This window comes from Prunus persica, chromosome G5 (genome assembly GCF_000346465.2).
Source record: "Prunus persica cultivar Lovell chromosome G5, Prunus_persica_NCBIv2, whole genome shotgun sequence".
NCBI lineage: Eukaryota > Viridiplantae > Streptophyta > Magnoliopsida > Rosales > Rosaceae > Prunus > Prunus persica.
The window spans coordinates 6,129,320-6,183,018 of record NC_034013.1 but is presented as its reverse complement, the minus strand read 5'-3'; the positions used below and the strand labels follow the sequence as shown (position 1 = coordinate 6,183,018).

The following is a 53,699-nucleotide window of genomic DNA, read 5'->3' as shown; positions in this document are numbered from 1 at the left end:
AAAAAACGAGATATATAATTTGACGTTAAAAAAATACGACGTCATCATACATTTTCCACGTCGCAAGTTCTTTTATAAACGAAGAGGAACGAAATGAATTCCGACGGTAATTCATTATAACCGCCGTTTAATATCAATTAAACGACGTTATTTGTAATACGGCTCTCATCATAATCAACGCCGTCTATATGTTCTGTAATACGGCTCTCATTTATTTGGAAACGACGTTGTTTAGAAGTTCAACGTCGTCTATATTAATAAGTGCGTCGTGAGTAATGAATACATATAAATACAACGTCGACTACATAAATGCCACCGACGTTGTTTCGCATTCAACGTCAACTATATAAATACATACGTCGTAAATAATGACACTGACAACTATTTCCACGTCATCTTTTTTAGAAAAATCGAAGTGGAAAATCTATTTCACGACGGTTGTTTGTAAATAAGAGACGTAGTAGATTTCAATAACGTAGTCTTCTCATGTATTTAAAGACGTCATATTTTTTCTTGTCGTGAAAATTGTATTTGACGGCGTAGTGTTTTAGTTGTCGTCGTTGTATGTCTATCTTGCGGCCTTGTTCTTTTAATATGTGTCATATTTTTCCTTTTTAACGACGGTGAATTGTTTGAGTTGGTCGTCTATTCTCATCCTCGACTATTTTTTAGAACTTTAGCAGACTAAACACGTCTGTTTTTATTTATTTTCGACGTTGTTTTATTTAACAACGTCTAATATTTATCGTCGTTGTTTGTTTCTGAAAATAGGACGTATAAATTTTGTAATACGACTCTCATATATTTGTAACCGACGTTGTTTCGTTGTTCAACGTCTACTCTATAAATACATACGTCGTAAATAATGACACTGACAACTATTTCCACGTCATCTTTTATAGAAAAATCGAAGTGGAAAGTTTATTTTACGACGGCTTTTTTTATATAGGCGACGTAGTAGGTATCAATAACGTCGTCTTCTAATGTATTTAAAGACGTCATATTTTTTATTGTCGTGAAAATGATATTTAACGGCGTCTTATTTTAATTTTCGTCGTTGTATGTCTATCTTGCGGCCTTGTTCTGTTAATATGTGTCATATTTTTCCTTTTTAACGACGGTTTGTTTAGAGAGTTGGTCGTCTATTCTCATCCTCGACTGCTTTTTTAGATCTTTTTGCAGTACAAAGACGTCGTTTTGTATTTGTTGATGATGTTGTATATTGTAACAACGACAGTGATTTAGCGTCGTGGTTTATGAGGGAAAAGATGACGGTGGATTCCACGACCATTGAAAAACCGAATACACGACGGTTATTTACCGTCGTCTTTTTGCTTTTTTGTAGTAGTGTCTGTTTACAATAAGAAAACATAAATAAAAGGGAAATTAATTATAATTAATATGAGAATCCTTGGTGTGCAAGGAAAGTCACAAGTCATGTCAACACTCCCCCTCACTTTGGTGCATTGATGTCGCTAATGTTCAACTGGTCCAATGAATTGTGAAACGCTCTATTCGAAATTGCATTTGTCAAAATATCTGTCAATTGATTTTTGGACTTCACAAAAGGGAATGGATGAATTCACCTCAAACTTATGTTTGATGAAGTGTCGATCCCTCAACATGTTTGGTGCAGTCATGTTGAACTGGATTTTGTGCAATAGCTATTACAGCCTTGTTGTCACAAAAAATTAACTTCCTTAAGTTCAACTTAGGTTCATACCCAAGTTCAGTAAGTGACTTCCTAGGGCGAAGGAGCTCACGAATTCCTTTAGTAATACCTCTGAACTCGGCTTCTACACTAGATAGAGCTACTATCTTTTGTTTCTTGCTCTGCATGTCACCAAATTACCCCCACGAATGTGAAGTAACCATATGTGGATCTTCTATCTGATACAATATCTACCCAATTTGCATATGTATAACCATCAATATTCAAACGACTATATTTTAAGAATATAAGTCCTTTTCCAATTGTACATTTCAAATATCTAAGTATTCCAAGAATGTTGGAGCAACAGAGAAAGCAAATGATCAGAATTAACACTCTTTCTCCACCGTCAAACTTTTTCTTCTTTTTATCACAAACATTTTTGAGTTCTTGGATCACAAGACTATTGGTTTTCTCCAACATCTCAACCTTTTATTATTATAAGGAAATATGCTAACTTCTCTGGTATCAAGTCCCTTAATTTGTTAAGGGATCTTGGTTGGTTGTGTTTCCCAAATTTGAAGAGGTTGGTAAAACAGTTAGATGCACGCGGCCCTCGGGGGTGGATCGATGCCGAAGAAGAAATACTTAAGAGAGGAAAAGCTTAAGGGTTGAAAATGGATGGGGATAAGGAGTTGCTTTTAAGCTTGAGCTATTGGGGAAAATGGAAGGCGCGAATTGCATGCATGTATGTAGTAGATGAAAATTAAAATTTACCATAACATAACTCCTTCATGCAATTTGTTAACTTTCGAATTTGGATTGTTGCCATTGTTTACGTGTGACTCTTTTAGTTACTATCGTGGGTACGCCTTTTGTTTACACACACACACATTTCCATCTTATTATTCCGTCTTTTTTTATTTTCATGTACCAAATTCAATCAAATTTCACTTGCCCATATTTTCATCGCAGTTATTCCATCTTATTCCCCCCCTAAGGTATTTTTGTCGACTAAAATATTCAATCATAAAAGGAAGAAAATCTAACAAGGACCACGCAAATTTCGCTAAAAAAATAAAAATAAAAATAAAAATAAAAATAAAAGTTTCCTAGTTGATGCTCCCAAAATAGCAATTACAAGTAAGTTTTTCTGCATTACAAACATCTACTCCAGTCACTAAGGCCACTTCCAATCCATGAGGCCAAACCCAAAAAATCCTATATTTTAGTCAAATTCCTCTCCCAACCAAGAAAAATAAGGGTTAAAATTTGGGAAAATCCAAACTTGGGACCAAATACCAGTCCAGCTATAGTCTGGACAATAATTTTTGTGTGTGGAGCCCATACAACCATGATGCAGCCCATGTGCAAAGAGGAAACAATGGGGCCCGCCCTTCAGTGCTGCAGAAAGTGTCACGTGCCGGTGTAACAACACTTTTTTTTAATACATATTTGTTGAAATAAAAAAGTTCATTGACAGCAAATTAAATTTTGGCCCAAGTTTAAAGAAGTTGGGCCCATAGATAAAATAGTGTTGTGGACTTGTTGCTAAATTGGTTTAGGCCCAAATGAATTAATATTAATATTTTTACAAGAAAATATTAAGCAGTAACAGAACATGTACGTTGAGGAGTGACTGAAAATGGGAAGTTACTCCCACCCACACAATACGTGAGGCCATAACTGGCTCCACTCTGTCAGTTCCTCTAAGTCTATAAAAAGGGACTAAAGGAGGCAAAGAGGACAGAGGAGAAAAAGCACCAAATTGTTGCAGAAATACACAGAAAGGAAAAAAAAACTGCTACAGAAATCCAAAGAAGAGAAGCAAGCAAAAGAGATACGAAGCTCTGTCATAATACCATTCAGAAGGTATAAACAAATTCATTTGAGTATCCTTTTATGTACAACTGACTTGCAGGCAAAAAAATATGTATGTGAGGCCATCGTACAGAAGTTTGAACTTCCTCCATGTTTGATATCAAGAAATGTATCATATCAATAGAGACTTCAGCAGTGGAAAAAAATGCAAATAAATCCTCCCAAATTGGCAATAGCTGTGCTACTTACACAAAGAGAGCTCTCACAGGACCTCTCTGTTGTGAATTACAGATGGGCTTCTGCAAGAACCCCACTGTACAAGTGCTGTGAACACCTTGTGAGTGTCCATAGGCACATTGTGGTACTCAGAGAAGACCTTGCGAGTGTTCTTGAATACCAAAAAAATAGAAAACATCAACAGACCAGACGCTTTGTTACTTGCCCAACCCACCTTCGGCAGAGCAAAAATTCTGCAAATTGGAGAAAAAAACAGGGGCCAAAACTTGCTGCAAATGGAGAAAAAAATCAACAATCTTGTTTTAGTCTCATAGTTTGGCATAAACAGAAGAAAATATAAAAGAAGATATTAAAAGACAGACAGAAATTAATGATTGCCAGAAAGCTTACAGAGACTGATGATTCACACCCACGAAGGTCACCAAAGCAGCATTCCTCTGCAACAATTTGCAGAAACCACAAAGGGTTCTCACTCTGTCACTGGCACTATGATAGCCCTTCCCAAAAGATCTCAGTCTGCAATCAAATGAAGAAAAAATGCACCGAAGCATCATACCATTGTTACCAAGAGACCGGAAGGAAGCAGAGAACTCAAAATTGTCTTTGGACCAAAAAAAAAATTCAGTCAAGTCTTCAAGGAAATGATGAAAACAAAATCACAAGCAAGATTCAAAAAGAGATGATTTTTCTTTTCTCTCGACACCAAAGGCCAGACCCCAAATTAGTGTCTCAGGCAAAAAGCAAAAGGAAAATGGCTCACTAATTTCAGGCTAAGAAGCCTCCTGTGTTGTGGCTGTTGAAGAACCCAAAAGCAAACTTAAGCCAAAAACAAAGAAGCTGAAAGAGAAACAAAATTCAAAAGAGAAGAAGAAAGACTTGCCAAAGCTAAATGGATGCATAGCTTGCTGCCAGCAGCTTTTCTTCAAACCAAAATTCGGTCTTTAGACAAAAAAAAAATGAAGAAACTTGTTGCTCAAAGAAAGCCCTCCTGCCATGCCCAAGATTGAAGAAGAAAAGCAACCAAAAAAAAGAGAGTTTCGTATTACTGAAAGAAACCAAAACAAAACAAGGAAGAAAAAGCCAAAAAGGGACAAAGCAAAGGAAAAGTACCTTTGTACTTTGACAAACTGACGTGTTGCCTTTAAGCTCCCATATTTCCAATGGGTTATGTAGTCCAAGTCTGCCTTCAAGTTCCCAAGACCTCAAATTAATATTTTAATGGTTTATGTAGTCTAAGTCTGACAGATAGGAGCAAAGCAAAGGTCTTGCTTTGGTTTTGGCGTCTAAGACTCTATGCTCCGTATTGATTGTGGCAGATGAGTGGCTGAAGAGATATATAATTGGGTTCAGTTTGAATTGATCCAGATAAGGATGAGAGTGGCTCAGTTTGGATCGATCTCTACTACTCCAAATAGATATCGATTTCAAATGCAACTAGCTCTCAAAGTTTTTCTGACATGGACCTTTTGTTTATGGGCCAACTAAAAGGCCCGAAAAATAAATTGATGGGTCGACAAAACAAATTACCCATTAACTCTCAAAAGCCGAAAATATTTTATGGGTTGGTCCAAATAAATTATGTGGTTAATGGATTAATCCTTAATGGGCTCATTAAAATGCCTTTTAATTTTCTTTGGACATTAACAATAAAAATGGTACAAAACCATTTCAAATTTTCTCATGGGTCATCTACCGTGCAATTTCAAGGAGATCAAATTCCAATCTCTCAAATATACAAATTCTTTCAAGGAGTCATTCATTCTTTGACAGTCCAATCAAATTGTTTGAACTACATCCGGTTTGATTCCACCAAGGATACGTAGGCAATTTGGAAATTCAATCCAGATACGACCGCAAGTCCAAACAGAATCCCTGGTGTCCTTAACCAAATTCGCCCCAAACACTTTTCTAACCACAAAATCAAATTGAATCCCTGGTCCAACCACATTCATCCAAATTCCATAAAATATTTCTCATACCACAAATTCTTTCAAGGGGTCATTCATTCCTTGAAAGTCCAATCAAATTATGTGAGAACTACAAAAGGCTTGATCCCCAAAATGGGGTATGTAGGCAGTCTAGGGTTCCCTGGATGCAGCTGTAACATCAAATCAAATTCCATTATTTATTTCATTTTTTATATTGGAATCAAAGGGTTTTCTCTTTATAAAGAGATTATAATTAAGAGATATTTTTTTATCTTGAGTGGGTCATATTCAATTAAAAATTATGTTAAATAAAAACTCCTATTTGTAAATAAGAGTGAGATTATGTTGGGTGAATTTTTAATTTCTTTATTACACTTTTTATCTAACACATATTTTTATTCCAACAGTAACCCAAATCAACGATCCATATTAAATCCAAGCTATTTTAATGATAAAAAAAAATATCTAATGGCTGAAATTTAAATCAAATGATTAAAATAATATTTTAAATTACTCTAAATCATATTCAACCCAAAACTCACTCCAAACTCTATAAATACCCACCTATTTCTCAAATAAAATTATATTTATGAAATTTTAATTTTTTAGGTCAAATTGTTCAAAAAAATTAAATTATGAAGTTATTTAAAAAGATTAAATGAAGAAAAGTTATCCATGAAAAAAAATAATTAGACTTAAACTATTCTTAAACAATTTAATAAAGTTGTGGACTTAAAATTTGAGTCTGAAAGGTTGGGGGGGAAAACGGTTTGAGTTCAGGCAAAATCCAAATAGTTATTTTTTAGAGGTGGGAAATTTAAGTTTAGGACCAAATGGGTTGAAGAATGCCTAATCAATATTATTCAATACAAAACATTTCTAGCTTGAGTGTAAATTGTAGTCATTGCAGCCTCAACAAGTCCGCTGGCTTTTAAATTGTCACGTACTTCTCCCTTTTAATAGGCTTTCAAGCCAATGCCGCAATAATTTTAGAGCAATATAATCACAGTAGGAAAGCAGTCACATAATGTACTGTAAGGATTTATATGCATCCAATGTTATAAAATAGTCAGAGTATGAAAGTATCACTGAATATTGATGTGGAATTATATTTGCTCTTGTGATTTTACATTGATAGAATTTTCTCTCTTAGATAAAACTCTGTAAGTCTCAGACTTCTCACTCTCTTTTCTTTCCTCACTGGCGTGCTCTCATTCTCTTCTCTGATGGTGTGTCTTGCAAAGCAGTAGGAAGCCTATGTATACACAAATTGAATGGAAGCAACCAAGGCTCCTGTGAATGTGCAGTAAGGGCAAGTTGCAGACAAGCTTTATCCAAAGTCTTCAAATAAATAGTTAGTGGGCTTCACTCAAAGACTTTTACAACACTCCTCCTTAGAGATCACAAGTCCCTTGATTGGTTGCCTCATTAAAACCTTGCTTGGAAAAATCCAGTGGGAAAAGCGAAAGGAAAAGAGTACAACTTCATTTGGGACATTAGAACAATGTTGAATGCGCTCATGTTGCCTCATTAAAACCTTGCTAGGAAAAATCTAGTGGGAAAAATCCTACTCGAAGGAAAAAGAGTACAACGCACATATGTCCTGTGTTAGAAGACTCTTGAATGCTGCCCCTGATTTTGCATGCTTCAATTCAAATGCTTGCAGAGTTGACATAATTCGATACCATGCACTAGCTTTTGGAATGTATATTTTGGCAAAGATTTGGTGAAGAGGTCTGCTAGGTTATCGCTTGAACAGATTTTTCTGATTTTGATTTCTTGACTATTATGAAGCTCATGTGTGTAGAAAATTTTTGGTGATATGTGCTTGGTTCTGTCACCCTTGATGTATCCTCCTTTGATCTGAGCAATGCAAGCTACATTATTTTCATTCAGGATGTGATGGATCACCGACCTTAACCAAACACATTCACGACTGACTTCATGGAGTGCAAGTATTTCTGAGTGATTAGAAGATGTAGCTACCAACGTTTGTTTCGTTGAGCGCCACGAGATTGCAGTTCCTCCACATGTAAACACATACCCTGTTTGTGAGTGTCCTTTATGCGGATTAGAGAGCTATCCTGCATCAGCATATCCAACAAGACTCGGGGCATTAGTCGAATCTCTGGAATAGAATAAGCCTATGTCTATTGTCCCATGAAGATATCGTAGAATATGTTTGATGCCGATCCAATGTCGGCTTGTTGGGGCATAGCTGTATCCTGCTAACAAATGTACTGAAAATGCTATGTCTGGTCTAGTACATTGTGTTAAGTACAATAAAGCACCTATTCCACTGGGGTATTGTACTTCTAGACCAATGACCATTTCATCATCCTCTTTTGGACGATATGGATTTTTCTTATTGACAAGGGACCGAACGACCATTGGAGTGCTAAGTGGATGAGCCTTATCCAAGCCATCGATTCAATACTTTTTCAGTATAAGTCGATTGATGAACCAAAATCCCACAATATTTTATCTTTCCAAGGTCTTTCATCTCAAATTTATGTTTGAGATAATCAGCAGTCCTTTGGAGCTCTTCAGGAGTTCTGACTAGATTCATGTCATCAACATATACTGCCACTATCACGAATCCAGACTTTGATTTCTTAATAAATACACATAGGCAAATAGGATCATTTGTGTATCATTCCTTAAGTAAATACATACTGAGACGATTGTACCACATTCGCCCAGATTTCTTTAGTCCATATAATGATCATCTCAATTTAATTGAGAACATGCCTCGTTGTTTATTCCTAGCTGCTTCAAGCAGCTTAAGTCCTTCTTGGACTTTCACGTATATATCTGCATCCAATTCTTCATACAGATATACGGTAATGACATCCATAAGTCTCATGTCAATTTCTTCTGAAACTGCCAAACTTATTAAGTAACGGAACGTAATTGCGTCCATTGCGGGAAAGTATGTTTCTTCATAATCAATCCCAAGCCTTTGTGAAAAATCTTACGTAACGAGTCGCGCTTTATACCTTGCGATCTCATTTTTCTCATTGCGCTTTCTTGTAAATACCCATTTGTAACCCACAAGGTTTACATTGGGTGGAGTTGGAGTACCAGGTCCAAAAACACTCCATTTTTCCAAAGAATTTAATTCTGCCTGGATTGCATCTTTCAACTTGGGCCAATCTTTTCTCTGTGTGCATTCATCAACAGAGCGAGGCTCAATATCATCATCTTTTATGATCTCAGTAGCCACTGAGAATGCAAATATATCATCGATGTTCATCTCATTTATATTCCACAATTCATTAGTGGATGTATAATTTATGGAGATTTCTTAACTTTCAGGTACCACTACTACTTTAGGGGCATTTGTCTCACCAAGAACATTTTTCTTTTCAAGAAGTACCTATGCCTCTTTGGGGGCATTTGAATCCTGAATTGTGGGTTCTCCGTTCATTTCATTTGAATTCATTTAGGCCATCGACTTTCTCTTTCAAGGAACTGAATAATTTGAGCCTAGTGGTCTGCCACGCTTCAGGTATGCAACATATGAATCATTTGCTGGCACATTGTTTTGTCCATTATGCACATCAATTGCATTTGCTGTTGGGATATGTGATTTTGTCACTTTTGTTGCATCATTAAATGCAGCTGGCATTTGATTGGCAATACTTTGAAGATGAACGATCCTCCTCACTTCTTTTTCCCATTGAGTAGTACGAGGATCAAGATGAGACAAAGTGGGTACACCTCACGATAATTCACGTCATTTTTCAAGAACGAGTTTGCCTTGTTGTTCTTTATATTTTTCTCCTCTAATAGTGGGAAAATTGTCTCCTCAAAATGACAATTTGCAAATCGTGCGGTAAAGATATCACCCATCAAAGACTTTAGATATTGAATGATATATGGTGAATCACAGCCAACATAAATTCCCAATCTGCGTTGAGGACCCATCTTAATACATTGGGTTGGTGCAATGGGCACATAAACCACACAACCAAAAACTCTTAAATGTGAAATGTTTGGTTGATTACCAAATTCGAGTTGTACTAGAGAATACTGATTGTTGGCAATGGGACACAACCACACTAATGATGGTGCATGTAAAATGGCATATCCCTAAGAAAAAACTGGCAACTTTGTCTTCATGAGCAAAGTGCGAGCTATCAACTAAAGATGCTTAATCAAAGTTTCTGCTAAACCATTTTGAGTATGAACATGAGGAACATGATGTTCAATGTCAATGCCTAGTGACATACAATAGTCATCAAAAGTCTGAGATGTAAATTCACCAGCTTTATTGAGTCGAATTGACTTAATGGGATAATCTGGGAATTGGGCTCGTAATTTAATTATTTGAGCCAAGAGCCTAGCAAATGAAATATTCCGAGTGGACAAAAAGAAAACATGTGACCATCATGTACATGCATCAACCAAGACCATAAAGTACCCATGTAGATGCATCAACCAATACCATAAAGTACCGAAATGGTCTGCAAGGAGGATGAATAAGTCCGCAAATGTCCCATTGGATTCTCTATTAAAATGATGGGGATTCAACATTAACCCTTTGTAGAGATGGTCTGATTACCAACTTTCCTTGTGAACAAGCCTAGCAAGAGCTATCACTTGACAACATAATGTGTTTTGTCAACAAAGGATGTCCTTTAGAATTGGTAATGATCCTACACATCATGGTGGATCCAAGATGACCCAACCGGTCATGCCAAAGCTTAAAAGTATTTGAGTCAATGAACTTCTGGTCCACGACATTATGTGCCTCAATTGTCCATATGGTTGTGCAGTACAACCCTAATGAGAGCGCACAAAGCTTTTTTAGTATAGGCTTCTAGGTATCACTGGAGGTAATGCAAAGATATTCCATATTTTCCTAATTTTTTTTTGTTTTAATGTGGTAGCCATTCAAACGTATATCTTTAAAACTCAATAGATTTATTATGGAGTTTGATGAATATAAAGCATCCTGAATGGATAGTATTGTTCCCTTTGGTAATACCTTGGGATGTTCCTAAGCCTTCAATCAGATTTGCAGGACCCGATATGGTTGTTACCTTTGCTTTTGTAAGCATCAAGTTTGAGAAATACTTTCGATCTCGAAGGATTGTGTGAGCATTCCCACTGTCTGCGAGCCAAATATCTTTGCCAGTGTTCTTATTTTGGGAACATCCATAATTTATATCCACGCATTCAAATAAATAAATAAGCTGAATCAATAAACAATTATTCAATGTAAAGGAAAAACACTGCCACTTTTATTGAATTGAAATGAAAGTTAAAAGCAATACTTCATATGGTCACGCCTGCCTCCTCGCTCTGTGGATACTACCTTGAGAGAAGGTGGCATTCACTTCCTGAGATGCATCATTCATTTCAGGGAATGGTGCTGACCTTGTTGGGCGAGATTGATAATTTTTCAATAGAAGCTCATTGTTCTGCTCGGCCAATAAGAGGCAGGATACCAGCTCTGAGTACTTTGTAAAACCACTATGTCTATATTGCTGCTGCAGGAGCACATTTGAGGCATGAAAAGTTTTGAGGGTTTTTTCAAGCATATCCTCCTCAAAGATATTCTCCTCGCAGAACTTCATCACAGAGGTAATTCTGTGCATCGTAGAGTTGTACTCAGACACTGACTTGAAATCTTGGAATCTCAAGTGTGCTAAGTTTGCCATCTTCAAAAGAAAATGAGATGTATCAGAATTTGCAATGATATGTTTGCACTTTGTTAGAACTTCAGGTTCTCAACAAGATTTTATTTTTGAACTTCAGGCTAAAAATATTTTATAAATTTACCCGAAACTTTAGGTTCAGGATTTGGGACATTAAGCTATTTCTTAACAAGAACTTTAGGCCCCCATTGTTCATGTATATTAACTGATAATTTCTTTCATAAAACAAAGTGCAGTAAAATAACAAAATTAAATGGCATGTTAATATTATATATAGGGTTTAATACATCACACACTTGTATTTATAGATGCGTAATTGCATCGTCCAAGTTGTTTATATCATTGTGGCATTTATTTATCTAGTATAGAATAAGTTATCATATTGTGGGTAATATAACTGTGCCACTATTCAAGATATAATAAGATGGGTTTTAAAATCACACCACCATTTTTATTACGATAATATATGTTACAACGTGATGGGCAATGAAACTATACCACCATAAAATAAGAGGATGGGGGATAAAATTCCGCCATTCCAAATTACAGTACGAAAAAATAAATTAAACGAACATGAATGAAACAACATAAAAATTGTCAGAGTACAAAAAAGAAAGTTTGCATGTCGTTGTAGTAGTAAAGTGAGAGTAGGCATATGACAGAGACGAGACAAAGAAATAACCACTTAATGTTTAGCTGGGAAAATTTAGAGGTGAAGAAGGGAGACTATCATCCCGATAACGTGTTATAAAATAATCATAGTATGAAAGTACCACTGAATATTGAGGTGGAATTATATTTGCTCATGTGGTTTTACATTGACAGAATTTTCTCTCTCAAATAAAACCCTCTATCTCTCAGATTTCTCGCTCTCTTCTCTTTCGGCAATGGCGTGCTCTCATTCTCTTCTCTGATGGTGTGTCTTGCAAAGCAATTAGAAGCCTGTTTATAGGCAAATTGGATGGAAGCAGCCAAGGTTCCCTTGAATGTGCAGTAAGGGCAAGTTGCAGACAAGCTTTATCCAAAGTCTTCAAAAAAATAGTTAGTGGGCTCCACTCAAAGACTTTTACAACATCCAAGACATATATTGAATAGTTTTAGTTGCATTATTATCATATATGCACTTTATCAACCTATTAATTGCTTGCGGCCATGGGCGGTGCTATGCACAGGGCAGGCTGGGTGCCTGCCACACCCAACCCAAATTTTTTTAAAAAAAAATTACCTACATGTGTTATAAGCCTATCCAAAAATTTAAAAAAAATTAAAAGCAAACCCTACACATATGTTGCCCATCCAAGTGGCCCTATATCTTCTCTCTCTCCTTATCTTTTGGCTATTAGACTTCTTGTTTCTCTTTCTCTCTCTCTTTGCTACCCGACAGCAGCAAGTTTCTCCCTTTTTTGTTTTGTTTTTTTTTGTTTTTTGTTTTGGGGTCAAATTCTCCCTCTATTGGCTACATCTTCTATTATCTTGGGTGGGCAACTTGGCAACAACATATTCTCCTCTCCTTTTGTCAAAAAGAAGTATTATTCTCATTCTCTCCTTTGCTATCTTTAATTATAGTTTTAATTTAAAATTGAGTATTTTAGTAATTAAGGATGAATTATAATTTTGGAATTTTGTTGAAATTAATTAGGGCTTTGATTAGGGATGAATTATTGTATGACTTTGATTTGGAATTTTGTTAAAATTGAGTATTCTAGGATTTAATTATGGATAAATTATAAATTTTGGTTTGGTATTGTTGATATGCTATTATGAAAATTTGTTTGATTTTTTATTGGTATGTTTGATAAAAATTCTTTCTACATATATTATTCATAGGCTATCTCTTAAGAATTCCAAGCCTCACATGGTTAAATTTTAGATTTAAATAGTGTTGTTTTGTATTGCATTGCATTTACTTTTGGTTTTAGTTTTAACTTATGTATTTGTTGAACTTTTATTTATGGATAGAGATGCATTTGAGGGTATGGTTAATTATGTCCCCCTGACTAGGCGTATATTTTTATGTTTATTAATGAAATTCACTCGTATCATCGAGTTTAGTGTGTAAGTTTTGCCCAACCGACTTTTGAATCTGAAAACTGCCACTGCTTGTGGCAAACAAAGAGGATGATCGAACCAAAAATTAGGCCTTGTGTGGTTGCCTAATCTTCACACCTATGAGTCGGGCTTGATATTTTGACATGAAACATTGCTCAACCACCGTTAATTAACACAGACTCACAGCCACTAAGGGATCAGAGTGGTGCTGAGTCCCTCCTCAAATTTTTATTTATTGGATTTGTTTATTGTATGATACATAATATTATATAAAAAATTAGATTAGATTTTGAATATTCCAATAGAAATAAGAAATACATATAATTTAGTAGATTAGTTTTTATTTTATGTATGCACTTTTCATGATCAATTTGTCCTCATTAATAATTTATAATTATAATTTTACCCAACAACAAAGACCGTTGGTATTCTTATTTTATATTGAGTGCTGCTATTTCCACCCACATATCCTATTTTCCCACCCACCTTATCTTTAAACTTTTAAACACAAATTTAACCCTATTGTAAAATGACTTAAAAGGACTTAAGAAAAAAGAAAGAGGAAAAAAAAAAAAGGTAGACTTCTTAGTTCTCAAGTAACTCTATCATTTGACAAAGAGAAAAAAAACACAAGAATACGACTCCTTGCTCATGAGAAGGTGAAGAAGGCGAGTACTGTTGTTTTTCCCTTATACGTTTGGCTTCGTACTCTTTGACATTCCCATGCCTTAAGAATGGGCATTTTATATTTTTTTTTATTGCAAAGTTCAATAGATTTCTGGTCTCTGGATAACTCTGGAGAAAAAGTTTATTTACAATAGTAGAAAGCTAAGAGCATAAATGTGATTATATTAATAGAATCCATATTTACAAAAATAAAAATAAAAATTACAGCAAAAAACTGTTTTAGTTCAGTAAACATGAGAGACAGAGACAGAGATGGAGTGTGAGAGATGGAAAATAAGATAGAGCAAAAATGAGAGAGAGATGTGTGGGTCGTCAGAGAGAGAGAGAAGACATGAGATGAGAGAATAAAGGAGAGAGGAAATGAGGTAATAAGGGTATTTTAGGAATATTGGTGGGCATAAAAATAGGATTGTATTTTTTAAATTTTATATGGTGGGTGGGAAAATAGGACGGGTGGGTGGAAATAACAACATTCTTTATATTTCTAATAGGGGTATAATTGGAACACTAAAAAAAATTTGTTTTACAATCCTACTCAAATCAAACATGAGAAAGGAAATAAAGTGGCATTTTGTGGTTACTTAGAGCAACTCTACCCATAAGGGCTAAGTTTAGGGCAAGGGCAAACAAGGGCTGCCACTATTCACGTGAATAGTGGCAGCCTTGCCATTTGTGGTTCCACCCATGAGGGCTAAGTCTAGGGCAAGTCTAAGGCAAATACTATTCATTGTACTTTATTTCCTATTTTTTTATACTTTAAACCATTAATTTTGATAATGTTTTATAATTAAATTTTCGGATAAGATTTTTGGTTGTCACGTGTCCATTATTTTTCAAAAAAGATTTTCGGATGAGAATCTTGGTTGCCACGTGTCTTATTCCAGATAAAATTTTTGGATATTCATTAAAAAAAATTATAATCTCAGAAATCAGATAAGATTTTCACCCTCTAAAATTGTGCCACGTGTCCCTTGTCAGATAAGATTTTCATATATTTAAAAAAATTATAATATTAGATTTCAGATAAGATTTTCACCCTCTAAAATTGTGCCCATGCCATCTCTATCTTCTGAATCCCTCTATAAAACTACACCATCAACTCATACCTCTCACACTATCTTTTATCTATTCCTTCATTTCTCAGATTTTACAAAACACATTCTACTTTCAATGGCAAACTTGAGGAGGGTGTTGGAGAGGCAACAGAAAGAAAGGGAAGAAATCTGGCATAGACGTGATGAAGAAGATTCGGACGCCGATGAAGAAGAGGAACAAATGCTTGCAGCAGCGGTGTGTATGCTTAATCAATCAAGGCAACACCGTCGTCCTCGTGCCCCAAATGTAGACAAACTTAGGGAGTCTCGGGGTAAGAATCTCTTGGAGAATTACTTTATCCCAAATTCGTTATATCCTGTTCATAAGTGTCGAGAGAGATATAGAATGCAGCCACATTTGTTTCAAAAAATCATGCATGATATTTGTAATTACGACACATACTTCATTCAAAAGCATGATGCTGTTGGAGTTTTGGGTCTTATCCCGGAACAAAAACTTTCAGCTGCTTTGCGGATGCTTGTTTATGGCACATCTGCAGAGTAGGTGGATGAGATTGCAAGGATGGGAAAATCAACTATCCTAGAGTGCTTGGTGAGATTTTGTGATGCATTGGAAAATTTGTCCACGAGGAAGTTCCTTCGCAAACCCACGTTGAGGGACCTGCAAATGCTGCTACAAAAAGCAGAGGCTTGAGGTTTCCCAGGCATGATTGGAAGCATTGATTGCATGCACTGGCAGTGGAAGATTTGTCCTACTGCTTGGCAAGGAGAGTACGGGAATCGGAAGGGCCAAAAAAGTATAATTTTGGAGGCCGTAGCTTTATTTGACTGTTGGGTTTGGCATGCCTTCTTCGGGGTTGCCGGATCTCAGAATGACCTCAATGTCCTTGGTCAATCCCCGGTGTTTAACGAGTTATTGCGAGGTCATTCCCCCCATATCACGTACCAAATCAACAATACCGTATACTCTGGTGCGTACTACCTTGCCGACGGAATTTATCCTAGGTGGACGACATTCGTGAAAACAATTCCGAATCCCCAATCCGAGAAGGAAAGAAGCTTTGCTTCCTTTCAAGAAGGTTACAGGAAAGACGTGGGAATGTGTTTCGGTATCTTGCAAGCTCGTTGGGCAATTATTAGGGGTGCTGCTCGGATGCTAGATGAGGAGGTGTTGCGGCGTATTATGATGACTTGCATCGTCCTCCACAACATGATTGTAGAGGATGAGTATGACTATGATGCTCCAGAGGTGTTTGAACCCGATCCCATGAACACAGCGTTGACAAGAATATATGAAAGGCCGATGGGACCAAATGGACTACCAATGGAGCCCGAACCGTTAGTTCGGGATTGTCGATTCAACAACCCCATGATTGATCGTTATCAAGAAATGCAATCTTCATATGTTCACGAGAGACGTCAAGTTAATTTGATCGAGCACTTGTGGGAGATGAAAGGCAATCACAATGGATGAAGTCAAGATTAGTGCTTTGTTTGGAATTATGCTTTGTTTTTAATTATGCTTTATATTGTGTGTGGTGTTTTTTGAAATTATGTTTTTTTTAAATAATTATTATGGTTTTATGTATGATTTATTTTGTGTGTGGTTTGCAATAAATTAAGGTTTGTTTTTAATTAATCTTTGTTTTGATGCTCAAATGTTTTTAATAAATAGTCATATTATTTAATACTTTTTTTATTTAATGAAAAGGAAACAATACAACAAATTAAAGGATAATACAACAATACAACATATGGCAAAGGTGTTTCAATACAACCTAATGGTTTTCATCATTAACCAATCCGTATTGCTAGGTCCGTCGTCATGGAAAAGTTTTCTTCTCATCACATCCCTTCGTCTATGCTTCCAATAGGCCTTTGTTTCAGGAGACATATGCGTCGTATCCATGGCCATGATTTTCATCTCTCTATCATCCATGTCTTTTTCTTGTGCCTGCTGCTATTGAATTACAAATGTTTCCTCTCGTGCCTTGTCCGCTTAATCTCTTTTCAGGTCTCTCCCAATTCTTAGTGATGTGTTTTTAGCTATTTGCTCCAATAATTGTACACATTCATTGTTCGAAGTGCCCCCTCTCTTGGTCTTTGCCGCCTTTCTCCCAATAGGTCTCAGCGGACGTGGGAGTGGTGACTCCGTTTCCATTGGGGAATCCAATGGAGAATCGGTTGATGGTGGCGTCTCATTCAACACAACTGTTGGACCGGTGGGAATAATTTTGAATCTCGAACAATCCTTCACAACTTCCCAACATTGGAAATGCACGAAACTTTTTTTTCTTGCCCCATCGCACCGAACCACATTTGTGCTTGTATGATCTATTAAAAATAAATAATTGGAAGTGCAAGAAAAAAAATTTATTATGCAAGAAAATATAAACTATTTTGAAATGCAAGAATAAAATTGATTATGCAAGAAAATATAGACAAATTGGAAATGCAAAAAGAAAAAAAAAAGAGATTATGCAAGAAAAAGAAATAGAATATGCAATAAAAAAAATTACATTAAATTTATTAAAATGGCAATTATAAATATTTTACCTCATCGGATAGATTTTGACCGCTTCGAATGTTCTCCCTTGCTTTTGTCAAGGCATTTCTCCATTTCCCTAACTCTTTATTCAGAAGTTTCCATATACTAGATAAGGCCATTTCGGTCCGAATGGAACCCGATCTTTGACAAAATTCTTCATGAATTTTGCTCCACATATGATGGAACTTCATCTCATTGCCCGTGATAGGGTCATGACTAACATTCACCTAAGACTGACACAACGCAATATCTTCCTGAGTTGACCATGAGCCTCCGGTTTCGACATAAGATGCCCTTTTTTTTAAAATACAAATGGAAAGTAGTAGAAAAATGTGACTAGAGAGTAAAAAATATTGGAAGGAGAGGAGTTTGTATGGAGAATTGGTGTGGGAAGTGAAAAATGTGAGTGGAGAGTAAAAAATATTGAAAGGAGAAGAGTTTGTATAGAGAATTGGTGTGGAAAGTGAATAATGTGAGTGGAGAGTTAAAAATATTGGATGGAGAAGAATTGTATGAAGATTTGGTGTGGAAAGTAAATAAAATGGTTAGGTATTTATAGGGAAAAAATACAGAATTTTTTGGTATTTTTTAAAAAAAATTTCAGAATTTTTTCGAATTTTTTTAGCCAAAAAAATAGGACTCTTGGATTTCTGGAAAAAAAAATCATCAGAGCGTCCTTGTAGCGACATGTGGCACTTTCCCGTTGGGTTCTGTCAGGGTTGACGTCAGTGCGCGGAAATCAAATTTTTTTTACCTTTGGCGCTTGTAATTCACGCCCCAACGGTAAAAAAAATTTGAGTTACCGTACGTTGACGTCAAATGACGTCACCAATGACGTCACAAATCTCGGGCTAAAGCCCTGGCAAAACTTGTCCTTAAACTTGCCCGGGCTAGTGGGACCAGCAATTACCCGTGTTACTTCTTTTGCGCTGGAGTGCTGTTGGGCTTGCCCGGGAGGCTTTTTCCCTTGTTTTAGTCCTGCGCTGGAGATGCTCTTACTTTTCCAACATTACAACACATGATAAATAAATCTTTCGTTTATCATTCCTTCATAATCAAACAGGGCCTAGTGTGAAAAAAACTCTACGATGAGGTAAAAATTTCAAATTCTTTTTAGAAAAAGATTTTAGGTGGAAACAAAAGAGTGGTTGAAGGCGCATGTGCATGGTATCGTGTTACTACCATCCGCACCATAAAATACCTCCTCTTTTCATAATAAAATACTTGCCAACACTATTTTAATAACAAAGCTGCAAAATACAAAACTTCTCATTTGGATTTTGGCTAATTCAAAGGCTGAGGAGTGAGGAGGATAGCCCAAGCAAAACCACCATGCTCTGATTCACATCCCCTTTTTTTCCTGCAATCAATCAGACAAACAATGTCCATTTCCATGGCCTTGTTTTCTCCCACAACCCACATCCCAACCCTCTCTCCCTCTTCATCTTACTCCAAACCCAACTTGATCCACAAGCCTTATCTCTCTCTCAGACCCAAGAACCCTCTCTTCACCGCCAGAGCTTCAGCTGAAAATGGAGCAGGAGCTCTCGCCTCAGCTGCCACTGCTGTGAAGTCAGAAGCAGAGCCCAAGGTCCCCGAACCCGTCGAGCCTGTTCCGGTGAAGACTGAGAGTTCTGCTGGGGCTAATGGGTCAGCTGCTGCACCGGCTGAGGAGGTGAAGGTGGTCGGCTTGTTTGAGGACAGCAGATGGGTCAATGGGACTTGGGATTTGAAACAGTTTGAGAAAAGTGGCAAAACTGACTGGGATGCTGTTATTGATGCTGGTATGGGTTCTGGGTATCTGTTCTTTTGGTCTTTAATTCTTAATGCTTTTCTTTTTGTTTAGTTCTGATGCAACTGTTTGATTTGGAAGGAGATTTAATTTCTTAGAAATTATTGTTTCTCTATTGAAAATAACGCCAATGTTAAATTTGAACTTACTATTTTCTAGTTTTTCCCCCTGCTCCATACGGATCCTTGAAACAAGTATTGGATGAGGGAGAAGCATGATTAGGCCCAATTGAGAATTTTATGTGTAGAATGGGAATACCTGCTGAAGGTGCAAGACTCAAGTGGTTTAATTTGATTTCTGAACTTGCGTGTCAATTTGAGAGCAGATAAATTGATGATTTATCCCCAAAAGTTTTGAAACTTAGATGAAGAGATTTCTATGTAAGTTGTCAGGAACCGAAATTTGATTTTTCTCAGACTAATCTACTTTGATCCTCACACTTCATGCTGCTTATTTTCTTATGTTGGTTTTGGTCTTCATGGCTGGTTGTGTTCTAATTGTGCAATATGTAGATGCACTCTTTCCTTGTTCCTCAATTAAGAAATGTATTCGGGCTAAATTTGGAAATTGGAAACAGTAAGTAAAAGAAATTGTTCACATAAGAATTTGGTAGATATTTCCCAAAGATTTAGACTTTCATTTCCCTTTTTTTTTTAGACTTACACTGATAAAGAATGAAATAACTGTCCCATTGACAAAAAGAGCAAGTTGTGAGTCTAGTTTACTTACTGCATTTTCAGATATGAAACATACCTACTATAGTTTCACAGCAGCGTGAATTTCTGTAGTTCTTTTATAATTGTTTTATAGTAAGATCATCTATCCAAGTCTTTTGTTGATTCTTAGTATAGCATCTATTGCTGCCTGAAATAGAGTAGGATTAAAGGAGCATCCCACCCTGTATTTAGCTGACAATTTTATGAATTTAAAAGTTTTCTTTTGCAAAGAAGAGAAACAGATGAGGTGAATTTAGAATCCAGTTATAATTGATTCTTTGATGAGCAACTTGCATCATTCTGATAATTCAGAAATGACTTGATTTCTGATGACCAGTTTGCGTAACCATTTTCAGAGGCTAGGAGGAGAAAATGGCTACAGGACAACCCGGAATCTTCCAGTAATGAGAACCCTGTATTCTTTGATACCTCCATTGTACCTTGGTGGGCATGGATAAAGAGATACCATTTACCTGAAGCTGAACTACTCAATGGTATGTTCAGATCCACTGAATTTAAAAGAAGTGTAATGAGGGAAATGGCAATGCACCTCAGACTAATATATGTTCTGCACTTTTGGGTTTTATGCAGGTCGTGCTGCTATGGTAGGATTTTTTATGGCTTATCTGGTTGATAGCTTGACTGGAGTAGGTCTAGTTGACCAAATGGGCAATTTCTTCTGCAAAACATTATTGTTCGTGGCTGTGTCGGGAGTGCTTCTGATCCGCAAAAATGAGGATGTTGAAAACCTAAAGAAGCTACTGGACGAGACAACATTTTATGACAAGCAATGGCAAGCAACCTGGCAGGATGAGACCCCAGCTAGCAGTCCCAAGAATAAGTAATTGAATTGTTGATGTTTGGCAGTTTGAATGTAGGTTATTTTCTTCTTCCTTCATTTAAGTTACTCTAATTTCTATGTGCTAGTGGAGAATGAAGCTTCATATTCAACCTTTGTAATTTGGCCCTCGTTGTTAGTACTTGTGCGTTCACAGTGACAAGTCACTTTCGAAATTTAATGTGGATCTGTTTTCCTTGTTGAATCCGTGACTCTGCACCATTTGCTCTCTGTCTGAACTCCCTCTGCTTCTCCATTAGAAACACTTTTGAGTTAATAAACAAACGCCTTTCTTCCACCTCCCTTATGTAGGCACAAGAAGTGGCTAAAATTGACCTCCCACTAAAAGCAACAACCAACTGCATTCATGCTAGTCTAGCAAGCTAAAAGCCAAAGCCACAGATACATCTCCTGTCCTGCATATGCATTCAAGGATTTACATGTGCACCGTCCAACCCAGTTCAATTATGAGGATGACAACGGGGTAGGGCTGGGTTCATGTTTGCCCTCCCAGTCTCCATCCCCATAAAAATTATTTGTCCCCATCCCCGCCCTATATCATGTCGGGGATGGGCATGAGAATGGAGATGGGCAGTCCCCATTTGAGGCAGGTCAACACTGGGATTTGGGGTAACATCGAAAATTGTCACCTTTACATTCAATGTAGAAGTCATTGAAGTAATGACTTGTCTCCCAACCATCATATAGAAAATAACAACTATAGTCTTATTTCATCAAATAACTTTAACAAATTATGAACTTGTCATATTAAACAGACCCACCCTTGCAGAGTTGCAATAAATTAAAAAAAAAATGCTTGCAATAAATGAAAGGCTATGTTTGCAATAAATGAAAGGAAAAGGTAAATTCCCATGAAAAATAGCCACTCAAAAAAAAAAAAAAAAAAAAAAACGAAGAAGAAGAAAGATTCACTACTGAGCTTAAATGGCGTCGTTTCGGCGTTTTGCTTAAATTAAAACCCTCTAAAACCCATGTTGATGTCGTTGAATGTTCATGCATTGACTTCGAGTCTTTGATTCCATGAAAAACCATTCGCACTTTCCATGATCTCTCTCTGTCTGTGACCCAAACCTCCTTCCAGTGTATATTCCAAAATCGCCATTTCAACCTCGAAGTTTCAATCAATTTACGAATCATACCATCGGTTTCAAAAAGAACCATCAACGCACCGCTCGTTTGTTCATTGTCGCGTTTATACGATTTTCCATTTCAATTGGACGCTTTGAAACTGCTCATACTCGAAGATTTTTTGGTAATCTTTTTTCTCTTTTTTCTTATTCTGCATTGTGTTTATTTTTTTCATTTGATATTTTCAATTGCACATGTATTTGTTTGTTGGGATGTAAATCAAGTTCTTTGAATTTTGGTTTCTGTTTTCGGTGCCGAGAAAGTACTAAAAAATAAACCACATTGCCATATTTATGAACATTAGGTTGTTTGTATCTTTAGTCTGCTTTCCATGTTTTCTGGGGTTAGTTTTTATGACCAAAGTTGGATTCTTTGAGTTGGTAAGGTGTTGTCTATCTCCCCTTTCTTACATCCTTTCATGAGCACTCTGGATGTAATTGGGGTTCGGATTCCTTATGTTTTAAACATTGTCTTGTAGTCTTGTGGGTTGTGAGGTTTGTAGCTTTTAATTGTTTTTGTTGTTAGACCATTGCAAATAAGTGTGTTTTTAATAATTACTGTGCTTTTAGGTTTTTGAGCATTTCGTTTCATTCCATTGGGTTAAGAATGGGGGTCGTAGGGACGACGAAGCATTTGGAATCATCGAGAATAATTGCTCCGCTTGATGTAAGTCATTCTGATGAAAGACTGGGACAATTTACCATGGAAAATGGTGAGTTCTTTTTCCATACCAAGTCACCTAAGTTCAAGAGGCAGATAGTATCTGCTGTTCGTGATTTCCCCCCAGGGTGTGGACGATTTGCTCGTTTGAACTCTTTGAGACATGCTAAGGATGCCACTTCTGTGCGTACTTCCGACAGTGTACCAACAGAAAGTTTGGTTAGTAGGGGTAAAAATGTTGGTGGACATCGGGGGGTTGAAAAGCTGATGCTCTCAAATGGTCAGGGAGACGAGACTAACTTGATGAATAGTAATGATGTGGATTCTGTGGAGACAGTTGAATCAGTAAGCGCCTTGGAGCATGAAAGATCTGATTCTCTGAAGAATCTACTTCAGTTAAACAATTTGAGACCTGTTGAAGAGGCAGCTTCTGTTGGTACTGCGGAGAGTTTGATCAGCAGGGATACTAATGTTGATGGAAAAAGGGTTGAAAACTTAACTGATCATGTGCATGAGACTGACTTGATGAATGGTAAGGCTTCTGGTACTGTGGAGATGATTGTACCTGTGACAGATTTGGAGCATGAAGCATCTGATTTGCTAAAGAGTATGCATCAGTTGTCAAACAATTTGAGACCTGTTGACGAGGTAGCTTCTGTTGGTACTGCTGAGTATTTTCTGAGAAGGGGTAAGAATGGTGATGGACAGGAGATTGATAAGCTGATGGTGTCAACTGGTCAGGTGGATGAGACTGTCTCGATGACTGTGGAGACGGTTGAATCTTTAACGGCCTTACAGAATGAAGTATCTGATTTGTTGAAGAACCCATATCAGATTGGCGTGGCTACTCCAAAGGAAGAGATGGTTACTGTTCTTTCAGATAGAAATTTTTGTTCGCCACCTGATGGATCCATTTCTGTTTCTGTTTCTTTTGGAAATGGTCTTGAGAAGACTGCAGCGAAGAAATGTCCTTCTCGAAGACTAGTATCAGCCATTCGGGACTTCCCTCCTCTCTGTGGAAGAAATGCTTGTAAGTTTGGTCAAGTGAAGTCGTGTATGGGTGCTGAACCATCACAATCGAACAAAGCGAAGACTAGTGTAAAACAAATAAGAGAGGATTTTCAAGAAGAGTTTCATAAGAATGAATTGGGAGGGAATGTTTCTGAAGTTATTAGAGACAAGGTTCAACCTAAATGCAAGGGGCATGCTGTACAAGAAATGGAGAGACGAGATAAATGTAAACCAAGTTATAAGCCGAAGGTGGTTTGGAAAGATTCAAGAGAAAAGTGCATTGAGAAAAGTCCACAAGAAAGTTCACAACCGTCGAATAGGGTAATTGTGCTGGCTTTGATGGCTCCGTCAAATTCTCAATTTAGGAAGGGGAGAAGGGTCCGCAGGCATATACCAGATGGTGGTATGAGTGAAAGGAAACGAAAGAATCTTAAATGTTAGCTAGAAAGACCTAAAACTGCTTCCAGGACAGAAAGGCAGCTAAACCCATCAGAACCATTCATCAACAAATGAGCTTTCGAGTTTTGACATGGATGTTGAACGCTGACATTTTTCAATGACCCGGCTGCCCTGTTTTGCCTAAAAGCTAAAATGATCTGTTATTGGCACTTTGAAAATTACACGTGGAGGAGCATGATGACTTTTGTGGAGTGCCAATAACAGCTTCCTTTTTTCTATTTTTGTAAAGTGAAGTATGAATCCTGGAAGCATGCTGTGGAGCATCACAATAGGAGTTGGTTAATTGTTACATATGTTCTTTTTAACACCATGTAAATTTCTCCAAGCTACTGATTTCTAGCATGAAATTTGGCTTTACGTTTTGCACATAACATATGCATGTCAATCCATTATAATTCATCTTTTAATTGTCTGCTTCCTTTTTGTTAGTTTACTTTTATTTTAGGTTCGTCACGGAAGGGATTTTGGTAGCTTGCATTCAAGGCAAACACCAAATGATATGATTTCAGTAAGTCGGTGTGAAACTGAAGCTGAAGCCTCTTCGGGGTTATGACCGTTCCTGCCGGCTATAATGATCCTGATGTCGTTCTATGTACTTGAAAGCTAGTCACGGTAACCAAGGCCGAAAGCTTACTTAACTTATGGAAACACTTCCCATGAGGAGCTAACTAGGCCAAGAAAGAACTTCAAAAAGGTCTCTCGTCCATCGTTAGCAATATCAAAGAGATGGTCAAGAAAGCCAAAAAAGTACTAGAAGAATGTAGGAATTGTTGAACAGGATAAAATTGATTGCCAAATAAAATTCTGAATGTGAATAAACTAAGTACTATTATTTCTTTAAACCTCAAGTTAGTCCAAATAACAACCCCATTACCTTCATTCATTTCCCATTACATGCACGACTGAAACAAAAAAGATAAGTTTCTCTTCTTTTACTCTTTTATTTTTTTTTTTTTTGTTTTTTTTTTGGTAACGACTAAGAGAACCATCTGATGGGCAAAAAAACATAGCCAATAAAAAGTCAATTCATGCTTCCCAGCCCCTCAAGATCGTAGCACGCGCAACCCGGTTCACCCCAAGAGTAAAAGCTCCCATTCTCAAGTTGCAGTTATGAATTTGACACATTGCTTTGATGTCAAGGAAAGCCTTGTGCATGTACCTTTTAAGCTCACAGTTAACTTTTTCTTCTTCCCACATAAATCCTTGAATATTCTGCAGACCAGAGATGGGAGGATTTTAATTTAAGCCATATATCACAATACAGGTCATACAGGGCTACAATGGGGGTTCTGTTATCATTAAGGGCTAAATGATAGAAAAGAAGTGTTCCCTATATTTGTGAAATGTTTGTAAATTAAATTTGACAAAAAGGACATCTTACGCTATTTATTTACCTGAACCCATTCAAAGTAGCTCACCGTCACACCACCGGCATTTGCATATATGTCGGGGAGAATAACAACTCCCTTGTTGGACAAAATCTGTAGAAGAGGAATTGTATACCTAAGTATGCGAGTTCAGCGACCGGTATGCTCATTTAAGTTTGTAAAAGTGAATTTGTCTTATTACCTCATCTGCTTCAGGGTCAGTGGGATGATTTGCAGCCTCTATTATGAATTTTGCCTTCACATCAGCTGCATTTTCCCTTAAATATAATTTGAATAAACTATTATCAAAAACAGGAAAACCAGTATACAATTTTTTGACTCCATCACAAGTGGGGCTTTTGACACAAAATTTCTGATAAGTATTTGGACATATCCTTTTATGATGTTCTCATGAAGCAGAATACATACTTGTTAATGACCCCTCCTAGGGCACATGGAATGAGAACATCACATTCATGAACAAGCAAGTCATTCGGGTCCATAGCGTCTGTCCCTTGGAATTCCTTCAAACTTGTGTTGCTCTCTTTGTATCTCAGCAGAGCTGGGATATCAATTCCATCTGGATTTTTAATTGCACCAGTGATGTCACTGACAGCAACGACCTTACCCCCTCTATCATGGATCAACTTGGCTGCCCATGATCCAACATTTCCAAAACCCTAAAATGTATCAACATAATTGCGAAACGATGTACGAAATGGTTAGAAGCAGAACACATATTCATGTCCTCACGAATAGACGCCAAGGACAAAGAAGTTTTTATCATGATTTTGGAAAATACCTGGATAACAAACTTCATACCAGAAATTGACTTCCCATATTCAGCAAGTACAGACTCTGTTGCGAAAACCACCCCAAGTCCAGTCGCAGACTCCCTTCCAAGTGAACCCCCGAGATCCTAAATTGGCAACATTATGAATAGAAGAAAAAAATAATTATATGGATCATTTAATTCTATTGAGTGGAAACAATTACAAGCACTTTGGGGTGGGTGATACTTACAATAGGTTTTCCAGTCACAACTGCAGGTGAATGCCCATGAAACTTTGAGTACTCATCAAGAATCCAAGCCATTGTCTGTGATATTTGAGAATTAAGAAAAGTGTAAATTTCCACCAAACATAACAAAATATTCATCATTTCCATCAGCAAAGGCCATATTATCAATTTAGTTTGACTGGAAAGAGGATACCTGAGCATTGGTTCCCATGTCAGGGGCAGGAACATCCCTGTGAATTCCAATGAGATCATGGATCCTCTGAGTAAACACACGAGTTAACCGTTCTAATTCACTCATACTCAAGTCCCTTGGGTTGCACCCAATCCCACCCTTAGCTCCACCATAAGGAATGTTTGCTACAGCTGTCTTCCATGTCATTAGTTGAGCTAGAGCATTCACTTCATCTGGGTCAACCTTGCACCATTGAATATTTGATATTTCAGCACACGATGTATATTAAGAAAGCTTAAATGCATGTGGATATTAATTGTGCCAATCCACGAGAAGATTCACAGGTAATACCAATTTAAGATTTATGAAGACATGTCAGCTCTTAGTTTCACTAAATTGCCACAGTAGGTCAAATTTGGGTGCACAACAAAGCCAATCCTCATCGAAATATAGAGTTTACATATCGAAGTCTTTCCTCTTATTTAAAAACACAGGAATAAAGGAAAATGTAGATGGGCATAGAACTGCTGCAGGACAAATGTGGTTCATTGATTGGTGATCTGTATGCATGAAGAATTAACTGCAGAAACATCAATACTAAATAATTTAACACAATGTGTAGGACATTTATAGCTAATTGAACATTTTCACTGACAATAAAATTATTTTGGTGTTCTATATATGTGAGTTTAAGGTCATAAGTGGAAAACCATTAAACATAAAGATCATGTTTCAAGTTCTTATTGCAGTTACTGCTTGAAGCAACACCTTCTTTGTTTGGTACACAAGCAGAATTGTATTAACACTGATGGCAGTAACATTTGTTAAGGACATCTTTTTACGTCTAAATTAATTTGTCAATTTCCTAATAAAATTGAATGTAGCTGTTACTACTACTACTACAAACAACATGTGTTGCTATTATAAGTGGAACTCACCATCAGCACGGTCTAGGTAATATATCCGGCAGTCACTATCATTCAGATCTCCCCTTCCCAATGTTGCATACTCCTAAAAGGTTTAAAAGATTTATGGTGTTGGCCAACTTAAAAGGGAAATAGGGTAGTCTATGTTTTCATGTTGATATAACGATAACTAACTGAAAAGGAAAGTACAGAAAGAAGAAACTTATTAAGCATAATAAAACCACACTAGACGACAACTAAAGATGTACTACATTGATCTCACCAGCGTGTGCAAAATATCAATGATGTTTGGGCTTTACAATATAAATACAGGTAATGTTGTTACATAAGGCGTTTATAGCCAATCAATCATTGGTCACCTACAATTGTCGTTTATCTTCCCATCATACGTTTTCTAGGAAGAATCCAACCTCATTGCTAAGAAACCCGCTTTGTTACATCAAATATCTTGAGGCACATGGATATGCTCATCAAACCGTTTAATAAAACACGGGTTTGATATAACAAACTGTGAAAATGAGGCTGACAATGAGAATGGAACCAAGATTCCAGTTGAAATTCTCCCAATTATTGAGGGCATGTGGGAATCAAGGTTTAACCGTTGATATAATTGTAAATATTACCAAAGGTCCAAAATTGGATGAATCTACAATCAAAACCACAAATGTGAATCCTAATATAAACATTGATAAGTCTTCCTGGCATAAACACAAACACTATGAGCTCACTTTATACAAATACTGCAACCAGTATGAATCTACTTAATAAAACAAACATTCTTATGACCTTGAACCATTAAAGTGCTCAACTTTTACAGACTAAGAATTCAATTGGGTCAGAGACCAGAAACCCAAATCAACTTGGACATCCACGGGAGATATCAACATTGACATATAATACCAACAAGATGAAGAGAGAGAAAGAAGAAAGAAATATAAACCTCGGGGTGGTAACGGATTCCTCCTTTCATCGGCCCACGAGCATTGTCATGTTGGATTCTAAACCCAACATAAGAAACCAGAGTGCCATCATCTTTTGGAATTGTACACTCAACCTGCAAAATCAACATCATAAAAACCCAAAAAAGAAGAAAACCAAATATGAAGGAAGAATTTATGGAATGAGCAAGCAAAAGACAATTACTTTGATTTCTCTAAAGGGAATCAAAAGGCTTTTCTCAAGCTTAGAATCCAGCCCAAGAATGCGAGCTGCATGACGAAAGTTGCGGTTGGTGGCTGCAAGAGCATTCATGGGTGCCTGAAATAAATGAAATAGTGAAAACCCAGAAGCTGAAAGCAAGCCAGAAGAACACCAAGACAAGATCAAGATGAGATGGGGTCAAGCAAATGGTATTTATATATGCAAAAAAAAAAAAAAAAAAGAATTTAATTGATGGGATATGTAGCTAAAAAGTATGGTTAAAAGCTGGTTAAAAGCTGGGATCTTTATAAACTTATATTCCTTGAAGAATAAATAAAATAAATGTATTTCCATTGTTGGAAAATGGTGTAGTTGTTTTTGGCTTATAGGACTCTGACACTGCAGCTTTTCAAGTGCATGTTCGAAGTAGAAAGTGACAGCAAGGTCGGTTTACTGGGATATGACCAATAATGACCATATCCTTCTTCACATGAGGGCCGCTTCTGGTATTTGTCTTATGTGCTATGAAACTAACAAGAAGTGGGGCTTTATTATGGTGATTGATAATGACTAGATCTAGAATAGCAGACAAATAAATGGGAGTCAACTAGGGCGGGCCAAAATGAATGAGTTGGAGCAAGTATTTTCGGTTACATTTAAGGTGACTGGAATTAAGTATGGCCGAGGTACTGGAGACTATGGTTGGCCAAAATGGTGAAACACCAAAAAACGGAAAAGGCAAAGATTGTCCAATAGGTGATCATGGGGGAAATCAACTGCAACCACTGCCACTGGCTAGGAGAACTAGTCGACCGGTATATTGGTGCCCAAATTCAGAATATGTCGGTCTTCAATCCGCCATGGAGAATATTGAACCGATCAACTAGGGATGATAATTGGTCGAATCAAGGTTGCGTATACCATTCCAATCCCCATCCTCGTTAAGCATTTTTCTCCGATCCCAACCTTCATACTCACAATATTCAAATTGAGGATTCCTCATACTAGCCTTCATTGGGGAACAGGTTCCCTGACCCGCTTCATTACAGAAAAAATAAAAATGAAAAACTACTTCGTTGAATGAGAAAAGCAATCATGTATATCTGCGCTGCTGTACTGTTGGAAACATTCTATTTGACTAGTATAGCCGGGCGGCTATAATTTTGAAATTTCTATTTACAGAGTATAGCCGTGCGGTTGTAATTTAAAAAAATTTCTGTTTATAGGGTATAGCCGCTCGGCTAGACTATTGAAATTTCTATTTGTTGAGTATAGCCGCTCTGCTATACTAGTGAAATATTCTATTCTTTAAAGATATTTCCACATTGCACTAAGAATAAAAATATAAATTTATTTTAGGGTTAGTTTAATAATGCTCTTGTTTGGGCCTAAATTTGGCACGCCAAAGTTCAAAAGACAGGCCCATGGTGAAGTTACCTGCCCAGCCAAAAAAACTTGAGGGTAACAAAATTAGGATCCAGACAGGTTGGGCTTCAGGCCAGAATGTCAAAAACAAAACCCCCAGCCCAAGAAAGACCAACATGGAAACTGTCATTTGGGCTTCAAGGATCAGCCTGTAATTTTTGTTGGGTTCAAACCCAAGGGATTAAAAACATACCCACGTGACTACCTCACTTTGAAAAGTCAGCAATTCCAACTAAAAATAAAAAATGAGAGGGACATCTCTGAAGCACTGCCAACAGAAGATCAAAACCCATCTGTGTTCGGAGATTTTGCTCCAGAACAATACACCATCTTCCGAGGAATTTCCGGGTCACGCTTTCTAAATTAGAATGGGAAACAGGAAGTTGTTCAGAAAATACGAAAGAAAAACCAACCGCCATAAAAAGCCCACACAGACGGTGGCGTTGGTCGAAATAGAAAACTGCAGCCCAGGAAACCAGGGAAGGGACTGCTTTAGGAGGTGACTACTGAGAGCCTATCTGCCATAATTGATAAAAATCCCTTCTACTTTACATTATAGGAGATCTTTTTACCGCCCATTATTAAAATCTAAACAAAAACCACCTCCCTAAGAGGGTCTCTTATAAAAACGAAGGTAGGCAAGGAAGCAACGGGACTCAACACTCAATTCATCAATCAATCAAAAAAAAAACAACAAGAAAACAACCAAAAGCTCACTTGGATTCCAAGAGAAACCAGCTTTAGATCAGAATTCCAAAGTTCAGACTTAGAAAATAAGTCTTCTAAAACGAGATCTCTCTCGTTACAAATTTGGTTCAGCAAAAGCCAAGGCAAGCAGAGTTTGAGTTTTCACAAAAGTGGAGACCTTCGAGAATAGCCACTTCTGCCCCTTCAAATTGAAGAAGCTGCAGTTCTGCCCACTCAAATGCCTCACGAAGCATGAAGTAAACATAAAGCTCTGCCAAAATTGAACTTTGGTATCGATTTACAGCTGAAGCTAAGCAGTTGAAGTTGTTGGCAGCTCAGTCCAGCACCGATATACTCAGTCAAGCCTGGATCAGAAGTTTCTACCTAGGCAGAAATGGGATTCCAGCCATCTTTTTGTCTTTCTAGAGTTGATTTCTCCCTTCTTAATTTTGTAAAAGGCAGTTCTGCCTAAAACAGTCCACTTTATTATTATCTATTCTGGCCAGAACAACCATTTGATACTGAGATAAATTATGAAAGTCCTCACCAGTCTGAGGCAAGAAAAGAACTTACTTGGGAGATATTCCTCACCCAAATTCACAATCATTTGTTTTAGAAGTCAGTAATTTGGGGCGCAAGTTATCCACTCTAAAAAGAAGTCTGCTAGGATTTACATCGCTAGCAGTGGCACGCTCACACACCAAAGAAAGCTGACTTGTCGACCAACCAATGGTCTCCAAGCCAGTGGGGAACTTCGCCCTTCCACCTCAGGAGTAAACACGAAAACGGGTGAACAATTTGGCACGCCCATTGGGACTTCTCAGTATACATACTCTGACAGAGTCATTCACAGATTTTCAAATATCGGAAGATCTAGCCAGAACCCACACCAGATATGGAGAGAAACAAGATGGTTCTCAGGGAAGGCCTCGAATCAGAAGAAAGCGATGTTAGGCAATCTGCCCACGGCAGTACAGGAAGTAGACGTTCCAGGACTGGCTCCAAAAGGATGAATCAAATACAGGAGTCAGTACTCCGACAAGAAATCACAGTACAAAGGAGCGAGGACACTCTCAATAACATGACAGCCATGATGCAATGGCAGGTTAACAGACAGTTCCGGAAGGACCGAGAATCCGCCATGGCCAGAATCCCAAACCCGGATCCTGTAATCCAGCAGTTAGATCTCCCTTATGGCCCTCCGCCAGGACTAGCATGGCCATACCAGGAAAACCCCCTAGTTGCACAGATAGCTGGAGTACTAGACCACAGAGAAATTCAGGCTGGTCCGAGGGAAGGAGCCCTTCATGATCAAGAACGCGAAGCCCCAGCCCGACCAGATGACCTTGCACTAACTCAGCAGAACCAGCCAGAACCTCAGCCCATTCCACCTCATGTGGCCCCGCATGATCAACCTTTGGCACTTCTGCCTGAACCACCAGCAGTATTGCCATATAGACCCTAATCCATTCCCTCCACCCGCAAGAGGGAGAAGAGGCAGATGAGGGAATTACCTTTTTGCTAATCATGACAGGAATAGGCAGGGGGCAAACTGGAGGAATCACCCAGACATCGAAGAGCAAGAAGAGCGCAGGGAGGAAGCTCCACCTAGACCATACAGAGCAGAGCCTAAGATCGATTACGTCCAGCCAGAACAGGGACAAAATCTTCCCCCCGTCAATGCTCTGAATGACATAGGAGCATTACAAAGAATGATCAGAGAAATCATAGAGCCCGAGGCTAGAAGAGGGGAAAGGCCTACTTACAGAAAGCCATACCCAGCCTATATCGATCAAATACCGCTGTCTCCAGGTTTCAAAGTACCAAACTTCACCTTGTTCAACGGGGAGGACCCCCATGCTTCCTCAGTTGAACATATAGGAGGTTCTCCGTCCAATGCATAGCTATTGAGAACAACCCTCTATTGAAATTAAGGCTCTTCGACAATTCTCTCTCTGGACAAGCTTTCACCTGGTACACCAGCCTGCCAGCTAATTCTGTTCAAACTTGGGAGCAGATGGAAAATGTCTTCCATGACTATTATTACAGGATTCAGCCAGAAGTCACCATCAGTGATCTAGCTGCCCTCAAGCAAAGTGAAGATGAACCGGCTCAAGATTTCATAACCAGATTCAAAAAGCTCAAAATGAAGTGCCGAATCCCTATGGAAGAAAGACACTTCATCCAGATGGCCCAGGCTGCCCTTAAAATCTCTCTCAGGAAGAGGTTCGACGGAATGTTGTTCGGAGACCTGGCAGAACTGGCTGATAAGGCATCCAAATATGAGGAGTTACTCAGGGAAGAACAGTAAAGGAGGAACTCCTCCAAAGGTACATACTACAAAACCCCTTCTTCTTCAATCCACCTGATTGAGGTGGAATCACAGGAAGATGCAGAAGAATCAGAAGAGAGAGAGGTTTCAGTGGCAGAAATGGCAAAACTAAAACATCCCATTAGTTGCAAAGCCCTTACAAAGCCACCTAAAGACCAAAAGCCCCCACCATTCACAGGAGGATTCGTTCCCAACAAGCCAACGCAAAACAAGGTTTACTCTTTTGATTTGACCAAGGTTGATGCTTTGTTTGATGAAATGCTACTGCAGAAGGCAATAGAAACGCCTCACAGAATACCCAAGCCGGAATAACTCAAGGGCAGACAGTACTGCAGGTGGCACAACTCTTGGAACCATTCTACCAATAGTTGTGTTGTTTTTAGGGACGTAATACAAGAAGGGATAACGGCAGGAAGGTTGAAACTGGCAGAAAAACCTCCATCCGTCACGACGGATCCTTTCCCTCAACCACAAGTCAATATGGTCAACTTGAATTGGCTAGAACAGAGGGAAACTGAGCCAATGACAGATGCTGGTTGCAGCAGAGGCAGAAGAATCATAAGGGAAACCAGTCAAATACCAAGAGCGACCATCTCGGCTAGGGTGGTGCTCTGCAGCAGGTGCAAATGTGAAACAGAGCTAGAGGTGGTTCTAGACAGACAAAATCAGCCCACACCTAGTGTCTTCGACAGGATTGGAACTTCATCCCGAGACAAAAACAAGGCAGAAGAGCTGTCTTAGGCCTACACAATACAGGGATTGGAGGACGGAGCAACCCAGAAAGGAAATACCAGTCAAGACACCCGAAAATGAAAAGCCCTTGGCAACGATCATAGAGGGTAGATGGTACTCCGTAGGAAAAAGTGGTAGACCAACTCTGGAGCTAACCAGAACTCAGAAAAGAAGAATCCAAAGGCAATACTGCACATATCTTAAGAGCCAGGATAATACACAAGTACATCCAGAGACCAATTCTGCCATAAAAGGAAAAGATCCTGAAACACTTCCCCAGACAGAACAGAAAGCTTGCCAGTCAAGGGAACTGCTAAAAACAGAACCTCCAGCCAGATCTCCTAGCCATCTAGCCTCGTCATCCGGCAGTCATCCCAACACCATACAGGCTCCAGAGAAATCCGGATCTACCCCACTACAAGGAGAAGACGACTACACTGAGGAATATGAAGAAGAGCAATTGGACTACGAACCATCTGCAGATAATCGGAATGAGCCCCTCGGAGTTGTAGAGCAGGATGACTGGACGAAAGAATACGGGTAAGAATTAATGGAATTTGGTGAAGAATTGGACGCAGAAACAGAAGCTTTTGGCGCAGAGTTGGAAGACCTGCTACAAGGTGATCTGGAAATTAACATGGTATTCATCCTACCAGGTAAATTCAGGGCCGCCGAGGGACAAGAAAGAACTTTGGAAGGAGATGTTCTCTCTCAGGAAAGCTTTGAATGTAGATTGGCAGAAGCAAAGGAGCCACCAGAACGACAAGTAGATAACCCCAGGACAGACAGAACAGCCAAAAACCTAGCCACAGAGCAACTTTGTTTCTCCAAACCAACCAGAGAAATGGCAAATCACCTCAGGCCTTTGTTTATAACAGCAAATCTTGGAGGTATTCCTATTTCCAAGATCATGGAAGATGGAGGTGCAGCCATTAATCTATTGCCCCATAAAATGCTGACCAAGATGGGCAGAACAGAGAAGGATTTGATTCCAACACGTTTGACCGTCACCAACTTCGCTGGGGGCATCACAAAAATTCATGGCATCTTAGACGTGGATGTCATAGTCGGAAGCAAAGAGTTGAAAATAGCATGCTTTGTAGTAGACACTGCTTTCACCACCTACAATGCACTACTTGGCAGGGATTGGATTCACTAGAGCCTTTGTATTCCTTCCACCTTTCACCAGCAGTTAGCACTATGGAATGAAGAAGGCTGCATGAAGATTATAGAGGCCGATCCACGGCCATTCCTGCCTTTTGCCATGTGCTTTGAAGCAAGGTATTATCATGATGACCTCGGTCCTTTCACTTTCCTTGGAGTCAACCAGAACGGCCGCCCCCATGGTGTCACTGCCCAAAGACTCATTGAAGAAGGTTTAGCCAGTTCTCTAGAAGACTGGAATAGACCTTTTTGTGCTGAACTACCAGAACTCTGATGTTTAGTCTCAATCAACTGGATAAGGATCGAGCGGCAACAATCCGATCCATCACAAAAAGATTGTTGATATACTGGGAAGAAAGGAGGCTTTTCATACAGAATCCAGCCATCAATATGGCAGAATTCACCCATGAAAGCATAAAGGAACAAGAGGAGGAAATTTTACAGAAGGAAGTATTAGATTTTGCACCAGCAGCACTAGATGACTCCCTGCCAGAAGTGGAGGATCCTCTACAGGAAATAAACTTAGGGACAGAAGAAGATCCAAGGCCTACTTTCATCAGCACACTTTTGAAGGAACCACTCAAGATTGAACTCATGGCACTTTTACAGGAGTTCAGAGATTGTTTTGCCTGGCATTACCACGAGATGCCAGGATTGGACAGGCAGTTAGTGGAGCACAAGATGCCAATTAAAGATGGCTACCTTCCAGTTAAACAGGCCAGAAGAAGAATGTCTATGGACACGGAACTAAAGGTCAAAGAAGAGGTAGAAAGGCTGCTCAAGGCAGGATTCATCAGGCCAGTCGTCTATGCCGATTGGTTAGCAAATATTGTACCTGTTTTCAAAAGAAAAACAGGGGCAGTTAGAATCTGCGTGGATTACAGAAATCTGAATGAGGCATCTCCCAAGGACGAATATCCTATGCCAATGGCAGACATGCTAGTGGATGGAGCTGTTCATAACCAGATGCTATCTTTCATGGACGGCAATGCAGGTTATAACCAGATTATGATGGCAGAACAAGACATCCACAAGGCAGCCTTTATGTGCCCAGGACATATAGGTGCTTTTCGAATATACTGTAATGTCTTTCGGTTTGAGAAATGCGGGGGCCACCTACCAAAGGGCAATGAATTTCATTTTTCATGATATGATAGGACATTCCTTGGAAGTATACATAGATGACGTGGTGATTAAATCCCCCAAGGAAGGAAACCACGTAGCGAGCCTGAGAAAGGCATTCCTAAGAATGAGGCAGCACAAACTAAAAATGAACCCCAAAAAATGTGTTTTTGGAGTCCAAGCAGGAAATTTCTTAGGATTCTTGGTCCACCAGAGAGGTATAGAGGTTGACAGAAATAAAGCAAAATCCATCATAGAAGCCCTACCACCTCGAAACAAGAAGGAACTTCAGAGTCTCCTAGGAAAAATCAATTTTCTAAGGAGGTTCATATCCAATTCTGCGGGAAAAATCCAACCTTTTTCTTCCCTGTTAAGGCTGAAGCAGGAACAAACATTCAAATGGGAAGAACAGCACCAACAGGCTTTCCAGGAAATAAAGCATTACCTCTCAAATCCACCAGTTCTGTCCCCGCCAAAAAGAGGCAGACCACTCAAGCTCTATGTATCTGCATCAGAAGTATCCATCGGAAGTCTGCTAGTTCAAGATAACAAAGAAGGAAAGGAACAAGCAGTCTACTATCTAAGCAGAACATTAACAGAAGTGGAAAGAAGGTATTCCGCAATAGAAAGGCTTTGCCTGGCCTTGTATTTCACTACTGTAAAACTCAGGCACTACATGCTGCCACATACTATCTACATCACTGCCAAGACAGACTTCATCAAATACATGCTAACAAGACCAATGCTGAGGGGCAGAATTGGGAAATAGACTTTGGCTTTGACAGAATTCACCTTCAACTATGTCCCCCAGAAAGCTGTCAAAGGGCAAGCTGTGGCAGACTTCTTAGCAGATCACCCAGGAGGGGAAATTGAAAACATGGATTCTTTGGACATAGCAAATGCAGATCTGCTAACTAGAGCTCATGTTTGCCTTAACAATCCAATCTATTCGATTCATCTCACACCTTGGAAATTATATTTTGATGGATCAAAGACAGATAAGGCTTCAGGAGCCGGGATTGTTCTGGAAGAACCATTAGGGGTCAGATATTACTATTCCTTCCAGTTAGATTTCCAGTGCACCAACAATAGGGCCGAGTATGAAGCTTTGATTATAGGGCTCGAAATGTTGGTAGAATTAGGAATCCAATCCGTGGAGATCTTGGGAGATTCCATGCTTGTCCTAAAACAGATTGCTGGAGAATACAAGTGTCTAAATCCTTCTCTGGCTGTATATCTAGTAGCGGCTAGAAATCTGCTGATAGAATTTAGAGAAGCTACTTGGGAACACATCCCAAGGGAGGAAAACTTTGCAGCCAATGAACTGGCTCAGGTGGCATCAGGCATACAAATGCCCGAAGACTGCGTCCAAAGGATCATCAAGATAGGAAGGAAAAGTCTACCATCTGTTTTGACTAGAGGGATGGAGATAGAAGTCAATTCTGCCTTAATCACTGAAGATGATTGGAGGGAGCCTATCATGACTTACTTAAGATATCCCACTCTGCCCTCTAAGAAAAGAGTCAGAATCATGGCTACAAACTACCTCATGTGGAATGAAGATTTGGTCCGAAAAAGTAAGGATGAGGTGTTATTAAGGTGCCTCGGGAAGACAGAATATATGAAAGTCATGGGAGAAACCCATAAGGGGATCTGTGGAGCTCACCAAGGGGGAAGAAAGATGTGCTGGTTAATCAGAAGGTATGGCTACTTCTGGCCAACCATGATGAAGGATTGCATCAACTATTCCAAGGGATGTGAGGCCTGTCAAAGGCACGGCCCAATCCAGCAGGCTCCTTCGGTTCCCATGAATCCAGTAGTAAAACCATGGCCTTTTAGGGGATGGGCAATGGATCTCATTGGCAAGATCTATCCAGCCAGCAACCTGCAGCACTGTTTCATTATTGTTGCCACAGACTATTTCACCAAGTGGGTAGAGGTGTTGGTAAATTTTAACAACAATATTAAAACCTTGCAAGTGCACAAATCAATGATAGTATAGTAAGCAAGCAAGGGTCGATCCCACGGAGATTGTGATCTAAAGAGATGTTTATCAATGTCACGCAATGAAAATCAAAACAAAGGACTTCCAAACACACGCCAACACCAAGGGGGGTTTTGATTTGTTTTTGTGAATCAAACGAAATAAGGAAAAGGAAACAAAAGAGAATTTAAATTAGAGTTTAAGAGAAATTGGTTTAAAATCAATCAAGAACAATAGCTAGGACTTACTATCCACCTCCAAACAATCAATCAATCCATAAACAACAATAGATAATCAATTTCTAGCAAGCATATGATGACGACACTCACAACAAGATCATGGCATTTGACTCGAGTTGTATGATTCTCTCTTAAGTGTATGTAAAGTGTATGACATTTACATCAATACGTGTATTCTTAATTGAAATCTAGTATGGCATTTACTCAAATTAACAATCAAGAATCTATTAAGATCAAAGAGAATATGAGTGTCACAAAAACCCTAAAACATGGCATTTGTTATTAGGAATTCAAGAATCGATTTCTCATAACTAGTTCTTAACCCAATTATTCGTTGCAAACAAGAACACATTCAATATGGCAATTGACCTATGTTCTACAACAATTTAATTCCAATACATGCTTCTAAGTTAGCTACTCAAAGAAACAAAATATCAGAATTCACATAACATAGAGAAACCGAAATCATCACGCTTGTAGAAACTAAAAATCCATTAAACTTGTTTATAAAATTGAAATCATGTTTAGGACTTCAAGATTAAGCCCTAACTAACAAGAAATTAGTTACTCATGGTCTTGGATGAACTCAAAAATAAATACATAAGAACTGAAAATTAAAAGAAGGAAGGAAAAGAAAGAAAGAACTCGTTCGCAGCTTTCTCCTCTTACGCCGTTGATCTCTTTAGGACGTGAATAGTTTTTCTCCAGCCTTGGCTCGTCTTTTATATCACTTATATCAGAGTTCTAAACCCTAAAATTGACTGAAAAGTCATCCAAGAAGTCTTGGTAAACAAGGAATCCAAATAGGAAAGTAAAAATCACAATTCCTAACTCCACTGGGAAATACAGCTCAGCCCAATGTTCACACGATTTGGGGATCTTCGACCTTGTAGAAAAATCATTAAAAATATATTTTAGAAATATAAATGTCTTATCTTTCCAACCATATATAGCACGTAACTTGAAAAATTCGGAAAGGCTTCCGTTTCTTCACATTCACGTAACATGTACGAAACTGTCCTGTCTGCACGTGGGCTAACTTTACTTGTAATACTGTACCAATTGGCTCAGTAGAAAATTATATAAAAATCATAGATTGAACTTCAAGATGTTAGCTTTCATCTCCAATTGGTCTTGCGCTAAAATTCCTCCGAAAAGTTGATTTTCCCTCAAAACCCTTCTAAGAGCGCAGAAAAGCTGAAAATCCGAAAAATAAAGTAATAAGCCCTTTTTAAATCTAATTCTCTTACAAAACCAAAGTAAAAAGAGTACATAAATGAGTATATTTATGGACTTATCAAGAGGCCAGGCCAGTAAAAACCACAACATCTCAAGAGATCATCACCTTTATAGAAGAACAGATCATACAAAGGTTTGGCATTCTAGAATCAATCACAACGGATAGGGGTTCTTCTTTCATATCTAGGGATATGCTAGATATGGCAGAAACATTCAAGTTCAAACTGCTTCAATCTACTCCTTACTATGCTCAAGCTAATGGACAGGCAGAATCAAGTAACAAGGTGATATCAATATCATCAGAAAGATGCTGGAAAAGAATCCAAAGCAGGGGCATGAGAAGTTATCAGAGACTTTGTGGGCATACATAACTTCAAAAAGAGAAGCAACTGGCATGACCCCCTATGCTCTAACTTACGGCCATGATGCAATTCTTCCCATGGAGATAGTAGTTCAGTCTATTAGAATTGCTCACCAGCACGGTCTCACTGGGGAAGACTACTCTCAAGCCATGTTGCTGGAATTGGAAGAATTGGATGCAAGCAGGATTGACACCCTCAACAAACTCTTAGCAGGAAAACAGGCTGTGTCGAGGGCCTACAACAAAAGAGTCAGAAACAAGAGTTTTGAAGAGGGAGAGATAGTCTGGAAGGCAATTCTGCCCCTTGGAGCACACATAGCTGGATATGGGAAATGGTCACCTACATGGGAAGACCCTTTTGTAATTAACCAGATCCTCGGAATGGGGGCATACAGGTTGCAGGACCGAGATGGAATTATTCATACTACCCCAATCAATGGTAAATGGTTAAAGAAATTCTATCCAACCATGTGGGATTCGCAGGCTGTACAGACAGATCCCGGGATAGAAGAGGAACAAGACTGACCCTTTTTGTTTCTTGAAAAGAATTTTGTTTGGATCTATTTTTGCTTTAAAGTTATTTTGTTTTTGCTTTCAATACTGTGTCCGGTTATTGCATCAAGAGTAAATGAAAAGCAGTGAAATGCTATTTAAGGGCAACAAATGAACAAGCTTATATAACAAATAGCCACCCTCGCAGCAAAATTGTTCAAACAATAAAGAAGCTAAAAGTAGAAAAGACTAAAACCCTAGTTTCCTAAGGGTTTCCTGCAGGTTCGCCTTCTTGACAGAGAACTCTTTCTGGAGCAGCACCCCCTGATAAAGTGAAGCCTCTGCAATTTCCAAGGCTGGCCTGGAAGCTGCAACCATGCTTTGCACAAGGAAGGTAGCCTTGGTCTTGGAACTCAATCCAGCCCCAAGCCTGCTCTGCACCTCCCTGCACTCCGCCAGTTGTTTTTGGAGCTCTTCAATTTGCTTCTCCAGCTTGTTTGCGGTAGCCCTGGCTTCCTTGTATCCTGCCACCATCTGGTCCAGTTCTGCTTTCTGCTTTGCAAAATCAGCCAGGTTGGCTTCATGAGTGGCCTTGCAGAACTCAGAAGTCTTGAAGGTGGGCCTAAGATCCTCATAACGATCATGCAAGATGAGCACATCTCTGGCCAAGCTTAGGCCCATCTCAAGAATAGGCTTCGGAGCCATGTTCTGTCTGTGTAGCAGGTCCAAGTCCTTCATCAGCTGATCAAAGGCTTTCTTGTCTTGGTCAAACTCCAGCTCAGTGGACTGCCAGATTTTCAACCTCTCCATGGCCTCCTCCACTGCCCTAGATTTTGCCCTGCCTGGAGGAGAGCTGAGTTTCTCCAATCTGTCCAATTGAGCATCCAGATCCATGGCTTCAAATTCTTCCAGTTCTGGATCAGCAAAAGAAGCCGTGGCAGATGATCCTGGAAAGGAATGAATAGGCATCTGCAGAAGAAAGCATAAGTTAAGACCAGGCAGAAAGTGGAAAATAAGGGGCCTAAAGGTTATGAAAGCTTACAGCAACAATGGGAGGCTTCAGGGGGCTGGTCACCCCTGCCAGGACGCCAACAGCTTTAGGCACTTCTACCTGGAAAGGCTACGATAGTTAAAAAGGAAGAATAAGGCAGAATTGCAGGAAAATATGAACAGGTAAGGAGGAAAATTACCACAACCACAGGAACAGCGGCAGTTGTTTCCACCTCAGCCTCCGGAACTACAACAGACAGTTCTGCCTGATCCACAGGCTCTGATGTAGACCGCTCCGCCTGATCCTCAGACGCTGGAGCGGCAGTAGAGTGCTCTGCCTCGGCATCCTCAAATAAGGCCAGTTCTGAGCTAGTCAGCTCAGCCCTTGGACCCCCTTGTTGCCTCTGCGCTAAGATAATGATCTCTGCAATCACCTCAGCAGGGATCTCCTCCTACAGAACAGGGGTCAGAACATAAGGAATGGGGTGAAAGGGGAACTGATACAAGTCACAGAAATAAACCTCACCTCTCCTTCCACCATTGTTGTTTTTTCTTGAGGCACTCCTTCCAACTCTTCTAGCTCTTTTTCCTGCTCCACCTCCTCAAAAGCCTCTCGCAACTCTTCATCCGTCCCAGAAGTAGTGGTAGGGACTGCTGCGGTTTCTTCTATGGCAACATACTCCACTTCACTCCTCTTTTTAAGCTTTTTCAACTTAGTAGGATGAGGGGAAGGACTTTCAGCTGGATAGAACAAAAGCAAGATTAGGGAAAAGAAGGCAAGCTAGAATAAATGTGAAAGAAATAGCTGGAACATCACGAGCTTACCTGAAATGCCAGGCCGCGTGGTATTGTCCGGGAGAGGGGCAGATCCTTTTCTTTTTCTTCTGCCAGAAAGAGCGGCCTCGGCAGGGGTTTGTTCTGCCTGGACCTCATCTTCTTCATCTGCAGAAGGAAGCTCCAAGTCCCCAGCGGCAATAACAGAAGAGACTGCACCAAGGAGTTAGAGATTAGAAACCAATCCAGCAGGAAAAGACAGAAGAAAATTAAAAAGGAAAACTTACCGATCACTTCTCCTGCCTGAACAGACTGCCCACCTACGTCGTTTGTCAGAGAAGGATCTGATATAGGCAGAATAGACATTAGAAATCGATCATCAAGACAGAACAAATCCCAGACAGAATCAGAAATCTACCTTCTATGATTTGTACATTGATGTCTTTGATGGTCTGGACCATGTGCGTTTTGGCGCCCCCATCCGCGAAGATGAGCCAGTTTTCCCAACCATAAAAAAGCACCTTGAGGGCAGTGACAGAAGTAGGCAGACCCTAGAATCTGGCTTTCCACCAGGCGTCAAAGTCAGCAGAACTGCAGGAATTCAACTCCCACGAGGGATAGAGGGCATCCGTGCTGTTGTTGATTTTGTTCACTGCACACAGGGCATCCTTGTGCACCTCTAGGTCATCTGCATCCCTCTAAGAGGAGGCCCGGTTACAACTCCGATATGATTTCAGCGGAATGAGCTGAGGACAGCCAAGCTGCCTTGCACAGAAGTTGGGATGGTAGACTTTTGCCCCCAGATGATAATTTGGAGGTTTGCCCCCACCATGGGGTAGATCTCTGGGCAGAGTAATGCTCAGAAATTTCCTCCTGAAGTCTGTTCTGGCAGCCTCGTCTTTTGGCTCCTTCTCGAACAACCGAAATCCGGTCTGGAACCAAGGATAGGTCCTTCTAATCACCACTTGCCATTGAGCTACCGACCTTTTTGTACAATGCCTGAAGAGCATCAAGTACTCCTCAATAGAACGCTTGGGCACTTCTGCCGATATCAGAGGAAGGGCCAGGACTTGGTCTTCAGGCAGAACTATGTCTGGGAACCTTAGCTTTGGAAAATAGACCTGCAGCCAGATCTGGATCATCCAGAATGCGCCAGGGGCCGACAGGTTCAGTGGATTCTCCAGGGTGGCAGTGTGCGGATTCTTGAAAAGGTGAGCCAGAACTGTAGGCCCAAGCCCCACATTAGTGTGATTGTGAAGTGCTTCTGCCAAATGTCTGTACTCAAGCAGAACTGCAGAAGACCGATTAGGGAAAACAAACCGGTTCAGCCAATACAGAAGGAACAACATGTGTTGCTGATCCTTGTCCTTCTCAGCACTAAATTTCTTCAGATAATTGGAGAAGGAGCAATTCTGGTTGATCTTGGCCGGAGAAATAGTGAAGGGAGTGGCCACTTTTTCTTGATTTTTCCGCCTGTGATAATCTCCAATAGCATCAACAGGCCTGCCATGGAGCCTGAACCCAAAGATCTGGGCCATATCCAGCAGGGTTGGCACCATAGGACCCACACGGAAATCAAATGTGTTGTTGGCGGAATTCCAGAAGCACAAAGCAGCGGCAAGCAGGTTCTCATCTCTGTTAATTGACTGCTTGGACAGGAGAATGGCATCATAAATCCCGGCTCTCCTCCAGTGACCCCCATATCTCGGAAGGAGTCTATCAATCCAGTCTGCCCATTTGACCGGACTGTTCCTCACCTCACTGGACGGGAAGGACCGGCTCAAATTCTTGCTAACCCAAGAATAAGAAGCCAGGGCAGAAGTACTCTCAAAGCACAAAGGAGCCTCGGCATCCTTTTTCAGCAATTCTGCCATCTCGGCTGGAACAGGACCAAACCAGTGAGGCCCTAACACTAGGGTGTTCTCGAACAAATGAAGGACATTCTCGTCCATATTCTTTTGGGCAAAGGGATGAAGCTTGCTTCTGACTTCTATCGCATGAGCATCAATCCCGGTCCCAGTAATGTAATCAGGAGGAACTGGAGTTGAAGAAGACTGAGCACGAGACCTTGGGGAAGACATTTCTGATTTGGGGGAAGAAGCAGAGAGAGAGAATGAAAGAAACGGGAGGTCCGAAGGAAACAATGGAAATCCCGAAGAAAAGCTCGAAAGAACAGAGTCGGAAGGGTTAGGTTTTTCAGAAACGATGGATTTGAATTTCTTTTAAAGAGAGGCTCGAAAACGTGGGAAGAGGAAGATGGGACGGCACCTGATGATTATTAGCTAGTAACTAGCTAATAAACTAGCCATTTTCCCACGAACTCTAGTTCGCGGTAGGCGGACGTGGCAGACGTGGGCTAAAAAACGGAAAAGACTGGCGCGCAAATTAATGGCAAAAGCATTAAGTCTGAAATCGTTCCAGTTCCAAAACGATTCAGACTTAGGGGGCATTGTTTGGGCCTAAATTTGGCACGCCAAAGTTCAAAAGACAGGCCCATGGTGAAGTTACCTGCCCAGCCCAAAAAACTTGAGGGTAACAAAATTAGGATCCAGACAGGTTGGGCTTCAGGCCAGAATGTCAAAAACAAAACCCCTAGCCCAAGAAAGACCAACATGGAAATTGTCATTTGGGCTTCAAGGATCAGCCCGTAATTTTTGTTGGGTTCAAACCCAAGGGATTAAAAACATACCCACGTGACTACCTCAGCTTTGAAATGTCAGCAATTCCAACTAAAAATAAAAAATGAGAGGGACATCTCTGAAGCACTGCCAACAGAAGATCAAAACCCATCTGTGTTCGGAGATTTTGCTCCAGAGCAATACACCATCTTCCGAGGAATTCCCGGGTCACGCTTTCTAAATTAGAACGGGAAACAGGGAGCTGTTCAGAAAATACGAAAGAAAAACCAACCGCCATAAAAAGCCCACACAGAGGGTGGCGTTGGTCGAAATAGAAAACTGCAACCCAGGAAATCAGGGAAGGGACTGCTTTAGGAGGTGACTACTGAGAGCCTATCTGCCATAATTGATAAAAATCCCTTCTACTTTACATTATAGGAGATCTTTTTACCGCCCATTATTAAAATCTAAACAAAAACCACCTCCCTAAGAGGGTCTCTTATAAAAACGAAGGTAGGCAAGGAAGCAACGGGACTCAACACTCAATTCATCAATCAATCAAAAAAAAACAACAAGAAAACAACCAAAAGCTCACTTGGATTCCAAGAGAAACCAGCTTTAGATCAGAATTTCAAAGTTCAGACTTAGAAAATAAGTCTTCTAAAACGAGATCTCTCTCGTTACAAATTTGGTTCAGCAAAAGCCAAGGCAAGCAGAGTTTGAGTTTTCACAAACGTGGAGACCTCAGCAAACTTATAAAGAGTCCTGCTCAAGCAGAACAACGCTCGTAGTGCAATCCCTAGCCTACCAGACCTTCGAGAATAGCCACTTCTGCCTCTTCAAACTGAAGAAGCTGCAGTTCTGCCCACTCAAATGCCTCACGAAGCATGAAGTAAACATAAAGCTCTGCCAAAATTGAACTTTGGTATCGATTTACAGCTGAAGCTAAGCAGTTGAAGTTGTTGACAGCTCAGTCCAGCACAGATATACTCAGTCCAGCCTGGATCAGAAGTTTCTACCCATGCAGAAATGGGATTCCAGCCATCTTTTATTATTCAAAACCTTAAGTACAACTGTTGGAAAATTTTAGTTACTCGTTTCAATTTTGCTTGTGTTTGATTGCTCACACGCTTTGGTTACCAACCCCAAATAAATTTCAAAATCTTAATAAAATCAATTTTAAAAATTAATTAAGTGCATCAGATTTTGTAACCGTTGTTTTAAGACAAAATTAAAGTTAGATATTTTGTCATAAACTTGGCACGTTTGTTTCTTTAAGTTATTGTTTGTCCACCAACTGTTTGATTAATATTCAATCTTAATTTCTATTATATTTAAATTTCAGATTTTGTTGCTTCATTATTGTTTATTGGAATTGAGATGGATAGTGTAGAAACCAATAGTGTTAAACCAGGAAAATTTAATGGGACAAATTTTAAGAGGTGGCAAAGACAACTTAAATATTGGTTAACTGTTTTAGGGTTAGTTTCTACCCTAGAAGATCAAACCACACCTGATAAAACTACTAAAACCTCTTCTAAAACTAAGGAGAAGATGGCCAAAGAAGAATTAGAATATCATTGCCATAATAGAATCCTTAGTGCTCTCTCTGATGATATGTATGATGTTTATCAAGATACCAAAAATGCAAAAACTTTGTGGGATGAATTAGAAGCTGAATATGGGATAGAAGATGCGGGAATAGGTCGTTTTACAATCTCGAACTCTAATAACTATATGATGGTTGAGAATAAAACTGTAAGTGAACAAATTCATGAGTACCAAGATTTTTTTAAGGAAAATAGAACTTAGGGGTACTAAGTTTAGTGAAGAGTTTAAAGTCTCTTGTCTCATAGATAAATTACCCCCAAGTTGGTCAAACTTTGCAAAAACCCTTAGGCACAAACAAGGAGTTTTAACCTTAACCCAAGTTTTAAACTCTCTTAGGATTGAAGAGAAACATAAATCAAGTAACAAGCCTAAGGAAGAAAAGACAAATGTGAACCTAGTGGAAAGTTCAAACAATAGGAATCGTTTCCAATCTAGAAGGAAATCTTTCAAGAGGACAAATAGAAATAGCCAACCCAACCATAATCAATTCAACCGAAACTAAAATCGCCAACACAATAGACCCCATAACAATTCCAATGGCAATAGGGATCAACCATGCTTCGTTTGTGGAAGAACAAATCATTGGGCCAAAGACTGTCATTACAAGAAGACCAAGCCCTACAAGCCCAAGCCTAAGTGGAACAAAGGACAAAGTGGTCCTAAAGCCCAAGTGAATGTGTTGGTGGATCAAGATGATCAAGATGAACCTAATCTAAGGTATAGTTTTAAGCCTCTAGTTAATGTCGCATATTTAAGTAATAGTGATTGGTGGTTAGATTCTGGAGCAAACTTACATGTGTGTTTTGACAAACAGTTTTTCAAAAATTACCAGAACTCAAGTGGAGGAATGTAACCCTAGGAAATGACACCGTCGCACAAGTACGTGGAATAGGAGAAGTGGAATTGAAGATGGCATCTGGGAAGACTCTAACTCTCAAGGATGTGCAACATGTTCCTGAAGTGAGGAGAAACCTTATCAGTGGATCGTCCTTAGTAAAACAAGGATACAAAATTGTAATGGAGTCGAATAGGATTGTTATTACTAGAAACGATGTCTTTATTAGAAAAGGATATGTTTGTGATGGATTGTTCAAAATAAATGTAGTTTTTGAAGATAATAAAATTTCTCCTCAAGTTTTTAACGTTGAGTCTTGTAATGTATGGCATGGAAGGTTAGGACATGTAAGTTTTAGCAAAATCAAAACGTTAATGGATCTTGAGCTAATCTCTATAAGTCTAACATAGACCTTAAGCATAAATGTGAAGTGTGTGTTCAAGCCAAACAAACTAGGAATTCTTTCAAACCTGTAGAGAGAAACACCCAAATCTTAGAGCTCATACATAGTGATGTGTGTGATTCAAATAGGTCTCCTACTAGAGGTGGAAACAAGTACTTTGTGACTTTTATTGATGACTTCTCTAGGTATTGCCATATTTATCTTATTAAGACAAAAGATGAGGTGTTTAATAAACTCAAGATTTATAAAAGTGAGGTAGAAAACCAATTGGAGAAAAAGATTAAAAGACTTAGATCTGACAGAGGTGGAGAGTATACCTCAAATGAGCTTGAAGAGTTTTGTGAAGAACATGGAATTATACATGAAGTTACTCCACCATATTCACCCCAATCTAATGGAGTGGCTGAAAGGAAAAATAGAACCCTGATGTATATGATAAATTCTATGCTTCTTAGTAGTGGACTACCTGAAAATTTGTAGGGGGAAGCAATGTTAACTGCTTGTTTCATACTTAATAGGATAACATTGAAGGATAATGAGAAAACTCCTTATGAGTTATGGAAAGGAAGATCACCTAACCTTAGAATCCTAGTGTGGGGGTGTTTAGCTAAGGTACTCATACCCGATCCAAAGAGAAAGAAAATAGGTCCTAAGACTATAAACGCAATTTTCCTCGGTTATGCGAAAAATAGTAGTGCCAATAGATTCCTGGTGATTAACTCTGAAGTAAAGGAAGTTGCAAACAACACAATTATGGAAGCAAGAGATGCTACATTCTTTGAAGATATTTTCCCGTACAAGACAAGAATTTCTAAGGAAGTACAAATAAGTGAAAAGCCTTCTAGCTCAACTACGATTGAAAATTTAGAATCTCAAGAACTTAGAAGAAGCAAAAGAGCGAGAGTTGAGAAGAACTTTGGAGATGATTTCTATACCTTTCTAGTAGAAGGAGATCCCACAACTTATAAGGAAGCCGTTATGTCTGTGGATGCACCATTCTGGAAAGAGGCTATAAATGATGAGTTTCAATCTATAATTCAAAATAACACGTGGATGTTAACGAATTTGCCTGCTAGAAATAAAGCGATAGGGTGCAAGTGGGTGTCTAGGAAAAAGTTGAAACCTGATGGAAGTATTGATAAGTACAAAGCGAGATTGGTGGCTAAGGGTTTTACACAAAAGAAAGGGATAGATTATTTTGATACTTACTCACATGTTTCTAGGATTACCACCATAAGGACCTTGATAGCTTTAGCATCTGTGCATAATTTAGTGATTCATCAAATGGATGTGAAGACGGCATTTCTAAATGGAGACTTAGATGAAGAGATCTATATGGAGCAACCCGAAGGATTCATAGTTAAGGGCCAAGAACACAAGGTATGCAAGTTGGTTAAATCTTTATATGGCTTAAAGCAAGCTCCTAAGCAATGGCATGAGAAATTCGACAAGGTGATTCTAGAGTATGATTTTAAGTTTAATGGTCATGATAAATGCATTTATTATAAAGAGAATAATGGAGAACACGTAATCTTGTGCCTATATGTTAATGACATTTTGATCTTTGGGAGGAATTTAGAGATTGTGAATGATGTGAAGTCATACTTATCTAGGAATTTTGACATGAAAGATATGGGAGAAGCACATGTAATCTTAGGAATGAAAATTGAGAAGACGACACAAGGAATCTCTCTAAGTCAATCTAGTACTATTGAGAAGATGTTGAAGAAGTTCAATTACTTTGAGTGTAAGCCCACACCAACACCTTATGATCCCAATGTTCATTTAAAGAAAAATCAAGGTGAACCGTTTTCTCAGCTGAAGTACTCCCAGAGGATAGGTTCTTTGTTGTATATTGCAAATAAGACTAGACCGGACATTGCTTATGTTGTTGGAAGGTTAAGTAGGTATACACATAACCCAAGCAAGGAACATTGGAATGCTTTGGAAAGAGTTTTCAAGTACCTAAGAGGAACAATAGATTATTCACTGTGCTATAAAGGATTTTCAAATGTAGTAGAGGGATACAGTGATGCAAATTGGATAACTGACAATGAAGAAGTAAAGTCTACTAGTGGTTACATTTTCTTATTAGGTGGAGCTGCAATTTCATGGGGTTCGAAGAAGCAAACAATTATTTCTAGAAGTACTATGGAGTCTGAACTCATAGCTTTGGATACTACTTGCACTGAGGCTGAATGGATTAAGAGTTTATTGATGGATATGCCTCTGGTGGAGAAACCATTGCCTGCTTTATCTATTCATTGTGTCTGCAAGGCTACAATAGACTTGGTGAAACAATCTCACACAAATAGGAAAATGAACAGACACATACATGTGAGATATAAATCTATGAAGAGTCTCTTAAGTAAGAACATTGTGTCTTTGGAGTATGTGAAGTCAGAGAACAACATTGTTGACCAATTGACTAAAGGTCTTTCTAGGAGCAGAGTCCTAGAAATGTCGAGGGGGATGGGCTTAAGCCCATAAGGGAGTCACCTAGGGGGGTAACCCAACTTCTGTGATTGGCGATCCCATGAAGGAAGTAAAATGGGTAGAAACAATCCATACTGCGTGACTCATTGAGCATTGTTTATATCATGTGGAGGCATCCCAGAGATGTCCTCATGCTCATCCCTATGACATTAGTGCTATATAATGTGACGTTAGGAAGGGAGTTATCCCTGAATGAGTTTCGAGGCGGGCAATCTCCCGCAGGGTGCAGGTCGCATGTACTCTTGGAGAACTCACCTAAGTGAGAGACGTCGTGAGGCCGCGACTGTGAGAATTGGGCTATTCTCTAGCAACTCTCATGAGAATCAAGATTAGCGCATGGCCATAAATAGCGCTATCCCGCTTTCAAGCCTCAACCAATACTATGTGTGGGATATGTTGAAGTTTGGTCAAAGGTGCCGAGTTTAATACTGTGTACACTCAGGTTCCTCAAATGGAAACTATCATCACTAAGTGAAGGTTCAAGCCCGGAAGGCACCTACACCTATTGCACAGTATTATGTTGCCCATATGTATATTTTCTTTATAGTTTACAATTTTAAAATTTTAAAACCCTTTGTGGGGGATTGTTATTATTTGAAAGGATTTTAAATTTTAAAACGTTTTATTTTCTGTTTTAATTTTTGGCTGGTTTTATTTATTTATTATAGGAGTTACAAATTGTTTAATTTTCAGTTTTTATTTTCTATTCATTGCCATCAACTTTTATGGTTAAATGTGTTTGGAGATTACGAGTTTTATATGCCTATAAAAGGCCACTCCTCCTTCACATTTCAATAATACTACAATCAGATTTCTCTATTCTCACACTTTCACATATTCCAAACTTTCTATATTATTTTTGGGCAACGGTTCTGTGGCTTGGAGTTTTCTATCCGACTGTGAACGTACTCATAGCGGATCTTAAGCCTGCGTATTGGGGTCGTATCTTGGAGTCTTGTAGACCGTCATTACCTGCACGTAGGGAGGCTACAAAGGCTTTAGGACAGCGTCTTTGACGTGCTTTCACTATACCAGGCTTGCTTTCTTAATCTTAACTTGTTTTATTTATTTGTTTACTTGGCTCTTTATTTTACTTTACTGTTTAATATTTATTTTATATATTATTTGTATCTAAAAGTTTTGAATAAGAATTTTATAAAAAGGGAAAAAGCACAATTTTTAATAACAGTTTTCTCATCATAAATTTGGCGAGACGATGCTTGAGAGGAGCAAATGGCCAAAATGAAAAGAAAAGCTAAGCAGAGGTATTGGCCTTGATTTGTGAGAGCCATGGTAAAAAGTAAATAAGCACAATTCGTACGTATTCTATGGAAATATATTTAATCTTTGATGGGCACAAGACATTCAATGAGCATCTGCGATTTTATAGACATAAACTTGTTGTGAGCAGTCCTTTTCCTCATAGTATACTAGACGGGGGACCTTTCTATGTGCCTTCGAAGATTTTTTGACTTAGGCACACAATAATTCAATGTTTTGGGCCGTTAATCATTATTTTTTTGCTAGTTTCACATTATCCTTTACTAACAGTATAAGAAGATTAGCTGAACTTAACTCAGTTTTTTGATAGACGAGTAATTGATGGAATTACGAATGGAGTCGGTATTGCGAGTTTATTTATTTAATTATTTTTTTAAGGAAATGAACAAGTGATCCATTACAAGTCATGGATCCCCTTCGATCTTAATCACTTCATAAACTACTTAACGTATTAACCAGGTACAGAATGATTCAATTTTTGGGGCCTTAATGATGATATGGGTTGTGATGTGTGTCAAATTCAATGTGAACACATCATTATTTATTTGCTACTTTCACGCTATCTAGCACATTATTTTAAAGAAAAGACCAAATTTTCACATTAAAGTAAAAAATAAAAATCAAACTAGTATGGACCAAGGAATTTAAGCTTAGTATAATTAAGGGCTAAATTGATAGGTGACATGTTAAAAGTTTAGTGTTTTGATTAGGAGATTATTAGGTTATAAGATAGATTTTAAATCATATTTTTCTTCTCTTTAAATAGGTCCTAAATTGAATCTTAATTAAGAATTAATAAAGTAAAAATTAAAAAGACTAGATTAATCGACATGGCAGTATCTTCACGGATATAATACTTGAGTGCACTTCTAATTACACTTCTTTGTTTATACTAGTTGTGAATTCACGAATCATAACCGAGCATATATCATAATCATAACTGTTGATTTTTTAAACCAAAATTTATCTATCTTTGCAATGAAAAAGAAAAATTCACTGAAATTGGAAATTGATTTAATATCAGACAGTTTTCGCCTTCATTTCGTCTTCAATCCCTTAAATTAGTTCTGAAAATGCTTGCGTGCTTGGGCGAACTGCTTGCACTCAGGACGAGCTTTCTCAACGACCAAACCAAGAGGGTAGGAAACACGGTGGCTTGGCCCGATGAAAACGACGCTGTCTCCTTCCAATAGGTTGAGCTTCCGGGTGGCCACCGGCGCAGTTTTTGATTTGTTGTTAGGGTCGACCTCATTGGAAATCTTGCATTCAGGGTCAGGGCTGTGTAACACTGTCACTTGACAATCATCCAAAGGCTCCTTAGATTTTTCCAACACAAACACGTACATTCCAAGCGGGTTGGTTTCGCCCTCTCGTCTGGATTTTATGTTCCCCCCCTCCCTACACTCCAATCGCACCCTTGCACCTGATCAATGGGCAATGTGCATGCATGCATGCATAAATCTCATATTTAAATCTTATAATCCACATTTAGGTAGTTTGTTACCTACTTATTAACGTTATGTACCTGGAATCATCTTACTGATCTCGGTCATAGACTTCAATTGGCAGTTGTCACAGTAGACCAGGCCGGTGAGGTAGATTTTGTCGTCGGTGGTGTTGGAGTAAGCGAAACTAAGGAGGGACACGAAACAAAAGGCAAAGGCAAGGACAGTAGTGCTAGACTTTGTCGACATTGTTGATTTTGAGTTTGCTTGTGTTGGTTCTATTCTATGTATTGCTGATGATGAATTAGACAGGGCTTTCTTCTTCTTATAAAGGGAAAAGAAGCAAAGAATGCGTATATTTTGGAGAGTTTTGTGAGGCCTTTGTTTGCTTACATGTGGAATTGAGACAATTACTCACCCCCTTGACCCGTTCTTGATGGGACTCGAGTTCAGGAGAATAACTTGCCTGCAACAGTTGATCAACAACTTAGATGAATAAAAATTGATGATTCGAGAAGGTCACCACAGTAATTATATATGGTTGCAAGCCAATAGTTAAGGACCTTAAGGTTGGGTT

General features: G+C 38.9%; 5 protein-coding genes across 5 annotated transcripts; 2 read left to right on the top strand and 3 right to left on the bottom strand.

Moving 5' to 3' along the window:
- LOC18776072 (light-harvesting complex-like protein 3 isotype 2, chloroplastic) lies at window positions 18,885–21,193 on the top strand. Its single transcript, XM_007209416.2, has 3 exons — window positions 18,885–19,426; window positions 20,507–20,644; window positions 20,742–21,193. Exons 1-3 carry the CDS (start codon window positions 19,024–19,026, stop codon window positions 20,993–20,995), a joined length of 795 nt encoding a protein of 264 aa, XP_007209478.1. The 5' UTR covers window positions 18,885–19,023; the 3' UTR covers window positions 20,996–21,193.
- LOC109949224 lies at window positions 21,700–24,629 on the top strand. The gene is made up of 2 exons (XM_020564284.1): window positions 21,700–22,261; window positions 22,707–24,629. The coding sequence occupies exon 2, from the start codon at window positions 22,744–22,746 to the stop codon at window positions 24,247–24,249; it is 1,506 nt and encodes a 501-aa protein (XP_020419873.1). The 5' UTR covers window positions 21,700–22,261; window positions 22,707–22,743; the 3' UTR covers window positions 24,250–24,629.
- Window positions 25,079–29,325, bottom strand: LOC18775679 (glutamate dehydrogenase 2). The gene is made up of 9 exons (XM_007209137.2): window positions 28,896–29,325; window positions 28,693–28,806; window positions 26,848–27,069; window positions 26,658–26,732; window positions 26,437–26,553; window positions 26,064–26,314; window positions 25,837–25,912; window positions 25,662–25,748; window positions 25,079–25,479 (listed from the first exon to the last, which is right to left on the bottom strand). Exons 1-9 carry the CDS (start codon window positions 29,001–29,003, stop codon window positions 25,294–25,296), a joined length of 1,236 nt encoding a protein of 411 aa, XP_007209199.1. The 5' UTR covers window positions 29,004–29,325; the 3' UTR covers window positions 25,079–25,293.
- LOC109949315 lies at window positions 43,132–44,514 on the bottom strand. Its single transcript, XM_020564710.1, has one exon. The coding sequence runs from the start codon at window positions 44,512–44,514 to the stop codon at window positions 43,132–43,134; it is 1,383 nt and encodes a 460-aa protein (XP_020420299.1).
- LOC18775682 (olee1-like protein) lies at window positions 52,547–53,453 on the bottom strand. The gene is made up of 2 exons (XM_007208741.2): window positions 53,203–53,453; window positions 52,547–53,100 (listed from the first exon to the last, which is right to left on the bottom strand). The coding sequence occupies exons 1-2, from the start codon at window positions 53,369–53,371 to the stop codon at window positions 52,739–52,741; spliced, it is 531 nt and encodes a 176-aa protein (XP_007208803.1). The 5' UTR covers window positions 53,372–53,453; the 3' UTR covers window positions 52,547–52,738.

Excerpts from the sequence above, each read along its gene's own strand:
- LOC18776072 (XM_007209416.2), top strand. The coding sequence starts at position 19,024 with ATGTCCATTTCCATGGCCTTGTTTTCTCCCACAACCCACATCCCAACC. Across the intron at positions 19,427-20,506 it reads GGATGCTGTTATTGATGCTG|AGGCTAGGAGGAGAAAATGG; the intron begins GTATGGGTTCTG and ends AACCATTTTCAG. Across the intron at positions 20,645-20,741 it reads TGAAGCTGAACTACTCAATG|GTCGTGCTGCTATGGTAGGA; the intron begins GTATGTTCAGAT and ends GGTTTTATGCAG.
- LOC109949315 (XM_020564710.1), bottom strand. The coding sequence starts at position 44,514 with ATGTCTTCCCCAAGGTCTCGTGCTCAGTCTTCTTCAACTCCAGTTCCT.
- LOC109949224 (XM_020564284.1), top strand. The coding sequence starts at position 22,744 with ATGGGGGTCGTAGGGACGACGAAGCATTTGGAATCATCGAGAATAATT.
- LOC18775679 (XM_007209137.2), bottom strand. The coding sequence starts at position 29,003 with ATGAATGCTCTTGCAGCCACCAACCGCAACTTTCGTCATGCAGCTCGC. Across the intron at positions 25,913-26,063 it reads CTAGGAGGGGTCATTAACAA|GGAAAATGCAGCTGATGTGA; the intron begins GTATGTATTCTG and ends ATTATATTTAAG. Across the intron at positions 25,749-25,836 it reads CTGACCCTGAAGCAGATGAG|ATTTTGTCCAACAAGGGAGT; the intron begins GTAATAAGACAA and ends CCTCTTCTACAG.
- LOC18775682 (XM_007208741.2), bottom strand. The coding sequence starts at position 53,371 with ATGTCGACAAAGTCTAGCACTACTGTCCTTGCCTTTGCCTTTTGTTTC. Across the intron at positions 53,101-53,202 it reads GATCAGTAAGATGATTCCAG|GTGCAAGGGTGCGATTGGAG; the intron begins GTACATAACGTT and ends CCCATTGATCAG.